Here is a 72,089-nt window from a genome sequence, read left to right on the forward strand (position 1 = left end):
TAAATATTGTACAGTATTTTTTTTTATCCCCAAATCAGTAAAATGGTACTGGGATATTTTGGGTAACACAGATGTACTTTAAATAATGATTTCTAAGTATTTCATGCTTCAGATGGGATGCCATCTGGAATACAGACCTAAACATTTCCCACTCCTCTGTGAGGTATTCTTTAAATAGCTTGGAAAGAAAGCTGTTAATTGCTATCTATTGAGTGCTGTTGCTACACAGCAACATTGCCATGACACATACTTTACATGCACACGACCTATTTGATACAGCACTAGTTTTCTGTACAAAGACAAAATGAGTCAGGATGGGGAGACCCCAGATGTTGTGATCCCCCCTCTAAGCATGTGGATACATCATAGTGGGCTTTTATACAGCTCTTGTGGCCCCATAGAGGCCCATGGAAGAAGCCACACATACCAACAGTCAAGCCACAAAAGGCCCCGCCCCCTCTGCTTGACCAAACAGCCGAACAGGACAAAAAACCACACACACACACAAAAACGCCCCACCCCCACATGACTCAGCCCCTCTGCCCAGTCAGCTGCTGCATTTCTGATAAAAGTCTAATTTCAGTAACAGTCATGTTGTTAGGAAGAACAGAAAATTGGGTAAATTTCTTATCAAAATTGAGGAAAAGGAAAATTACTGGTAACATTATTCTTAGGCTTTATATATCCACATTACCTGTTCTTTCTTGAGAGAGGGTGTGCTATTGTTTGTATGAAAAGACAGTCCTTGGTCTTTTGTAGGATTAATTTCACCCCCAATAAGGGTCACAACCCTGCGATTTTACAAGGCTCCATTTTAACACGTATTACACTTTACTGTGTCAATATTTACAATCTGTTTGTAGCCTTCACCCACATTACACCTGCGCTTCATCACAGTTTGCATTTATGAGCTAAAACGGAATGGCCTGTTTGTTTCCTGTATATTGTTTTATTTTGAGTGCTACAACACTCGCAATCTTTAATCCATTGAAATCAAACTTCAGTTAATTCTATCGAACTTGAAGGCGCAGCCAAATCAAAAAGTCTCAACCTCGATAAGATATAACTGGCAAAGAAACAAAAGGGGTTTGGCCCTAATTGTAATAATTAAAAGCCTTGACTTACCAAACACATCTTAGCATGAAATGACAACACATCATCCATTTATTAATCAACCGGGTTCAGGGTAGGCCATTTAGTCCCATCTGAAGCCTACAGCACTTTCAAACTAGTACCCTGTAGTGCATTTTTATAAATAGTTTGTTTTCGCCTTTCATGTGGCCCATTTGGTCAGGAGTGAACAGTAATTGAACACAAGTGAGTCCCAGCTGTAGTCCTAATGTAGTACTTAGAAAGTGATCCGACCTCCATTTAATTCAACAGGTAAATTAGGAGGACAATTTGATCAAAATGTCTCCATGATATGTTATGAATACACTTATTGAGCAAATCCCTATTGTTCTCCATGTTGCATTTATTAATTTCTTGTTTATAATAGCAAACATTATCCCCATTTACATTCTCACACCCAATAATATTTATATAAATATAGTATTTTATTTTTGTACGCTTCAATTTTCATACTGTGTGCAAAGATACCAACTGTATGATCTGGACCACTGCCTTTGACCAAGCTCAAAAGTCATGAGTGTTATAATAACACACGTTTTTTTTGTGTGTGCAAAAATCATTTATTTCATCATCTGACGCCTATGAAAGCCGTCTTTGAATCAATATACCTAATGTATATATTTTTTGTTTTTCTTTCACTAGCCTGTCACAATAGTAATGAATGCTTCGGGGATGTTTGGCCCATTTAGATTTCATAGAACTTGGTGTCTGCATTGATTAATGTGTGCCTAACCTATGTTTTCATTATAAGAGGAGATGGTTTGTGAGAATGTTGTATGCATTATGTGTGTGCACATGTATAATGAATGGATGGAGGTTATATTTTGGGGTAGTATGATTGAACCCCCCAACCCAACCGTGCCTTCCATGCGGAGGTAATGAACCTGGAGACAAGCAGCGGCTAGCCTGAAAATTTCATGCATTGGGAGAGCGCCTGGCCATACATAAGACCGACTTGGTCATTTGTTATCGTTAATCTTAACATTTATGGCTGCAAATATGTTATTAGGAGGCGTGTCCTGAGTATTTCACTTTGATTGGGTGGTGCTCTATGACATATTGATCAGGTGACCTGAGGAAGGAGGACAAAGTGACCGAGACTTTGAATTTGGACTTCTGCAAAGGCATGACCATGGAATGTCTGGCTCATATTGAGAATCCATGATAATTTCCCTTTGTGTGTGAGGGTGGGTTGGGGTGGGGGGAAATCAAGGGCACATCACACGAGCAAGCTGGGTAAATAAGTGACATCATATATGAAAACCAAGATGGGGGTCTGGCAATGACCAGCAGCTTCCGGCGGATTACATTTCAGAAAATCCTATCTATCTTCCTTCAAGCATTTCAATGTTCACTGGGATATATGGGCCACATTCAGATTGGCTATATGTGAATGTGCATAAGTCAGTTGCCTCAGTTCTTCTGAACATGAATACCCCTTTACTCTACTGGCAGCAGAATTGAGCCCTAATAATCTGACATGATTCTTGTGTTAATCATCCATGGAAATTTTTACGGGTGAGGTGCGACAGGCAAAGGGGTGCAGGTCAAAGCCAGTACCTGCTGCACACAGCTCACGATTACGACAGGACCCGGGTTTCAATCAATTATAAAACAGTCTGAAGCTATATAACGAGAATGGAACATTTCCAATCCATGGGACGAACTCCCATATAGAAACATGCAAAATATACATGGGAGAGCGATGTCGCGGAACTCACTCATCAGTGTCTGATGAAGGAAACATTTATCTCTGTCTAACAGTGAAACTCACGTGAAGGGGAACACCATTTGCCCCTCGGAACCAGGCTGACATGTTCAAAGATTTAGCAACTTTGGTGTAAGGGAAAATGGCAGTAGGATGTAGGTGAATCAGCTTTATTTTGTAAGGTGAGCTCATGCCTGTAATCACTAAACTGCTGCCTGGCTCACATGCAAAATGTGCTTAGTAACTGTGCAACGGTTTGAACCCAAAGTCCTGCACTGCTTTGTAATGCTGATTCATTACCAGTGACATTTTTAAGCTTGATCCTTGTCTGAGATGGGATTTTCTCTCAATTTTTGAACCTGATCTCATCGGTCACATTCCTCACATTAGTAATGCATGCTTACAAGGGTTATAGCACATGGAACCAAATTAAAACAGGAATGACAAAAACGATCAAATAATAAACTGCAGCAGGGACAACAAATAAGGAACAGCTGAATTTTAATCCAGTCTTAAATAAATACTATATAGTGGAGCTAATGTTATCTTTCAGATATGGAAAAGCAAATCAAATTTATTCATCAATTAATTCATCCATCCATTTTCTGAGCCGCTTCTCCTCACTAGGGTCGCGGGCGTGCTGGAGCCTATCCCAGCTATCATCGGGCAGGAGGCAGGGTACACCCTGAACTAGTTGCCAGCCAATCGCAGGGCACATACAAACAAACAACCATTCGCACTCACATTCACACCTACGGGCAATTTAGAGTCGTCAATAAACCTACCGTGCATGTTTTTGGGATGTGGGAGGAAACCGGAGTGCCCAGAGAAAACCCACGATTTGTCGCTGATATGCCACACTACACGGAAGATATTCAAAAAAATCCAACTTTTCATTTTGGCGTCGTAGGGCTATTGTAGGCACAAATATTTGGTCGTGGATTATGTCACACTACAAGTTTTGTCGTTACCGACAAAATATGTCGGGCCCAATCTGGGAAATCGCCAGTGATAGCTCATCGGGCCAATGAACAAAGATAGATTTGTAATCACTGAGGAATATTTTTTTTGGGTGGGGGAATTTAAGTGAAAATTGATAATTTCCCCTGATGATTTCTCATGGCACACTAGGGTTCCACATCACTGTGGCTGGGAATCACTGCTGCAGTCGCATTCCCTATTCCAAACATATTTGCCTGATTTAAAATTAGGGTTCAGTTAGCTGTTGACCCAGCTACCAAGAGACTGCAAACAACGAAACACCCTAAAAGCCACATTTTATCTTAACGTTTTTTTTTCTATTAATTTGCAATTAAATTGGTGATGTGTATTTATATCCATAAATAAGTTATCATGCTGAAATGTCATTAAGATTAATAGAAAGTGCAACAGACAGTGGATTTATAGAAACGGCTGTATTATTCTTAGTAAACCGCACTCTCGATTAATGGCTTTTTATTCACGTTTATGGCTGAGAGGCTCGGGTACCTCGACAACGGGGATCAGGTGCAAATGTGCAGGTCATTATGCATCTGGACTCCCCACCTTCCTCTTTCTTTAGTCCAGTGACCAGCTCCAGGCTGTAAATTAGAAGGACAAGTTGTATGTGACTGTCGCTGTTTATTGCTGCTTAAATTCACCCTCCATTCACAACGACATATTACAACGCGACAGGAAGGGGAGGGGTAGGGAGAGCGAGAGGGGGAGACGGCATTCAATATAAATGATCTGGCATTGATTGTGATGGATATACTATGCAGAGACACCTTGCTTCAAGGGCATCGAGGGATAAGCTATCATTTTCTTCCTCATACGCATGAAGGGAGGAATGACGGAACATCCAATGTCATCAGAGTGTCTATAATAATGCGCCTCAACTCAAAGAACAAACATCCCAGATAAATCAAAGCTGATATACTTTAAATGTATTTGTAGTATAACCAACATCAAAAGTAAGAAATATTATTTTGTTGGCTCCCATTATAATTTTACGACAAGTACCAAACTAATAAACTCGATTTGTTGTCAAGCTGACGGTGGTGGTGTGTCAGTTAGTCATGCTAAAATGAAAGCTACAAAAAAAGCTACAAAGAAGCTAAAGAAAACCAGCTGATGAGGAGAAACGCTAAACAATCACCGTGTTATATATTATACTTGAAATTAACATTGACAGATATTTTATGATTTTAGCAATGTGTGTATGAGCACTGCATAAAGCTGATATTAGCATACACTACAAGAAAGAACCTAGCAAGCTAGTTGTTAATTACATCAACATTACAAAATATGACATGGGGAAACAAGCACTGCACACAACTCTGAGTAACGTCAGCAACAGTGCTACTGCTAACACAACATGAGGTCTACTATCTAACTATTTTGGATATACCATAGCGAGTAAGATATACTTTATCACTGCAACAATACATTTGAGGCAAGCTTACTTGTGTGAGATAAGTCAAAAACACTCTAATTAGCATTCATGCTAAACAGCAACCACCTCATGTCTTTAAATATGAATAAATTTGTAGATATAGTTTGTACCAACACTGCACGAAACATTTGCCTATCCACTGATGCAAGCGCTGACAAACATTACAACAATTCCGCCAAATTGTGAATTTTCTAGGTAATTGGGTATATGCCAACACTCAACGTACATATAAACTATCGGTTAGCCCAACTATTTCAGTTTATCATCATACCCGGTCTTAGTATTATATTAATTTTCAAAACATGATCTGCTAGTTGACGTAACGCTCCTGTGTGCTGTGTCCATTTGTGTCAGGATTCTAAGTTTTTTTTTTTTTTTTTCCCATTTTCCGCAGATGAGTTGATTTGATGTCAGTGGATCATCGTCATCCCCAGGGACAATTTTAGCATAACACCTTACACCAGGGTGCATAACCGGCATTTAAAAAAAGATGACCACAAGCCAGTATCGGACCCAGTGTTTGGGGAAGAAGAGCAAGTCTGCCTCCCAAGGAAGAGACAGAACACAGCAGACACGTCTGGCCAAAACAATGTCTTCATGGACCATGACAATGTCATAGATCCAGATGTGGGCGACCTGGCACTAGACAAAAACACAACTTTCCTAACGGAAATTCGCCAGCTGAGACAGCAGGTGGAGAAACTGACATTGAAGTAATGGTTCGGCATTCATCGTTTTGCATCCTTGCATAAAGACATAAATTCTTCACCAGATAAGACAAGATCAATTAACATGAGTAACGAATAAAATAAATGCATCTACTGTTACTTTAACTTGCTTTATTTGAAAACTGGATACATGTAATGTCCAATGTCTTGTAGTTGTCTTGGAGTTGTATTACTCTGAGACAGACAGACCGGAAGAAAAATTGAGCTGGCTGAGTCTATACAACGTAGGACGTACAAGGTAATTTTGGTTAAGTTTTGTTGAGGTAAATTCCACTGTATTCACAGCATCCCTAAGTTTTGCCGATAGCAAAAATGGCCATCACTCTTTATGAGAGTTTATGACCTTCTGTCAAACATTTTGCTGAAACTACAGAGTTTTAAGCCTTTGCGGCGCTCCAGCCCTGCTCACCTTTGCTGATATTCCAATAAAGAATGCCAAAGTGACCCAGCTCTACAAACCTGTGCTCAGCATAATAAGCCTATGTTACGATTAATGAGATACCCAGGGTGTTATTCATTACCTTATATATCTTATTGATTGCGTTGTCTTTCATCTTTGCAGGCTTTCTCCCTCTGTGTGACCACCAGCTTTCTTTACAAGCCTCTGGCTGTCTGCTTCTCTCCCCTTGAGCCTGCTGCTCATAGAACTTGGTGAAGGTTGAATAGTCATGGCATGCAAAGTGCAAGCTTGTATAACTAGGCCTCCATCACCTGCAGCGTCTGTGTGGTAATAAGTAATCTTAACTCAATGGCCCGTGTGGTACAAGCTTCTTAAAGCACTGGCCATGCAGCTCCTCCTAACCATCTTATTTGGAACATTCACGCTAAGGCGTCACAATTCAAGATGTCCAAAGGAGAATTGGGAGTCCCAAACTGCACACATCGAGTCAATTAGGCTTTGATTGACCTCGTCTTTGCAATGTCGGCCACCGGCAAATTCCAAAAATGGCGCGTTTATGGGAGGAAGGCTAGGAGCAGACGATTGGAAGTGACACAGCATAAACAGGAAGTGTCAGACAATTAAAGTGTGTTTACAGCACAGATGAGCCGCTGATGAATCTAGCTGTCCAAACCCATTTAGCGTTTAGTCTGATATGGGCACTTAACTTCTGTCCACCCTTTCTCGCCTTGACTTACATTGACTCATGCTATAGCCAAGCTTTCAATAGTAGTGCTTTTTAAAACAATATTACATGCACACCAATAGTATTCTAAAAATATTTACCTGTCTATTACAGGGGTGGCCAACCCGCGGCTCGCGAGCCTCATGCGGCTCTTTAACTAGTTTCATGCGGCTCTTCAGGAGCTGTCACATGACATGCGTCAAAAATGCAAGAGTTGCTTAGAGTGGCAACAACAGAATACAAGCCAGATTTGAAGAGGATCGTTCAAGATAAGGAATGCCAGAAGTCTCACTAAGCAGCATAGTAAGAGAAAGATGTTATTGAAAATTATTCTATTATTGTTTGTGGACTTGCTTGAACTGAGAGTTTGTGTGTGTGAGACAGTGCACACAATGTTAACTGTTGAAAATTACTGATATTACCATGTTGGTGTGGTTATTTTCATTAGATCTGGCTGAGCAGAGGTCTGTGTATGCGTGCATACATGATTAAAAGATGATGTTCATGTGTACCCATGTGTATGATGTGGCTCTTTGCAGTAACACAGAAAAAAAAGGGGCTCTTAGTCTCTGACTAGTTGGCCACCCCTGGTCTATGAGATATCAAAGCTAACTATAAGGCCATTGGAGAAAGTCATTACGGGAAAAGGGCCAGTAACACTCAGACAGCAGATACCTCTGCCAAGATTTAAACATGTTGCCTGTGAAATCTATCATTAAGTGGCAAATCAAAAGTTGTGGTTAATATCGTAGAATAATACTGGAGTATAATTTCTTTGATAGCCTTTCCCAAACTTTTTAAGCCACACACCCGCTTCAATATATCGACTGATTTAGCCTGAACTCAGCCTCCAAAACAAGTCCAAACAAAGCATACAAAAAAATATAGTTGAATGAATTAACTTTGGCAAGTGAGGTATATCACAGTGGAAAGTGATTAGCATGTGATCTGGATCTGATCGGATCTGGATTTGAATCTCCATTGAGACACGTCTATGTGAATGTTGCATGATCTCCGCATCTTTATTTGGGTTTCCTCCCCAAAACATGCTTATTAGGTTGACTGATGAGTCTAAATTGTCCATAGGTGTGAATGGTTGTTTGTCTATATGCAGGCGTGCACATACTGTAAGTGGTGCGCAGGTGCGCATGCGTACTCTAAAATATTAAAAGTGCACCCGATTCGATTGTATCAGTGCGCTCTTGCTTACCACCAAGCGTTTTTTTTGTTGTTGTTGTTGGGGCAGCTGGGTAGCGGTAGGTGCACAGCGGTAGATCGGGCTTGAATAGTGTTGTCATTTGCAAAATACTCATTCAAATGAACAAATCTTTTGAGTGTCCAGAAGGGAATCACTTCATGAACTGATTCATTCCTCTCTCAATTTAGCTCAGTTTCTCAGCGCAGGCCTAGCAACACTCGCGTGCGGCAACAGTGGCTGAGTGCCCGCAGGGGCTGCCAACGGAGCGGCAGGCTCCTCGGGGTGTGGGTGTCTCGGTCTTGATGCACAGCAGCTACAATGGTCCGTCAAAATATCTCTTTACATGAAACCGGACCATGGTGCAAAAAAAGATTTGGGAGCGCTGCCCTAGAGAACTTCGCCAAAAGCAGCTGATCGCAGGGTCCCATGCTATAAGCAGTGGCGGTACTACCTTGAAAGCCCCCGTCCCCCCCTTCGAGAGCCCCTTCAATGGCACCCCCCACCCCACTGCCCCCCACCCCCATCATTTTCCTTCTCATCATCATTGCTAATGGCAGTGTGGGCTGACAACATGACAATTTCCTCACAGGATTATAAAATAGGTATCAATCTATAATTACATTCATATACAGAAACCAAGGTATGAAATAATATACAATGTGTCTAAATGAATGTCTATTGCTACAGGTATGTATGTACAGGGTGTTTACCAGCAGTGAACTGGGTCAGACTAAATGCCTCTTTATACTCCCGTGCTCATGCGGCCGACAACGCCTGCATTGCATCACGTGACTGACGCATTGGCCCGCGCGGGCCCTCTGCGTCGCTTGATGCGCACACGGCAAAAATGTTGCTGCGCGTAGAACGCTGGAGATCATCTCTGGTGATTGGTCCGTTTTAGTCACATGCTGTGATGACGTACTCAGCGTTCCTCTCGGTTCCACATACCACCTACGCCGCCGCCTTCTTGATTGATTTTGCAGCATAATTAAGCGTATCATCTGGTCATCTGGGTCCATTTGTTTCTAGCAGACACTGTTCCACGGTCGCCAATGTTGTTGCTTTGTTCCTTGTTCCGGAAAGGAAAGTAAAAACGGCTACCGGAAATGGCCAGAAAATGCAGAGGAAACTCCACCCTGTGGTGTCCTAGCCAATAACAGCCGTAGCGACACCCTTGACTTGGAGGAGAACAGCAGTACATTTTCAAAATTACTCGCGTGGTTTGCGCTCAACAATAAAGGCAAACTGCTCGCGAGGTAGCTGCAGTGATGTCAGCGCGGTCACAGCCCACACGAGAATAAAGAAGCCTTAAGATGTAAACCACATGCGAGAAGACCTAAAAGGGAAAAAAAAGTGATCAGCTCATTAAACCTAAAAAAAAAATAAAAAAATAAAAAAAGCTTTATTCCTGTACAGATAATAACAGGACGTATGTCTACAAACAGACATAAGCTCATCCAGTGAGGTCGGTGGGTCATGTAAAAAAAACAAGCACCGAGCGGCAACCTCTGGTGCTCATTTGAGAACCAGACCATAACTGTGTGCACCACTCTCTATGAGTTCTGCAATGGACTGGCCACCAGTACCATTGGTTTTGGCTCCAGCTCACCTGTGACCCTATTGTGGACAGTTGGTATTGAAAAGTGGTTCTCAAACTTTTTACGCCAAGTACAACCTAAAAGAATAGTTAGCTCTCCAAACACCACCATAATGACCAACATTAAAATACAATTACATAGTAAGCAAAAACGAGGTAGATCTTTGATTTGTAAAAATAATATTTTAAATGTTTGTTAGCCACTTTATCATTATGTACTGTTTGAATGTAAGCACTTCCCTTAAAAATAGGAAAATAAAATCTGTATTTATTGCAAATTAGTTAAATAAAAATTGTAAAAAAAAAAAATGTTTGAAAAACCTTTTTCCCCAGCTTAAAAGCAAAATACAATTGAAGTGTACTTCCATCCATCTATATTCTTTAGTGCTTATCCTCACTAGGGTGGCGGGCTGCTGGAGCCTATCCCAGCTATCTTCGGGCGGGAGGCGGGGTCCAACTGGAGTGTCCGGAGAAAACCCCCCCAGGCACGGGGAGAACATGCAAACGCCACACAGGCGGGGCCGGGGTTTGAACCCTGGTCCCCAGAACTGTGAGGGACATGTGCTAACCACCACCGTGCCCTTGAAGTGTACTTAACAAATGTAATATACTGGATTAGAAAAAAGTTGAAACTCCAACATTATCATTGAACATTTAATTCAGTGAATTTCTCACGTACCACAAGAGAGAGCCCGAGTACCACTAATGGTACTCAGACCACACTGAGAATCACTGGTAGAACATGGATGGGTGGAAACTAAGCATGCTTATAGCTATTGCATTTTTACATCATAGAATAAGACGACCAACTGACAGTAGCTGAAGTACATTATGGACATTTTAAAATAGTTTTTTTAAGGTAAAATAAAACGTAAAGAGCAAAGTTCACATTTGTTTTCATTTTGTGGGGAAAAAAGGAAACGTGTAATCCTCATACCAGACCGACATTAAACGTTTAATCTTACACACCCCCAGGAGAGCATTCACACACCCCCAGGGGTGTACGTACCATGGTTTCCAGGAATCCCTGCTGGCATACAGTCAGCCCATATGTGGTGTAATCTCTATGGCCAGTCCCATTAAGATTAAAATCTTCATTTGGGGGGTAAAAAAACTTGCAAAAGAGGTTACATTTTATTAAGTCAAACTGAAAATGATTGAAGTGACGTGGAAAGAAAAACAATTCCAATGAAGCTATGAATATTAATGCATAGATTTTTATTTGGCAAGCATCTGAGTCATCGCCGTAAATTTATGATAAATGAGTGCTCCTTTTCACTGTCAGGCTCTCTTGACCGACAAATTACAATGACATCAGCTAAAACAGATGCTAATGGTCCTCAAAAAGCTTGACTGTCATTGATACCATGGGCTGGTAGAGGTTTCTGTTAAATTGTACCATTTTTAAAATTTAACAGCAAAACAATTCATTGCTGTGTGACTAAAAAGACATTTGCTACATTAAAGCAACTCTGTTGTAATATTCCCATTGCTTCAAAGTTATCTCCATGGTTTACTACTGGCTTGGACCAAGGAGAAAGGCACAATTGTTAATGCTTATGGTGATCCCAGCTAATGTACTTTAAGGGTTTATAATATTGATGGACTTGCAAGGACACCTCTTTTGTTTGTATTAGTGCTAGCTTCAGTGTTAACATTATCGAAGATTGTTGTGCAATGTATGTAAAATCTTTGCATCATGTAGTTGTGATGCTAAAATACAGATTACCATTTAGCACATACACTGTATTTATTGGATTTTGTAGCTTCTGACCACGTCTTGATCTTCACTGTCCAGTGAACGACACATTGCCAAATTGTGTTAGTATTTGCTTTTATTTTACATTTATATAAGAAAAGAAAAAATATTATTTATTTATTTTTTTTAACTAATGAAAATTCATTTTCAAAATGAGCAAAACGTCATTTACTTTGAAAATATATGCCTTTCATTGGACAACAACAATATTTGTGGTTACTGCTGTTGATTTATCACAGTGATTTGAAAGTAGATAACACCAACTGTATGAGCAGCTTGGAGTAAAAACAAAGCAAAACATGAATCCCTTACTGTTCCTTTAAAAAGATGGTCCTGAGGTTCGTGCCACCAAATATCTTACTTAGTGAATTTGGATCATGTTGCCCATCAAATATACCGCCCAAACTCTATAATGACATTTAAAATATTTTTTTAAATCTACTTTAATCATCCACACACATACTGTACAAATGCATGCAATCTCTCTGGGCAGTGGCCACACTCCTGATTCCTCTCCCTTGTGCTCATCCAGCCTGGTCTGCCCCAGCAGTACTGGCCCGTGACAGCCTACAAAGTCTAGTGAACGGTGCTAATCTCAGAGCCTCTGTAGCCTGGGGGTCAGTGGGGATCTCACCGGCCTTAAGCAAGGCCACCCTGGGAAGCCAAGGTAGAGGGATAGCTTGATCTCGGCCCTCAGTCTCCCGGGCTCCATCTGCCTGTCGGATTAATGCACCTAAAGGGGACATGTTACTTGTGATGGGCCGTGGGCTCATAGGATCACAGGCTGACAACACACACAAGGCTCATGGATGTTACAGGAAAAAGCTGGTTATCACGTTGCTTTCTCACTATGAACAACCTAGCCAGACAGCTAGTTGAGACCGAGATAAAATGTGTTTACACAAAGAACGTGTACATGTGACTTAAGCTCAAAGCACAATGTAGTAGTATATGTAGGATATCTGCATTAATGTACATTAGCAGAGAGAGGCATGTTCCCTGTCAGCGGCCCCTGGAGGAGGCCACAATGTGCTTAGATGATAATATGATAATGGAGAACTAATTCAATAATTAATGGTGATAACCATCAGCAGCAGCCCAAATCGATTCTTATCTTTGCCTGTGCAGAGCAATGCTACATTTTTAATGTTCTTGCCATTTTGATTAAGATCATGTCATTGCCTTTCTCCTCACTTACAGTATAATATGCTCTGAGAGGGCTGCCTTTAATTAGGCTTGTCCGACTCGTGCTCGGAGTGATCTCGATCACGGTTACCTAGGTTGCATGGATTTAAACACTTGAAGTTATACTATATTCACGCAAATGAAGTATCAAAATGGCCATTTGCCATCAGATGTAATGTAAGTAGGGTTAGTTACAATTAAGGTTAGTGTTTTGCCCATTAGCCTCACCTAGTGAGAAATACTATTTTAGTGATGTGATGCAAAATTTAGTGTGAGGGTTAGGGTTAAGAGTTAAAGTTAAGGATAATATACTGTATATATACTGTAATGTTCGGGGTAGTGTTAGAGATAGCCTTACGCTGGGAAATAAACTTTATGAGGGTTAGGATACAAATTGTTATGGCCTAACCTGGTGAGACATACTCTATTATGGTTCGGTCCAGAGGTGGGTAGGAACATGTTACATTTACTCTGTTACAGTTACTCAAGTAACATTTTGGATGAATTGTACTTGTCAGAGTTGTTTAAATGCAACATAAATGTTACTTTTACTTGAGTATTTATGTTCAGAGGAAACAGTGCTTTTATTCCGTTACGATTATCTACATGCGACTCGCTGGCTACTTTTATTCATCAATTATTGCTTATTGATCAGTTATTACATGCGCGTTCTATTTGTTTAGACTTCAACTTCCTCAACGAACGCCGGTGCACCAATCCAACATAACCACTAATCACGTTTGACTCCCGTTCATCGATCAAACATCACAAACCAGTCACATGACCACAAATGCTGTTTGGCTTTGCGGGCCTACCAAAGTGACTCAGAGTGGGAAAAAATAGACCTTGGTTTTGCCCATTTCCTAGGGGAAGGGCTAAGAGAAAGGTGTATAGCCCTTGAAACCAAGTGTGGTCAGGGAGCTCTCTTGAAAGCGTATGGGATCCGCCCCCGCAGACAGTAGAAGGGCATACTTACAAGACGGCGGAACGGATAAAGAAGTACATACATGTAAGGGAACAAATTATTGATATTCATATTAGTAATAATAATATTCATGTTTTATGCAACGTAAATATAAGCCATGTTGTTGAATTGCTGGTCAAACAGCTCGTTATTGACAAGCTTGTGTATCGCTAGTCTACGTCAACAAATTCACAGCAAACGCACTTCACTACAATGTACTGCATTTTTATGAACGATTAGAAAGAATTATTAGACAGCTAAGTCACATTCAGAAGCTACGTAGCTAATATAGCGTCGCTAATAATGTCGCTTCTGAGTATACCGATTATACCGCTTTCCATATAGCTAAGCTGTAGCCTTATTACTCATGTAATGCAGTATTTCATCGCCGTGATGCCGTTAGCTGTGATTCCCCGTGAATATCCTCATCTGACATTGGATTTACGAAACACACATGAGGTCAATGTAATAAATAACCGGACACCTTTTCCTCCACAGGACACGACAAGGCAACTGTCTTCTGAAACAGCACAAAACACTCCAGAACATGACAACAGACAGAAAATGCAATTCTAAAGTTCTTTTTAGAGGAATATGAAGGAAAACGCTGGCAACCACTTCAGGGTGTACCCCGCCTCCTGCCCGATGATGGCTGGGATAGGATCCAGCACTCCCGCGACCCCTGTGAGGATAAGCGGCTCAGAGAATGGAAGGATGGATGGATGAACAAAAACGACATGACACTGGAGCAAAAAATATATTCCTGTTAAAATGTAGATACTGTATTAAATGTGTTATGTTCTTACCGTTATATTATTGCTATTTCATAAGTATTTATCATCATTCGTTCAATACATTTCTCTTATATATATTTAAATTTTTTCCAATAGAAAAACTGCAATACCTAAATATAAATAATCACACTCCTACCAAATCATAATATGGACATTTTCCCAAATGTCAGTAACTGTATGTTCTCTAAATAAGTGTGTCTCTTTGATAATTGCATGCTTATGTTTTACCTCAACACTGCAAATTGTGAGATGCCGATATTCATTATTCCTGTAACAGTGACAATAAAGTTATTTTCTATTCTATTCTGTTTGAGGTATTTTCTTTTATTGTGTGTGTGTTTAAAAATTTTTGGTTATGTGTTTTGTGATGGTTGTTGATGCTGCTATTTATTGGACGATTGGTTAGGCCATAAATTAAGTTTGTCAAAATATGTTTCTTCTATAAAAATGTGTTTTTCGAATAGATAAAGATAAACTATAGAAATGTATGCACCATGTCACATGGTCGAACACATTTATTATTAACAGTTTTAACATATCAGTCACCTCTAGAAATTGCATAATTAGACACATTTAATTAAAAAAAAGCAATTTATATAACAAAGGGCTTAGGGGAAGGGATAGAATTGGGATTGGCCCTTAGATATTTCAGCTCACTTCTAACTTAAGTGGCAGATATTTTCGCTGTTGGGTTACGTACGAGATGTTAGGGTTAGAGTCAGGATACAAAATGTAAGGGCTAAGATTAGCGTACAAAATATTGAGGTTAGAGTTAAGATAAAAATGTTAGGGGTAGGGCTAAGTTTAGGATACAAAATGTTCGGGTTTGGATACAAAATGTTAGGAGTAGAGTTAGGATGCAAATTATTTGGAGTTGGTTTACGGTTGGCCAGGAGAATTACCCGCTGAGATATACTGTACCCTCTTCAACTATTATGTGATGTAGCCACACCAATTTAAAGTGAAAAGACTTTCCCACTTTTGTTAAATCTTTTTTTTTTTTTTAACAGTGCAACGTAAGAGTTATGTTGATCTCCCAAGAAATGGTTTACTCAGTTAGACAACACAATACACAACAGGATATGTTTCCCTTGAAGTTTAATTGAGAATACAGGTTACATAGACATATAATGGATTATTATTGCCAGAAGACAGAAACCAATAAACTGCACATATGAATTACTGCAATGAGTGATTGTAAAGTCGACAGAGCACACGCGGTATTAGGTTGCAGGTGGGCACTTTAAGGTATTTAGCCTGCCAGTTCCAGTTTTAAATCATTCAACCTCAATCATTTATTCCCCCTTACTCGTATTCACACATTCACACCTGCATCTGAGGAGGCAACATCGCAGCATCTTATCCCGTGGCCCATGCACACCAATTGAGAGAAAACCCTGGGGGCTCAGGCAGCCATGATGAGAAGGGATTAGGAGTGGTAGGTTGTCAGCAGGATGCATTTGTGAAAGTGTGAGTGAGTGTGTGTGTCTGAGGGAGTAGGTATGTAACCATGTTGGCGAGATGGGAAGCTTGCTGTTTTGCTCTCACCTGCCTGCTGAATGTGGCGCATGGCGGCTTTTATGGCCTACATTGGCTCATGCGAGTGAAAAATCCCGAAATCTGCCGGGAAAGTGATGAGGCATTAAAAAGGGTGATGTACAGGGACATTAGGTTATTCCCATTCTGGTTAGGGCACCTTTTACTTCCATTTCTTCACACCCAAACTATTGAATTAACACACCTAATATTTTGTTTCATATTCATAAGCTCTTCACAGGGCATTTTCCCACTTCTCTGTCATATCATCTGTCCACACAGCACTACTGTTTTGAGAGGACCCTCATCCAAGTGCTGCTTTGAAGCCTACAATTACTTAAATGTTCTGTTTCTAATGCACTAAAATAATGCTAGCATCAGATTTGTGTGACTAGATTTGGAGCCTCATTTTTTTTTGTAAAACAATCTTTTTGGCCTGGATTTACAATCACTAATGATTTGAAAAGTTTACAATAATTGAAACAGATATCATGGATAATTGTGATTTTGCTTCCAGGCAACCCGTTCACATAAAATCATTCAATAATACTATAGCCCTCTGAGAAACTTTTGTGATTAAGGGATATACAAATTATCTTGGCTTGATTTGAAGCCACACCACCAGCTGTAGATGGGTAAAAAGCGATGGACTCTGATTTGACAGATAAAATCCATAATATACTAGTAAATAGAACTTCAGTGAACTGTGTAATTCATTTGGTTAAACTTTAGGACAGATATTTTTTTTGTAGTTCATCGCAACAGTTGCTACCACCATTGAAGTAGATCAGTATCAATAGGCTATGTGGATAGATGACTTCTTTTGCGACGTATCAATGGGCACCAAGTTTATAATAATGTTCAGTGCAATCGACTCAGTGATTTTCTTCCACCAAGTTCCTTGCTTGTCATATGAAAAACAATGTGAAAGTGATTCCACTCGTTTGTTTCTTAGTGGGTGTTTTCCCTTCCGTGTCATGCACAGAGAAACATTTGCTGCTGCAGGTCTCAGTTTCAAATGCTGAAAAAAATGGGTTGTGCTACTCGCTTTGGTTTCACCAGCCTTTAAACATAATTTGGAGCTGAGTGTTTGTTGCTTGTTGTCTGACACTGCAAACCTGAACTAATTGCAAATGACAATCCCTCTTTACTAAACTAGCTTCTTTTTGGTCGCCACTATGCCGTCTGTGTAGCAGTGCGCAGGAGAGGGCAGCCACTTAGGGGGAAAAACACTTTTTTAAAAAAAATATTGATGTGACCAAGAGAAAAATTGATATGTCGATTAAATTCATAAATTGCCCAGCCCTAGAGTGTGGTAAATGTCATTTAAGCACTACAAACAACTCTAAACAGTCATTTATAGTACAGTATGGAGGACACAAGCTGAAACGGGTGCCATATTCACCACTTGCGTTAAGACAAACAATGTCTGATCATTTCAGGACAAGCATAATGCACAACTACTAATAGGAACACTACCAAAGTTGCTAATGCTAAAAATACTACAACAGGGATTAGGTGAGATGCTGACACAAACAAACAACACACACCCAAAAAAATCATGATAAATTGATTCCAAAACAAATACAATTGGATGGGAATCTTCATTGTAAGAAGACATCTTGAAAACAATTTTGATGTGTAAAATTAGCACTGATGCTAGCTGTCCAGATTGGTTTGCCGATATAATAGACAAATAAAGTAGGCAATTACATGCTAGAGCTGCTAAATTATAGCATGTTTTTTAACAACAAATGAAGATCAATGCTGTAAATTGGAGGAAATATTATGTAGTTTTTTCAATGCTGATCAAAACCCATTGTTGTGGCAACTCCAACATGGGTTTTCTATAGTGTACCCCAGCCTTTGAATAATCGCTTTGAATCATGCTCTAAATAAACACATATCTTCCATTTAGACGCAATGATGGTAAATGCGTAACATATCTGGACACTCTGTCTTAATATTATATCACTTCCTGACAGATGGTAAAGCACTGCCCACAATTAGGCAGCACATGGCCAAGATCTGTCCATTTCTGGAAAGTGAAGCTGACATACTTTCGAGTTATCTGCCAGCGTCTGACATTAATCTGGCAAAAGATAAAAGCACTTGGCCAAATTCCAGTGCCCGTAGTGACGTGTGTTTCCTGCCTGGATCTTTAAATGATATTTCATCTCAGATCCTGTTATAATTATTACTTTTTGCATTGCTCTTATATCATTCAGATGACCATATTTAATATTTAAGTTGGTGTTCAGAATGCCTGACAATGAAGTGTGATTTCTCCTTGCCAAAACAGCAAAAATACAGTGAAACCTCCAAATTTAACTCATCTGGAGTTCAACCAAAAGCTTCTGGAAAAATATGCCACAAAGGTCAAACAAAACCTGGCCTTCAAGCAATCATCATTTGTCAACTTGTGAGATTCAACTCAGTGGAATCCAAACTCACTCATCTATTCATTCCACAAGTGTGTTTCGCTTTTTAATGATGATGACGCAAAAAGTGTGTTAACCATGGAACCAGACATGAAACTTATTGCAACACAGGGAAGGGTCTGCTCAGTAAAATAAAGTAAACTCAATCAAATCTGAGCAAAACAATAATTAAATATCAATCAAAAATTTCTTTTAAAAAGCCCATAAAGCAAAAATAAATATGTCTTGTAAATTTGACACACCACAGAGTAGAGTGTTGTTAACAACCCTGCCAAATTTGAATGATGCGAAAAATCGGCAATTATATTAAAAGAGGCTTGAAACTTGTGAAACATAAAGCCGGTGTCTCTCAAACGGCCTGGGCATGTCCGCTGGATGTGGCGAAACCACACCCCGCTCAGCTGTCAACCGTCAATTAAATACCAGGCACACATTCATACACTATGAAAACGATGATAGCTTACAATGTCATAATCACATCAGTTGGCCCATCTTCAAAACTGTGTAGGTACTGTGGACTATACTGTAATAATGAAACAAACACATAAGCCAACTTAAACTCATTGGTGGGCACATAATGTGACGAATGACTAGCTACCCATTACTGGGGAGCTTAAATTTTTATGTAGTGGGGGAGGGGGGACTCATGCCAGATGCCCAAGTGCTTCACTGCCGACATTAAAACCATGCCCAAAAAATTTGGTAAAAAGAAATGATAAAAAATCAGGGTTAGCCGTTGGGTTAGGGTTAGCCTAACTCTAACCTGCTATAGTGTCACAATTCAGTATTACTGTACATAGTTCTCAGTCTTTGCTCATGTTTTCCACAATTATCTTCTAGTGTATTTATAAACAAATCTATGATTTCACTTTACAGGGACTTTAAGTCGACGTGAATGTAAATACATGCATTAATTTGAACAATAAACAGTATCAAACGCAGGTAGGTGACAGTGCGTTTAAACAAACACCTTCCTCTCTTTAATATCTGAGTAGTTGAATTTTTTTTTCAGATTGATTGAAGGGGTTAAATTAGATATATATTTGTATCATAGTTACAAATACTACTTAAAACTTCACATGACAGTAAATACAACTTTTATGATGGTGATTCATACATCTTACATTACTGGGGAAAAAGATTTTGAAATAAAACAACTTAGAAGTCAACTTGTGTCACAAAACTTTGTTCAACTTTTATATATATGATACAAATGAATACATTTTACATGAACTGCTCAAGGCCTATTATGTTAAGTTCCAAAAACCTGTTGTCATTTCCGATAAGGCCTGAAAATTTGAATTTTTGTTTGCATTCATAAGGCACATATTGGAATTGTCAATTATCTACATCAAGAATGATATGAGTATTATCTTTCAATCTATCAGCATTACCATTTGTGACATGCTAAATGCGCGGCAATGTTGACAGTGACATTTCAGAAGGTGGGGGGGTGGCGTGCACACAGACGTGATCAAGATTGAGCATCGTAATAAGCTAACGCATCGGACGCGACACCTGCTAACGTTGCAGAAATTGTTCCTCCGTATGGAGAAGGACGAATGCTCCCCAGTAAACACTCATTCAAGTTGCTTGTGACAGACTGCACACTCATCCGACACCACCACGCAAAGGAAAAGGGGGAGTTCCAAACAACTACAAGGAGTCTTTTATTTTTAGTTAATGATTGGACAAACAATCCTCGCCTTGGAGCCGTGCCCTCTGGTGGGTGTGACTACCCATGGGGCCATTCTCTAATAAGCAATCGCCCGCACCCCTCACAAAAAAGCCTGATATTTGCTCAGCAACTGGAGGAGGAGGCGGAAGAGCCGTTAGGAAGGAACGATATTGGTTGGCTATGAAACATGAAGACAGAACAAGACTGTGAGGAGGGAGGGGAGGTCAGAGGAAGGGATGGATGGAGTGACAGAGGGAGGGTGAAGTGGTGATGGTGGGGTAGGAAGGGGTTCGGGGGGAGTGGTCTTTTCTGCACACATACAGCACTCCGAGGAACAGATGGGGCCTGATAAATCCTGAAAGGGAGGCATTACCTGCCCAAGTCACCAAGCAGCCACAATTATCACAGGGCTCTGGGTTCATTGTCAATTAGAGTGGCAGTTAAAGCCAGGCAGCAGCTGTGGCAGATGGCCGCCATCCAGAGAAGCCGGGGGAGCCGGGACAGAGGGAAGCCCCCAGGCTCCCTCCAGCACTCCTCCCACTTTCCTCGACACCTCTCATTTTCTTAGCCCATTACAACAAACTACGCTTTGGAAGAAGATCTACTTCTTATTTGAGAATAGACTCCATTAGCACATTTTTGGCGCAAAAAGTAAGTATCTACTTTTAGTAACTAAAGAGTTAATGTTAATCCTATGAGGTTGTAGAAATTCATAAAGCAGTAAAATAACAATAATGCGACAAAAATATGGAAAGAGCATAAAAGACAGAATAGAGCAGACCAGCGGTGTGCAATTAATCTAAGTCCAGTCCAAGAACATTTCCTCAAGCCAATGTCCAGAACATGATAATGTGCAGCATACATTATAATCCAGTTCCAAATATTGCCAACTGTCAAAGTAAATTAAAGGGGAAAATACAATATTTATTGTTGATTTTCTTTCACTAATAAGACTTAATAAAGACTTAGAAATAAGATTTCTTAGCAGCATGTTGGACAACTGGTTAGCACATCCGCCTCACAGTTCTGAGGACCCGGGTTGAAATCCGGTCTCGCCTGTGTGGAGTTTGCATGTTCTCCCCGTGCTTGTGTGGGTTTTCTCCGGGTACTCCGGTTTCCTCCCACATCCTAAAAACATGCAAGGTAGGTTAATTGCCCATAGGTGTGAATGTGAGTGTGAATGGTTGTTTGTCTATATGTGCCCTGTGAATGGCTGGTGAGCAGTTCAGGGTGTACCCTGCCTCTTGCCCATAGATAGCTGCGATAGGCTCCAGCACGCCCGCGACCCTAGTGAGAATAAGCGGTACGGAAAATGAATAAATGAATGAAGCCATTTCTTCAAGTAAAAACCTTTGAACTAAAGTGCCTGGAAATGTTGTTGTTTCCATGTTAAAACTACACCATTACCAGTTTACCTGCCTGTGTTTACCTGCCTGTGTTTACTGTAATTGTAAAAAAGAGCACATTTGTTCAATTACAAGCATTTGCGGTCTGATTCTAGCTCAGAAGCAAGGGCCCATATACTACTGGAACAGCAAAGTCAATTCCTTAGTTTTTGTTGTATACTGAAGACATTTGGGTTTCAGATCAAAATATGAATATGAGACAAAAGTTCAGAATTCCAGTTTTTATTTTATGGTATTTACATCTAGATGTGTTAACTCAGGACAGAGCAGCTTTTGTTTGAACCCACACACTTTTCAAATGAGCAAAAGTATTAGAACATGTGACTGATGGGTGTTTCTATTTGCTCAGGTGTTGCCTTGTAGATTGATTGCTTAAACATTAGCTAATGCTTGTTTTTGGCTTTGGGTTTCACCTGTGAAAACTGCATTTGCTGTTAAAGAAGCATGAAGACCAGAGAGTGGTCTATGGGAGAAAAGCAAACTATTTTTAAGCTGAGAGAAGAGGGAAAATCGATCAGAGCTGTTGCACAAACACTGGGCAAAGCCAATACAACAATTTGGAATGTTCTGAAAAAGAAAGAAAACCACTGGTGCACTGAGCAACAGACATCGAACACGTCGGCCAAGGGTATCAACAGCGGTTGTTGACAGAAACATTGTGAGAGCTGTGAAGAAACACCCAAAGACAACAGTCAGTGACATCACTACCAACCTCCACAGGGCAGGAGTGAAGGTATCACAATCTTCGAGAGAGGAAATATACAGGCCATACCACAAGATGCAAACCACTCATCAGCAAAAAAGAATCAGAAGGCCAGATTGGATTTTGCAATGACGTACAGAGATGAGCCACAAACGTTTTGGAACTGATGAGACCAAGATTAACCTCTACCAAAGTGGTGGAAAGGCCAAAGTATGTAGAAAGAAATTATCTGCCTATGATCCAAAATACACAATCTCATCTGTGAAGCATGGTGGAGGTAATGACATGGCTTGGGCTTGCATGGCTGGTTCTGCAACGGGCTCACTAGTCTTTATTAATGATGTAACTCATGATGGTAGCAATGAATTCTGAAGTCTACAAAACCATTTTGTCTGGCAATTTAAAAAAATACATCCAAACTAATCGAGAGAAGCTTCATCATGGAACAAGACAGTGACAAAACACACTGCCACCACAACAAAAGACTTCATCAGGGGGGAAAACTGGAAGGTCTTAGACTGGCCAAGTCAATCACTGGACCTTAACCCAATAGAGCATTAATTTTACCTCCTGAAGAAGAGACTGAAGGGAGAAACGCCCCAGAAAAAGAAAGCTGCAGTAAAGGCCTGGAAAAGTGTTTCAAATGAAAAATGCAACATACTGGTGAAGTCAATGGGCCGCAGGCTTAATGCAGCTCTTGCAAGTAAGGGTTGTGCCATCAAATATTAAATTTTATTCATTTTAAGGTAATTTTCTAATATCTGTTTCAATACTTTTGCTTACTTGAAAAATGGGTGGCTTCAAACAAAAGGTGCTCTGTCCTGAGTTGTTTAACACATCTCGATGTAAATACCATGAAATAAAAGCTGGAATTCTGAACTTTTGTCTCATATTCTGGTCTGAAAGCCAAATGTCTTCAGTATACAACAAAAACGAAGGAATTGAGCTTGGTGTTCCAATACCTTTGTGTGCGTGTATATATATATAGCCATCCACCCAACAAAACAACTAACTGACCAATACAGATTCTGGATCATCTCTGTAATGTAATGCCTTGTTCCTGAGCTGATTTAAAAAAAAAATCAAATTGTATACTTAAATTCAATCTAACCATTGTTATAAGCAAGTATTAAGAAGCAGTCAATGAGGAGCTACGACATCACTGTGCACCAAAGGACTGATTCTGAATCTCCTCTATGAGATTCTATGCTTGTGTGCCAAGTGCAGGCCTGCCATCTTGATTCTCTTACACAGTATGGCCAACAGGACCGCCGTCTGCCGAGTGTGTCGCCATGATCTTCCAAACGGTCTCCCTTTCAGCCTGAGCCAAGGCTCGCCAGCATGCTTCACTTTCACCAAGTACCTCCATTCATCACCAGGCAGGGGTGCTGCAAGAGGGGAGGGGTACAGCAGGGGGCCGGTAACGGGGTAGTGTGTAACCCCCATTCACCCTCCCTTTTTTTCCTCTTCTCCACAGGCTGCTGAGAATACAGGCCTCCGCCACCGACTGGAGCCACACTCCTCTCTTACACGCTTTACAATGGAGCTCCAAATGTATTCAGGGGGAGGAGACGCCTGCTCCCTTCTATTGCTCCCTTGCTCATTTACCCTTGTCTCTTGCCCCTGCGTATTCTGTCATCCTCAACCCTTCCCTCCCTTGCCCTGTCCCCTCCCCTCCTCTCTGCTTTTCTGGTCCTCTTTTCCCTCCCCACTGAGGCATCATTTCTCCTACTTTGTTCCGCCAGTCCTACGTCCAGTGTCTGGGGCGTCCTGATAGCAGAGAAGAAGTAGCAGCCAATCCATCTGCCTGCCCGGGGCCCGCTGTTGAAGAAAGAGGTGCAGAGGTCCTCATTCATAACAATAGCCATTAACAATGCTAACAGCACTGCTGCTGCTGGCCTGCTAGTGGCTGAGGAGCGGGACCAGGACGGTGGGCTGCAGAGGCTACAGGGTGCACACACACGCTGTCGCCAGGCAGAGTTGAAGAGTTTAGGCGGGTTAGACAGTGCTGCTTAGGCGGGTTAGACAGTGCTGTAAAAATGCTGTTTAGGGCATTAGGTGAGTCCTCTGTGTCCAAGCCCAGCAAAAAAAAAAAAATAAATATATATATATATATATATATTGATTTTTATTTTTTTTCTCGCAGTCAAGCAGAATGTGGAATCCTGTATATGTGGAGGTGCTCTGCCAAAATGCAATCAATCAATTGTCATTTTAAAAAATGCAATTTTATTTTTATTCCAGTGTTAAATGTGCAGAATAATGCCTCTTGGAGGAGGTGTGCCATGGCGGAGGTCTTAAGATAGCTGGCATAATAACTGCCCTGCTTCCTCCTACTTCTTTAGACAGCAAACCAGTTGAGAATGAACTGCTGGTTGTAGTCGATTACGGCAATCAATTGTGTCAACAATCAATTGCACACAATCAACTATTTGTTACCATCAATTAATCGGTAGTAGAACATAATTATCTTTAAGGTCCTGGGGAACACAATATTGGGAACGTTTTGTGGATATTTTGTTTCAGGGTTGCTTTATATATATATATATATATATATATAATCCAGCAGACAAACAAACCACCAAACCAAGCAAACAAGATATAATTCAACCTCAGAGCAGACTATAAGTGAGTGTACTGACACTCCCACATGCTGTAATCATAGCCCAAGTAGGCCACATTTACCGCTGGTACTTCCCCTGGCTTCTCTCCTGAGTTTTGACACATTTTCACATTTATCAGGAAACTATCTCCATCTCCGGGAACAACAAAAAGGCATCCTTCTCAAGCAAAACACGGCATGAAGCCTCCTGTGAAATGCTTACCATGGCCCCCCCACTCTGACCTCCTCCTCTTCTGAGCCTCTCATCTTTCAAATCAAACTGTCGAAAAAGCAGACTAGTCTCCTATACGGGGTTTTAATTAGATTTGGATTGATTTCAAATCTGCTCTTGTTTCTTGGAATGACTGTGAACGAAAGAAGAAACACTACAACGAGATTAAGGACTAATCTGTCCTCAAGTTACATCAGCAAAATGTGTCCATGCTCTCTTTCCATTCAAACACACAGTGAAGTCTTGGTCCACATTGATGTGAAAATGTAATATTTTTTTTTTTTTTATATACAGTACTCCTTTTTTAACTTTATAAACCTGTAAAAAACTAAAGGGGACATTCACGTTTAATCGATTTTTTCCCCTTTTCTGTCCTTTTTAATCATCTCAACACCCCTCAAGTTGATTTATTATCCCCCACACTCAATTTGCATTCAACGGCCATTTGAAGTCATTGTTTAAGCATACAGTTGAAGGTGTATCTTTGGCATTCCATTACATGGTCTTTTGTAGCTAAAGAATTGTTTTTACATCAGAAAAGGACAGGAGTAAACCTGAAATCTGTATGTAAACGTTAAAACACTGGTGCACTTTGAAGAACAATTCCCCCAAAACTGATGTGCACTTCTCATACAAACAGATAAGAAACTGTATTATGGAAACCAAACAAAAAAAGTTAAATTCAGAGAATAAAAGTTAGCCCTTTTTGAGAATATGAAATTGTGACATTATAAGAAATAGTCATGATATTGTAAAAATGAAGTCATATTTTCCCCCCCAAAAAATCTGAATCTTACCAAGGGAATGTCAACATCCACATAAACCTAAACACAACACTGACACTAACAGCTGCTGTCACTAGAGAAATGTCATATAATAATTGGGAGAATATTATTAGTATAAGATAATGCTCAAGTTTATGTTAATCTTATTTTTTTTCTCAGTCTGGCCATCATAGTCCTTCATATGCAGAAAAAGAAATGACTATGATTAAAAACCTTTACAGATAGTGTTATATACTATACACTACTGGCCCGCCATACAAAAAGGTTAATAAACATGCAGTGTGGTTTTGGCATGCACTTGATACGCCCAAGATTCCCACATCAACAGAATACAATTTGTCCACAGGGCAGACAAACCTCATGTCATCAATGATTCCGGTTAATAAGATACTGTTATGGCAACTTATGCAAGGTAGCGCAATCAATACTGGGAAGATCATCAACATCCCTGTCTTCAAACATAATTTTTCCAAGTTCATAGTAAATGTTCTATAAAGAACAGCAAGGATTTGCCATTCAGAATGTGTTTTTTTTTTTTTTTTTTTTTTTTTTTAAACAGCAAAACTATTTGATGGCTAATGGCGAAATTGCACAAAAATATGACAGGCTCTTGGCTATGAATAATTTGCTGACAAAGTCATCGATCAGTTAATGATCGCATCGAATTGACAAAGTGGCACAGCTTTTTAATCCATCTCTTTAAAGCTTTCATTTCTATAGGCATAAATTGATCTCGCTTGCGTTAGTGATGACTAAGACATCATGGCAACTCTGGATTGTCTGCTAATTTCAGATGGAAATGAAATCAGCATGAAAGCGACACTTTGAATCTGTCTCTGGTACATTTTGGGTTTTAAAAGAGGCAAAACTACAACTAAACTGCGAACTACAAGAGCATACAAGCCCTCAAAAAGATAATAAAAACATTGACTCTATCACAAGCTGCTCTTCATCCCCAAAAGTGATGTGGCGCATGCACCGCGCCAAACTTAGAATAATATAAAACAAGCTCCATCAGACAAGTAAACGTGTTTTAAGTCTGGGCACATCTACCCTGAACCGTATTTTGTTAGTGTGACCAAACACAATGTTGCATAGTCAGCCAGAGGAAACGTTGCTCATAGATTATTGGAACAGTAGCACAACCACAAATACCAATACTATCAATGGAAAATTACTACATTGCCATCAAAATATGCACCATATACACTATATTATCAAGGACATAACACCCAACCAAGGGCAACTGTGCATCAAATTATTTCATATCCTCAAGTTATGCTAGTTTTGTCCGCAAATCCTTGTAAATTGGCTGTGCGGCGTTTATGGGGTGATCAACCCTGCATGCTTGAACCTTTCAGATGGAACATGAAACCCCAAAGCATGTACACTGACGTGGTCCAAAAAGGGCTCTGTAGTCTCTAACCGTTTGTCCTTCCACTCATTGCCCTCGTGATATGTTAATTTATTTGGAATGCATAATGCAATTCACTGTCGCTATTTAGTCAAATAAAAGTGAATAAATTGTGACCTTTGTTGCAAAGAATATGCCCCAATCTTTGTTGTCTCCATTTTTGCCACTTGACCCTTATTTTACTTTTTTTTTTTAATAACCATACAACAAACCTTGCATTGGATGTTGTGGAACAGCTCAGGAGCACTAAGCTCTTAATACTGTACATGTCATAAAGCATGAACTCTGCCTGCTGATAATGAAGCAGGTGACTGTTGTATGGCTTCCCAATGGTCTTTCAATGCACGGTTTAATGACTCAGTGTGTGCGTGCCAGCTTGTGTGAGTGTGTGTCTGTGTGTGCCATCCTTGTGTGGCTCTTTTACGGGGCTCCTGTCAGGTCCGTAATTGACAGTCTAAGTGGGGCAGCCGAGAGGCCAGGCCCTGTTAATTTATTTTCTCAGACACCCCATCCATATTTATGAGCCCCTGCTGTTTTGTCTATCAGCGCCGATCAAACTTAGTGTGTAATTGTATTCCCTAAACCAAGGGAGCCACGTGTGAGTGGTCACTCGGACTACAACAGTTGCATTTGCCTTTATTTATTTATTTTTTTCATTCACAAGGCCAGACCAGGGGGGACAGAGGGACAGATGAATAAAAAGGGGAAAAATGAAAGAAAAAGAAAGACTAGGAATAGAATCCAAGAAACAGGTCATTATGCCAGCACCCTCTGATCTGTCTCAAAGCAATTGCTGTGGAAACAGTGGGTGTACCATCTCCATTTTAGCCCTTAATAGCTAACCATAATGTGGCCCAAAATTCATCATGAATAATCATTAAGATGGTGGTGCTTTAAAAGTAATACACTCAAATCTTGAGGAAAGTACAATCCATACTGTCTAATTTAAATGTTATGACCAGCCTGCTTTATGTGGCTTTAATGTAACTACGTCCAGTGAACTGCAGTCTATTTATACGAGTAGAGAATCCATTGCTAGATGGCAACCAACACATAAGACGTGGCTGTTTACCAGGAGCGTAGCCTTTTAATGAACTTAATTTGTTTACACGCTAACATCAAGGACGTATTTGCTGGAGAGACCTTCCTCTTTGTGGTGTTAGATGGGGGCATACCTGCGTCGTCTGGGGTAATAGTATAATTATGTGCTATTTTAATCCCACAAACATACATGCATTTCCATTCATTATGACTTATTATATTTTCATCAAAACAACACTGCGGCCTGATGTAGGCATGCATAATGGATATTACTCTAAGTGGCCTGATGTTGGCCATCTCTAGTTCCTCTTAGCAAAACATTTTATTGAAATACATAATGCCGCCTTGTACTCACTTCAGGTAATGTTTAGGATCAATAGATTTAGTACAATAGATAGTGGTGGAATTTTTTAAAATCAGGGCCAATAAGCCCTGCACAGGGGTCTTTAGAACATAGATTTAGAATCCCACCAGTAGGCTTTTATATTATATCCATCCATCCATTTTCTGTACTGCTTATCCTCACTAGGGTCACAGGCATGCAGGCCTGCTGGAGCCTATCCCAGCTATCTTTGAGCGAGAGGCTGGGTACACCCTAAACTGGTCGCCAGCCAATCGCAGGGCACATAGAAACAAACAGGCATTCACGCTCACAGTCACACCTATGGGCAATTTAGAGTCTTCAATCAACCTACCATGCATGTTTTTGGGATGTGGGAGGAAACCGGAGTATCCGGAGAAAACCCACACAGGCACGGAGAGAACATGCAAACTCCACGCAGGCAGGGCCGGATTTGAACCCCGATCGTCAGAACTATGAAGCAGATGTGCTAACCAGTTCTCCACCGTGCCGCCTTATATATATCTGTGATTTTCTATACACAGTATATAAAGTCACTGATGGTGTAGAGATACATTCGCCTGACCGTGGTTCAGGCAGCGTGGGTTCAGTTTCTACTCAGTGACGGTGTGAATGTGAGTGCGAATGGTCTGAATGGCTTTTTGTGTCTATATGTGCCCTGCAACTGACTGGCGACCAGTTCAGGGTGTAGCACACCGAAGTCAGCTGGGATAGGCTCCAGTACTGAGTGGTATTGAGGATGGATGGATATATATATATATATAAACTGAATATTACAGCTCATAATAAATAAATAAATACGGAAAAAATGCTTATATTATATTAAATGAATGTTATAATGTTATAGCGTAGATTTGTTCTCTGTTCCCCTGTAAAATTCTCCCACAATTTCGGTGTTACCATCCACAAAAAAACCTATCTTTTCTGAGCTGGAAGTACATGCTGAGGGGGTTGCTGTAGATCAGAACTTCAATGCTGGCCTCACTGGTATCTCCAGAGGAGTTTGTCTTTCAGCCAGTCCAAAGCATCCCTGGAAAAAAGTGATCCATCACTGTCTGGAGTTCTTGCTGAGTGTGAGTTGAGTAACACGTGCTGCATCACCTCCAAGCAGCATGTCACCAAAGAGGTTTTTGAAGACTTTGGCTTTCGCTCTAAGATGAGTAAGGCCTAAAGAGCCTTCCAGTTGATCCGGCGCGGTAGCAGACTCCAGCGCAAAAGGCAGGGGACGAAAAAGATCTAAGGTTTGGTATAGTAAGGATGCAGCACATTTCAAAGGAACCAGAAGACCTGAAGTGCATCGACATTGTAACCGTTCAAACTTTGAAGCAGCACTGCAACACCCACTTATCTCTTAGCTTGTTAGCCTTTTGCTGTGATGCTATCCCCAATTGACATCTGACAAGGAGTTCTGAATGTTCCTCTCACTGCCTCATGAAGGCATGCCAAGTCTCCCCAGTCAGTGACATGCAAAGTTTTTTCCTGAAACTGATCCAATTGGGACTGAGGCTTTTAAAGAGTGTGTAATAACCCCTTCTCACATTTCTTAATTCTACAAGTTAATTTTGACTGTCTACATTCAATCGAACAAGCTGGTGGCACTTGGCACTGAGGGAGACACACTCCACCAGGGGACATTTACAGGTGCTTGACACTTTGACTCAAGAACTCTCAGTGCCCACTGTTGAAAACATTCGACTCACCGATTTTGAACTCAAAAGCCTCCATTTGCCTGCTGTTTTCATATTTTCACTGTCACATCTTCCTCTTTTCCCTGATTAAGTGTTGTCCCTAATGGCTGCATTTCAAGTTATAAAGTACAAATGAATTATCTTCAGTCCAAATGAAACTCTCTCTGATATGGGCTCCCAGCATGCATTGATGATTATAGAAAACCCTCGCCGTGAAATTGTCTTGGTAATTGTTTCACTGCTCTTGGTAAGACAGATACTTCCTTAATAAAGCAAACTGAGGAGCTATCAAAAGGCAGTTAGATAACCTTACCGAGTCAAATTGCTCCCACAAATGTTTTAGCCTTCCATTTTTTATGGACAGTCCCCTGTTTAATTTGGCTGTTGCATTGCTTGAAGTATATCCATTGAATTTCCATTGTATTACAATAATGTGCACACAAATGACATACACAACATTGGTTACAAAATAAACCTATACTAAAGCTGCTGGATCATCTTGGTGGAAAATCTTCTTCATGGCTTTCTATCTATGAGCTTTATGGAAAGTGTAAATAAAAAAGAAATACAATATGTAAAGAAAAAACGTGGATGTAACTTTTGCTTACCGTTGTTGATTTGAAAGACCAGTGAAATATCATTCACCCAATAGACAGAACAAAAAAAATTTTTTATCGCCAAATTATCTAATTTGGCTCAGAGCTTTAACAAAGATTAAATATAGGTTCCCATATTCACTTCCATCGAGAAGAGAGGAGGAGAGAAAGATGATGGAAAGAAATAAAGAAATGGATTAAAAGTGAGGACACAACTTCATACTATCAAAATGTGCCCCAGGTGAAACGATGTCATTGAATAGACTTATCCGAGAACAGAGGTTGAACCTGCTCTGCCTGGATTAATCAATGCACTGTGTTTTCTTCCCTACTTGAACCCAAGGCTAAGGTATATTTCACAGGGACAAATTGAGTGGGGGAATGACACAGGTCTGACCATAAAACCAAAGGTAATTAGAAACCAGTGGAAGATGTTCCATAAAAGACAGAGGGTCAGACACATTCAATATACCCTGTGGACGCTACATGCAGGCAAATAGAACAGCAGTGGTTTTCTGCAGACAAAGCAGACACCAATAGAATCTTGCGCTTCAATAAAGATGAGCCACTTCAAGCCAGATTATGAATTCAATGTGTTGCAAGTTTGCAAATTTTGACAGATAACACCTTCAACACCAAGGTGGTAATTTGATTTCCGATGAGGTGAACTAAACTAATTGACATGGGAATTGAGAAAGCAACGTCACATTTAAAGCTTCCTGACATAAGGCTCACAGTGAGACATTTTTAACATACTGTATCTCCAACTTCACTACTTGTCCTGGAACATGCTTATTGGTTTTGGCTGAGACTGCTATCCTTTTACATCCAATAACATGCCTCCATCTTACTTATTGTAAAGTGAACCCTCTCAAGTCAGATTTAGAAATAAATAAAAAACTGTGACAACAAATGACCTTTAGCTTTCATAAAACCTTTAATTACTGTAAAAACAATCAATGTCTGACGTAACATGTAATCAATCTCAACCGGCATAACTGTAAAAAGAAGTTCAAAACTGTTAATAGTAAAATGTAAAAACATTAAATTGTATAGTAGAATGAGGATTACGGTTTATGTCTTGGAGGTAAGTGACTTCACAGGTGAAGTTAAAAACCTCACTGGTTGAGTTCCCACAAAAGCGGCAACCATAACCATACCATGCTGAATCGTAATTTCCTTAAAAATGTTAGTCAATGTAGGAACTATTCGGCATTTGACAGGCACTTTTCTCAATTGCAATGCAAATGGACAACATATGAAGAGTAGCATTAAAAAAAACAAAAAAAACAAGAGGAAAACAAGGGCACCGACCAGTTAGACTTTTTGTCCAAATGCCTTCACAGTCGTACATCACTGGTTAGATGTCTTTGTTTTCTTTTTCATTTCTTTACCAATGCTGTTATGAAATCTGCCAGGGAGCATCTTCTGGCTGTGGGGTTAATGTAGCTTGAAAAGCAAATGGTCAGACATTCAGTCAACTGTGACTCTCCTCATTAAGCTCAATGACAAATGGAATACTTTTTCTTTTGCTCAGATGTAGATTTTAATGTTTAAATACAAAGGAAGGGAAAGAACCATAGCATACTATGGACACTTATTAAATTTATAGCAGACCTACCCGGAGCCTTGTTACATGGTCCTCACTTGTTGTATTAATGTATAATTTAATTAGCACCATGTTGTGTAAAAGACTGCAGGATGTGTCGACGTAAAATTCGAAATTAGTAGGGATAAAGGTGGGGTTGTGGGGGGATTAAACCACCACTGGTACTGGTACTTCCATGTACTAATGAAACTGTTGACTGTTGCCCTTTATGGAGTAAGTAAACATGTTTTGTAGCTTATAGTGGACATATTATGGAAAATGTTAATTTGTGTTTTGTGAGTTGCCCGTTTCCACAACTCAGTCTGTAAATTAGACATTGAGAAGACATCACAGTGAAGGCAGGGGCGGGTGGCAGTGGCTCATGTGCATGGGACAGGACCCCCCTCCCCCAATCCTAAATTAGGCTGTTTTCAAGGGTGCTATATGAAAAAAAAAAATGTGAATGTCTCCTTTAAACTCACGATGAAATTATTTCTAGCAGCCAAGCATATGTACAGAAGTATCATAGTCTCAGGAAAAGGTCGACAGTAATTTTCTAATGATTGTACGATAAAAGGCAGAGGGTCCAGATACTTTTCTACGACGATTAAAAATATTATGGTGTGTGTGCTTGTGTGTGTGTGCGCACGCACGCGTGTGTGTTTATGTGGGCGTGGGTGCATGCGTGCGTGCGTGTCATGGTATAACATCACACCTGGAGCTTTCGTGCTTTTAGGATTGTATTGGCTGCTCGCATGCTTGGTAGTATGCCAAGTAGTCCAGAATGTGTTGTTTCGAATGACTGAAGTTTCCGTGACTGATTTTTCCCTGCTGGACTCCGCAGGGAGTACCACTTGGGGGCGGCTAATTTGTGCATAATCCTCCAGAGATAGAGCACAAATTGTGCCCATCAGCGCCAATTTCTAGTTTTTTTTTGTTTTTTTTTAAATGTTTCGTGTAAACAGAGCTGACCTTGAATATTAGGTCTTCATATTTTGCCAAAACTACTGTTTAGTAAAAATTATCTATGAAAGTTTTCGTTTCTGCAGCACAACCTGTATTGATTAACAAGTAGACTGACCAAATAAAGAAATGATTTGAAGCCATCAACCTCCAGTGATTGGCTTCTTTCTGGTTTCGGTCGTGGTGCTGTCGGAAATATCCGTGCGGCTCCTCGGGCTCGGGTACTGGACTCCTTACGTGGTGATCATTCTCTCGAAGGAGGACTGATTAATATTATTAAACAAACAAAAGAAACATTGCAGGTGTAATATTAGCCATGCGGTGACGGCGGACCGTGTGTGTCAACGACGCCTGGTGCCGGGACGCTATCTTTGTCAGTCAACACTGCTCACCGCTACTGGAGTTTATGGCTGTTTTATTTATTTATTTTATGGCTGTTTTAATTCAATGCCATACTGCTTGTGGTAGTCTATATTCCTCCAAACTCTAGCAATAACAGGAGTGAGGCGCTAAATGAGCTATATCATCATATCACTGAATAGCTGACGGCGCACCCAGATGCTTTCCTGATCCTAGCTGGGGACTTTAACAATGCTGACCCCAAGGCTGTTTTTCCTAAACTCTACTGAAACATTGACTTTCCAACACGGGGAAATAACACTCTGGACAAGGTTTTTAGCCCCTTGGGAGGGGCCTTCAAGGTTCCTTCCCTTCCCCCACCTCAGTGCTTCAGACCATCTCACTGTTATGCTAATGCCAGCTTACAGACCACTGGTTAAAGTCTCCCAACCAGTTAACAAACAGGTACGAGTGTGGCCAGAAGGGTCCCTTGAGGCACTGCAAGACTTTCGCCACCACAGACTGGACCATGTTCAAACAGGCTGCCACCTACAACTCCGTCACAGACATTCAGGAGTACTCAGAGACTGTTACTGCCTACATCAGCAAGTGCATGAATGATGTCACCATCACTAGGTCCGCCACCGACCATGCTAATCAGAAGCCATGGATGTCGGGGGAGGTCTACAGACTACTGAAGGTCTGCAACATGGCTTTTAGATCTGGGGATGAGGAGGGCCTGAGGACAGCCAGGGCCAATTTGTCCCGTGGAATCAGGGTGCCCAAGACAGAGTACTCCAGGAAGATCGCCCACCGCTTCATTGACAGCAGTGACACCAGGAGTCTGTGGCGTGGTATTCAGACCATTACGGACTATAAACCCTCACCACAGACCTGCGACAGCTCCACCTCCCTGCTAAATGAGCTAAATGACTTCTTTGCTCGCTTTGAGGCACACAACAGCACCCCTGCACATAAGACTCCACCCCCTCCTGGTGACCAAGTGCTGACACTGACCCGGGACAGCATGAAAAGATGTCTCGACAGGAACAACACACGAAAAGCCCCGGGCCCAGATAACATACCTGGTTGTGTTCTGAGGGACTGTGCAGGTGAACTCACAGTTGTCTATATTTGAGGGAAATGGCCTTTTGTGTATGTAGAAAATGTTTTAGATCTTGAAGTCCAGCTCATGAAAAATGGGAGCAAAAACATAACTGTTGCATTTATACTTTTGTTCAGTGTATATATATATCTTATTGGCCTTGGTTCTCTGATCTTGACTATGTTGTCATACGTCACCTGATCTTTGATATTGCACATTCAATTAATACATTTTATACTGTATGTACCATAATTTTATTTAGCTTTTTATATTTATGTTATTATTTGAACTGTCTTTGTAGCACTGCGGGCCCCTGAGTACCGCAATTTCAATCCTCTGTATGTGTTACGCATATTGAAGAGTTGACAATAAAAGCACCTTGACCTTAAGGTCGGTGTTCATGGGTCAGCAATAAGGGAGAGACTGGGCAAAAATGGCACCATCACAGAATTCCAAGGCAAACACCACTGCTGACCAAAAAGAACAATGACTCGTATTACGTTTGCAAAACAAAAAAAAAAAGCAAAAAAGATACATCTGAATTTTGGTAGAATATTCTACGGACTGACGAGACGAACTTTGAACTTTTTGGAAGGTGTGTGTCTCATTACATCTGTTGGAAATGTAATGCACCATTTCAGAAAAAGAAAATAATACCAGTAGTCCAACATTGTAGTAGTAGCGTGATGGTCTGGAGCTGCTTTGGGACCTGGGTGACTTGCTATGATTGATGGAACCGTGAATTGATTTTGGAGTGGCCTAGTCACAGTCCGGCCTTCAATCCGATTGAAAGGCTGCAACGTACGTCCTTAAAAAGGCCATTCATGCTCGAAAACCCTCCATTGTTGCTGAATGAAAATAATTCTGCAAGGAAGGGTGGGCCAAAATATCAATACAGAGATGTGGGAGACTCATTGCCAGTTGCTTAATTTCAGTTGTTGCTGCTGAGGCTGGCCCAACCAGTTATTTGGTTTAGAGGGGTAGCCAGGTAGCGTAGAATTGTTTTTTTTCCTTGATACACAATATCACCATTTAAAAACTGCATTTTGGTTAGGGTTTGTGTGTGGGTGGGGGGGGGAATTTAACCCTAACCCATCACCGGTCCAGGATAGCATGAGAAGGTGCTGTGTCTGTCAAGCAGCCCTTCCAGATGGCACCCACAGCATATGTGGCATGACCTTCTGCAGCGCGGGCACACGGGGGCACAGTCCTAGTGCAAACAGCAGGCAAGACCCTCAGATGTGCGCGGACCCCCCCTGGGAAACGGCAGCGGAATGAGATGCCCATCACTCTGCGACTCTGCAGATGCTCCTCACAACTGCCAGCCTTTCAGCTTCATTAGACCTGCATCAGAAACATAGAGAGGAGCGCTGCCCCGGGCCACGGCCGGCACGCACACACATGCACTTACACACACACAAACACACACAAGCGCGCACACACACACATCATACATTCGAATGTGCACGTCTGCTGTCACATTTGGATTACTTTCCAAAGGGAGCCAATTTCATCAGTGGAAGGACGTGGTGGCACGGGATTTCTTTTTCTCTACTCGGTGTATGAATCAAGTAGAATCCCTTTCAAAGCAGTAAGTTTCCAAACATATCTGTACCTATTATCCAAGATAGGGCCTGTTTTGTTGTTTTATTATTAATAGTATTAACAATGTATTTTTACAGTTGTATGAAATTTAAAAATGTAAAAAAAATGCACAGTACAAATCTGCAGCGCAAATCACTTATGTCACTTAAGACTTTTTAGCCTTTTTTCGTGTTGCTATTAACAGAACATTAACATTGTACTTAAAACACTGTCATTGTCAAAATCACACTTTGACCCTTGTGCTTCTCGTGAGCTGGAGCCAACAATTTAGTCTTCACTAAACCTATCATGCATGTTTCTGGAATGTTGGAGGAAGCCCAAGTACACGCAGAAAACCTACAGAAGCACAGGGAGATCATGCAAACTCCGTGCAAGAGGGCCACAGCTGAGATACAAAACCAGACCTGGTAACTGTGAAGCAGATGTGCTCACCACTATCAACCATGCAAAAAACATGTACCTCCATATTTTAATGTTTTTTGTTTTTTTTAACCCTGCAAACTAAATATGTTTAAAAACAAAAAGTAATATATTCTCTCTACATGGTTTGCATTGGACAGTGACAAAATACCGTATGGTTGGACTCAAGTGATGTTCCTTGGATTTATTACCCATTCATTCCCCACCGAATACATATGCCACCTCAATAAAAAAGTGACACTTCCCTGTGTGAATTTGAAGACATTCACTGCAATTGGTAATTAGTGTGTAATCCACTGCATCTACTACAATGTCACCAAAAATAGTGATGCCATAGCATAATACGATATCCATTCTAAATGGCTGCACAAAGGCATTTGTTTGCTTTACTTTGTTTTTCTGCACGTCACGTTAATAAAGCAATGCAGTGTAAGTTATTACATTGCTCTCATGTAGATGTGCTTATTACAGCAATTTGTATGGGCGACCACTGTTTCATTTCCTGTTCTGTCTGTCTTTTTCTCATTATAACCACCAGGCCTATCCATCACTTGTTTGGAATAACATATTGGAATGAAAGACACAAGGGAAAATGGTACAGAAAAAGAGGAAGAGGAGGTGGCGAGAAGGGGGGCTATCTTCAGTCAAACACATGCATGTTTTTTTCCTTGCCAAAAATGCACATTCCAGCCCAGCTTCCTGGATGTTGTCATGTGTGTCCAATCACACGCATTTGGCTCAATCATATGAAATGTGTCCCAGGTGACACAAGCAGGTGGTCCACAATTAAATTCCCCCCCCACCCACACACACAAACCTCCGAGGCCGGGAATGTTATGTATGTGTGTGTGTCCACTCCAGCGTGTCCATCTATCTGCTGCCTTTGAGATTCAATATTTGAACCACAGAGAATTTACTCAAATGAGTTCCTTCTCTCGAATTTTGGGGGTGTGGAGGTGTGACAAATGAGATATGAGTTGAGAGGCAAGACAAGCATTGTCCAAATGTGATTAATATGATGGATTTTGTTTGAATAATTATCAAAAAGCCAGTGACAATTTATCTCAAGCATGGCTTCTTCAGTGGAATTTGGCCTGACAGCCATCACTTTGACTTCAAACACCATCTTTAACTAAAGGCCCTGAAGCTCAAATTATATAAAATTATATATTACGCATCCTACACTGCACCCAGATGACAAAATTTTCATAATCCATTAAAACGACACCAAGTTACTGCCACACACTTATACAATGTTGGAATGCAGAACACATTGTGGGCAGATGGTATTGTTGAAGTCATGATAAGTAATTTTTCGAGGGAGCTAATTCAAAGTAATTTTATACCTCTAAAATGTAGCTCAGTGTGCTGAGAAATGATTACTAATGTAAGTTAAGGTGGCCTTTTTTGAGTCAGCGTTCATTTTAACACTGCGTCATGAGTCGACGTCCCCCCTTCTTGGAAGATGTTTGACTGTAAATCAGGGACACGCAGTCAGGGGAGGCATAGCCCCACGAGCTCGATTAGGACAAAAAAAAAAAAAAAAAAGATTAAACTTTTTTTTTTTATATTGTAGTTCTCTGGTCTGTGATTTATGCTGATTTTCAGTTTGAGTCCGAACACGTTCATGATTTCCTTGTTAAAATTGATGGATTTGCATTACCTGTTCAAATACATGGGTCACACCCAAAGTGTGGCAGCAAGCAGATGAGTTTCACCTTAGATGGTGTAATCCCTTCCTAATTGGCTGAGGAGGCTTGTATTGGCAAGTGCCTGTTTCTGTATCTCTTCATGTCTCCAGTATACAGTAATGTTTCAGACACTTTAAATATGCCGTCTAAATTTCCATAGTCAAGCTAATGTGGTTAATGTTTTTGTGTTACTTACAGTATTTAGTTTTGCTAATTGCATAGCATAAGACCACAGATAAAGAGGTCAAGGTGAGGCAGACAGTACCCAGCCTTACTGAATGGGGCATACGAGAGCACACAGGTTCACGTCGGTGCCCTTCTTCCTACACAGATGTAATGGAGTGTAATACATTGTACAGAAAATGGTTCAATTATGGCAGCTGTCACTAGCACAAGCTGCAGGAGGAAAACACACAAAGTGATGTACTGCAGTGAGTTACATTTCTTAAATGGTAATTAATAATTAAATGTTCATATTCTGTTCATACGTACAACCCCAATTCCAATGAAGTTGGGAGGTTGTGTTAAACATAAATAAAAACAGAATACAATGATTTGCAAATCATGTTCAACCTATATTTAATTGAATACACTACAAAGACAAGATATTTAATGTTCAAACTGATAAATTTGATTGTTTTTAGTAAATAATCTTGAACTTAACTTAACAGGGTCATGTTTACCACGGTGTTACATCACCTTTTCTTTTAACAACACAATTCCAGTGTGATACTAAGCTGCAGGTTACATTTATGAATCTCTTTGTCAGTTTCATTGTGTTTTATTTATTTCCACAGTGCTTTATTTTCAGCTGTTTGGTCATATACTGCAGTGAATGCAGGCGTGGCTATGTGAGATGCATTCAGGGATACCTCATTAAAAAAAATGGCAATGTATAATTAATTAGCCGATTGTCCATTACGTTGAAGCACTTTTTTTGATTAAATTATTTTTTTAGGCCAAATGCACACATATTACTGTACAGTACAAAATTATTGTTTTGTAGGTTTTTTCATGGCCTAAAACGCCCAGTACCGTACAAAGTTATTTAAATAAATCTAAAAAAAAAGCTTGAAAATGTTTGAAAGTTTCACATTTTATCCAAACTCATCACTATTTTTGGCACATTGTTCAGTCCTGACGGTCCGTTTTGTCCGATATATGTTATATCGGGGTCCGTTCGATCAAGGTTTCACTGTATTTGAAAACACAAATGTTGTGAAAAGGAATAGGAAATGTGCCATTTCGATATTTGACAGGTTGGCGAAGCAGCAGCACTGTGGCTGACTGGTTAACCTATCATATCAGTTCAAAGGTCATGGGTTCAAATCCATGCGCCAGCCTTCCTGTGTGGAGTTTTCATGTTTTCCCCGTACCTGCGTGGGTTTCCCCCAAATACTGTGGTTTCTTACCACGTCCCAAAAACATGCATGGTAGGTAAATGGAAATCACACAATTATTATTCGGTATGGATGTGAGTGTGAGTCGTTATTTGTCCATGTGTGCGCTGTGATTGGCTGGCAAGCAGTCCATGGTGGAACCCACCTCTCGCCCAAAGTCAGCTGGGAAAGGCTCCTGCACATCTGCGACCCAAGTGAAGATAAGTGGTACAGAGAATTGGTGGATGGGTCGGATGCACAAATCAAAACATTTTGATGTCTGGACCTTTGCCATGCGAAATCCCTTGCAACCGGAACACTCCGAATTCTCCCTGATCTATAGCGTTCATCATGTCATCTTTTATGATAGGTTTTAGATTTGTTGTGGTTTTTTTGTTTTTGGTTTTTTTTTTCCCTGTAAAGAGAAGTTCTCTTACCTTTCTGAGAGTTTCAGCTGTCATTTCAGCCTTGACCAGAGCTATCACATAACTGTTCGGTCTACAATTCAATCACTAAATGCAACACCAGTGATTGGCCAGTTTCGTCACACATTATCAGTCTCAATATCTATTAATATATGCTGGAGCAACAATTACCCTCCACACCAGTTTACCACTGGACATGATACCTTTATATGTTCAATGAAAATGATGCTGAACTGAAACTGAAAAATTGTTTTATTAGTAGAAATATGCATATGCCCCCGTGTCTTAGTGCGCAAGAGAGGGTGCAAAGGTACTCAGATTGAATTTCTGGCATGTGATCAAGAGTGCCAAAACCAATGTGTCTGTGTTGGGGGGCAGCTGAAGAGACTTGGGTCATCCTGTTGCCTGGTAACAAGGACCAGATTGACAAAGGAAGAGCAATTTAGGACTACTTTCCCCTAGAAATCAATACAACAGGCCTGAAGTGATGATGTGAGATTAGCCAAGGGAGAGATGCAACATATTTGGCAGGGCTTACTTCATAACGCAGACAGGATGGAGGGGTGGGTGAGTGAAGGAGATTGCATCTAAAACACTGACTGTAAAGATGTAATCTACGTGCACCTTTCCTCTGAATGCTCACTAAAAATTGGACTTTTAGTGCTTTTGTCTCCGCCTAGATAATGAGAACTTTAGTAAAGCGAACAAAGATGGGGCAGATGGAATCCGATTTTAGAGTTCTAGTATAATACCACCTGTCACACTGTTGCTAATATAGCCCCAGGCTGAGGAATATGGGTGAATTCTGTAATATTGGAAAAGAGTGGTGTCGGAAAGCAAAGCAAGTTGAGTAAATCCTCAAGCCAACTGAAGACATGCATACTCTCGTCATATATTAAACATGATTGTTGCTATATGCACTCTCACAATTACAGCACTTTCCCTTTTGCTTTGTTTCATAAATCAACAATATGTGAATATAGGAACATATTTTAATGGGTTGTACGTTACCAGAAACACCTATTCTTAAAATATGTAGCTCAGGGTGTCTAGCTATGCTACCAAAGTAATGTTTTGGTGACCAAATGTGCTCTTTCGTCTAGATATGTCATGTGCTCTTATTGGGACCTAAAAAAAAGCACCTGGATTTAGAAATCTCCAGAATTTCATTACCTCATTCAAGCGTCCTTACATTGCGCTTGTACTGTAACTGTAAAGACTATCGACATTGGCCAGTCTACATGGCAATCATAATACGCACCAGGGTTAGGCCTGTTACTGAGCTCAGTGTATATTGGCCAATCTATGTTATTTAACTCAAGTGTCTAGAATATTTTTCCACTTACCTAGCTCAATATTCATTGGCCAGTCTACATGTAAATCATTACACACAGCACCAGGGACTGGCCTGTTACCATGCTCTGTCTGCATTGGCTGGTCTGCATGCCAATCATAACATAGAGCACCAGGGAGTGGCCTGTTTGCCAGCTCGGTTTACATTGCTCAGTCTAGATGCCGATCATAACGTAGTGGGTAAAGTCATTAAATCACTGGCCGATCCCCACGTCAAACATTACATGTAGCACCAATAACTGGCTGCTTAGATCACTCACTCTTCATTGGTCAGTCAACATGTCAATAATTATACACCCCACCAGTGACTAGCCGGTTACATCATTGACTCTTTACAATAAAGCTTTCACACCAGTTTTCCTGTTTACATCTAAGACAATACCTGGGAACTTTTTATATTGTTTATTGGTGTAAACCATTGAAAAAAAAATGGCAAACTAAGTCTTCTCTGGCATATGCTCAAAATGTTAATACTGGCTGAATTGTTAGATGGCTTCCACAATGAGCTACATAATTCCTTTTAACAAATGCATACATCAATTATGTCAAAGAACATCTAATTATCTAATTTGTACAGGAAGTATGTTCTGACTGATTCTGAGAAGAGAAACACTAAATAGAAATGACGCATTGCAGCGCTACTGTGTGAAAAACAGAATCTTCATTGACTGCCTCCTTCAATGACATATCCCTGTTAATTTGGTGAGCAAATTAGCACTGAGCACTGATAAGAAAGGTGGAAAGTTAAAAATATGAGAGACAGATTTATCTGGAAGCCTGAATAATGAGATGAATAATTTCAACACATTCCCACAGTTTTTTTCCCCCCAATTTTGAGGGGCACTGTAACCAGACCCCTGTGAGGCAGGACGCTGGGAAGCTCTTGATGGGCTGGAATGTGGCTCCACAGAAAGTTGAGACTAAAGAGACAGCCAGGAATTTTTTTGAGTCCTGGGCCAGTGGGAACCAAAATTCAGGGGAGGGTTGCTGTTACCTGTGTAGAGAGTTCTGTCATCACATGCCCTCTATCCAGTGTGTTCGGGACAGGAAATGGAAGGGAAACGGGTGGGGGGGGTGGGGGGGGGGGGGTGGCACAGGGGTGGGTCGTCTCAACAGTGACAATAAGAGACAGAATGTGTCTAGATTCCAGACGAAACTTCGTTTGTATGCCGTGCGAGAGAGGAAAGAGGCCACATCATCAACAAACACGATGAGTGTGATGCAAAATTTAATCTCGTTCAAATTAAAAACATAACCAGATGCATTGAAAGCTGACCTTTCTCCGGCATGTAGCGGGAAAAAAAATTGAGAATAGAGAATTAACAAGGTGAGACATTAAGTCAAAGCCCGACTCATAGCAGTGCAGTGGTGTTTGGTATCTGCTGGATCACATGTCCATAATCAATGCATTGATCCGAGCCTGGGAAGAAGTCATGCAGAAACCCAGGAGAAATGAACTCCATAGTATTTTTACATGTCCATCCCTTATTCTGATGAGGCAATCAACCCTAATCAGCTCTATTTCGCTCACACTCTCTCGCACTGTCTGACTGTCTTACTCGAACATTGGCCACCATTTACCAGTGTCTGGATCATTAGTCCGCCTGGACCGGCCCTTCTGGACTGATGTCTCAGTGTCAGGACCTGTGCATTAGAGCGCTGCTCAGGTGCCATAATTCACCCCAGTATGGGCAAGGGGTCAATAGAGAGATGAGGCCCTCTGGCTATTATCTACTCACAGAAAGACAGTGAGTTTGCCTCAGGGTCATTCAGGGTCATCATTGTTAAACAGCAGCAGGAGGAAGTGTTTGTATTAAAATGAATCGGAAGGAACACGCACATGGAGGTTCATTAGAAGATTTAAATTGGTTTTCTGGAAGGCACAGAGGGTAAAAATCAAGTCATTTTTTGTGCTAAGAGGTAGGTAAATGGTCAATTATCATGATAGGATATATGAAATTGATGGAATGGAAAATAAGAATATCATTACAGAGCGATATGAAAGTCAAATAAAAAGTCTATACAGTCGTCTATCCATTTTCCAACCATTACACTATATTAATCAAAGGCAGCCAGAAAACATTTAAATGTAAAGGACTTTTAAAGCTTACAATGTGTGCTAAATTATCTCATTAAAAATGCAAAAATACAGGAGTTCCTCGGTTTACAACGGAATTCCATTCTTATGGCGACCCAGTAAACCAAATTTTTATGTAAGTTGGAATGTGCCAAAGTCTATCACTAACCTACGCTAACACAGTACAAAAGTACTAATTACAGTAAATATTCATATGAAAAAACACTTCCATCCATCCATTTTCTGAGCCGCTTATCCTCACTCGGGTCGCGGGGGTGCTGGAGCCTATCTCAACTGTCATCAGGCAGGAGGCGGGGTACACCCTGAACTAGTTGCCAGCCAATCGCAGGGCACATACAAACAGACAACCATTCGCAGTCACACCTATGGGCAATTTAGAGTCTCCAATTTATGCATGTTTTTGGGATGTGGGAGGAAACCGGAGTGCCCGGAGAAAACCCACGCAGGCACGGGGAGAACATGCATCCAAAAATAGAGAATAAGAAGCCCATGTGATATAAACATACTCTCAAAAATGGCGGGGAATGCAAAGTGAGCAAGAAAGGGACATTTGGGTAGACTGCCGACAAGGTTTTGCTTCAAAAGCTCGGATCAATGTCAAGGTAAAGAACTGCTGATCCACAATTGTTGTGTTGTTGTTGGTGGTGTTTGCGCACGGACACACGAGAACTGGGACAACTACGTCATCGTTTCAAGAAAGATACCTATGTGTTGTACACACACAAACGTGAGGGCAGCATTTTGACATTGTCCACTCTGGGACCCGGTTTTAATAATGCCAGCTCCGTGTGGTTGACACGTAAAAATAATTTTAAAAAACAAAATAAAATTGTGGGCACACTGAAATCCATTTCTGTGTGGACGGGCCCTCATTACGCTATTGCACAAACTACTCAATTGCTTAAAAACGGAAAATGTTTTAGTATGTCGGTACCATTGTAAACCGAGGACCCCCTTTAAAGCCATCTAGCACTGGGATATAAGGGTAAAGATGTGAAAAAGTGACAAAACCAGGAAATCTCACAAAGGCTAGACAAAGTCTTAATGTTTTCGGAGGTCCCAAAGATGTCACCTCTGTATACGGAGTACACTCGGCCCTCAAAAGCATACATCTCCTGAATTGGGGCACAGCCTTTTAATTGAGACAGTACAGGTGTTGTGTAATTAGTCATATTTGTGTTTTTTTAAAATTTTATTTTATGTTTTACTGAAGTCAATGGCCATACACTGTCAATTACTGGCATGACATGCACAATACAACTTTGCCTTCACCTGCCTTTGCAGGTCTTCACAACTTTTTGACAATAAGAGCAAGCAAGAGGCCTCTGGCTGTGGCCCAGTTTTCACTTTGCTTGAGAAACAGCAAACGTTCATTCATTCGGTTCTGTCGGGAAATTTGATCAATCTCCACAGAGCAGATGTTAAAAATCTGCCCATTGAAGAATAGAGCAGTTCAGTCTTGGCAGCGCCAGCGACTCAAATATCTGTGAACAGACTGCTTCCTGGCAGAGTTAGATCAGCTCTGGCACCAGCCAAGCACGCAGAGAGACATTAGTCGGCACTATCCTTGCTATCAGACTACGTTGCCTGGCGCTGTATCCGGACAGGGAGGGAAGTGCTGATCAGTTGATAACTCATAGTTAGTGGCAGTTATTGTAATCTGGCTCTTTTAAGCGGTCATTATCTATTTGAAAGTTATGATATCGTGACCGTTAATTTTTTAAAAAACATTTTATGCCACTTCCATCAAATTTAATACCAGTGGGTGATATGGGCTCTTAACTCAAAATACTCTTTTCAAATACAGTACTTTACAAAATAAGTATGGAACACTTTATAGTAACTGCAGACCAATTACACATTTTTCAAATTGAAATAAAGGCCTTTTAATTTAGAAAATTAAATGTATTTTTAAGGCTCTGTGGACATGTCCCAGAGAGGGGACAGGTCTAAGTAAACAGTATGGGTTACACTGAAATACATATACAAATACATATCTGTGCAGGCACGGTGGACAACTGGTTAGAGCGTCTGCCTCATAGTTCTGAGGACCGGGGTTCAGCCCCCGGCTCCACCTGTGTGGAGTTTGCATGTTTTTTCTCCCCGTGCCTGCGTGGGTTTTCTCCGGGAACTCCGGTTTCCTCCCACATCCCCAAAAACATGCATGGTAGGTTAATTGACGACTCTAAATTGCCCGTAGGTGTGAATGTGAGTGCGAATGGTTGTTTGTTTGTTTGTATGTGCCCTGCGATTGGCTGGCAACCAGTTCAGGGTGTACCCCACCTCCTGCCCGATGATAGCTGGGATAGGCTCCAGCGCGCCCGCGACCCTAGTGAGGATAAGTGGCTCAGAAAATGGATGGATGGATGGACATATCTGTGCATCTATAACCCCTCCTTAAGCAAACCACACTAAAAGTCATTCCCAGTAACATGTTTGCACATAACAGGGCCGCTTCCCTCGGTAGGGACCATTATTCTGCCGCAAATTTCTAAATGCCCAGGCGAGGTGACAGCGAGAAGGCGAGGAATGACTACCGTGCTTGTAATCGGAGGTGGGTGTGCTGCGCTGGCGGGTGTTATCACGCGGCACTACAGGGTATGAATTCCGCCATTTTCCTTCCATGGGGCCATGACACAGCCTTCCTTTCTAGCGGGCCCCCGGGCCGGGAGGAATGGGTACCAAGAGGAGCGACCACAAAAGGAGGAGGAGCAGCTTGACTGGAAGTTGTTGATGAACTTTGAGAATAGTTCTCTGTTGGAAATGGCTCGCTGGCCTCATCGTAAAGGACTGACGACTGAGGGAGCGCCATTGAATGGTTTGCTTGATCAGAAGCAGCTGAGAGAACGACAGCAATTTGGAGAACAAGTGCTAGTTTTTCTCTTAGGGCTGTGATTCAAATTAGTATTAAAATCAGTGCAGCCAATGCAGAAAATGGGAATACTACCAGCATTTAAGAGTGATATGTCTTCCACTATACCATATTTCCTAAAATGTATCATCAACATGTTTTTGTCTTTCATCAAACAGAATCCCTCATACTTTTCACAACCTGACAGGTACTAATAAGTCATCTTCATAAATTAATGCTTAAATAATTACAAATCCCAATTATGATGGCCGAGGAGTGTTATGTATTCTTCACCCCCCCCCCAAATACAATTCTCTAATTAACATATTTTCATTATCCTGGTAAATGAATAATTTAGTGGCTCCGTAATAGACATGAATTATTAGACTATGGTACAGTGATGGATTTAAACATTCCCTACACTCAATTTGTGCCTCAATCCCTCCCAAGGTGACATTAACAATTAGTAGAAAAGAAGCCCTCCAATTAGTCTTTTTTACAGGTCTATGAAAGTAAATGTTGCAGTGTCAAATGATCAGCATCTTGATAAATACCTACTACAAAAGTACTTAAAGTGATATTTTACCTTCTGCTGTAATACAGGCATTACTAATAAATTATTTATAGTATTATTACATTTTAATAACAATATGTATTGTAATGCATCACAATACATTTTAGCCATGCAGTGATATTGTCTTTTCTTTGGACATGTTCACATTTTGTGCGTTGTTCCACTTTGCTGTGACTTGCTTGTCTCTTTAAGTCTTTCTTTACGACAGCGTTAGACTGTACGGTCTGACCGGTACAGACTGGCAGGTTTAACAACCATTGTTCATGCAGTAAGTCAAAGACTGGACCGCCATTAGCCACCTTTATAGTCGCCGTTCATGCAGTCATTGGGCTGTATAGATGTCAAAGAATGAAGTGTCATTGGACAACTTTTCATCCACTGTTCATGTTGCTCTTGGGTTTTCTCCATGTCAACGACTTTACCATTATAGTCATTGTTCATACAATCATTGGGTCATCTAAATGACAAAGATTATACCATAAATGACTGCTGAATTGTGAAGAGTAGTGTTATCGACTGTTTGGTGGGTACTGAAACTGTTGAACTTTGTTCATAACAATTGAGATCTTAAATAAGGAATCAAATCAAAGTGAGAACCTTTGCCTGTTTTTCATAGTCTAATTGGAACTGTACTGACTTTTTCTTTTTTTGTGTGTGTTATTTATTGGTCGTATTTGTCCTTGCAGGTGTCACTTCTCTTTTTCCAACTGTCACTTAAACTCTTCAACTTCCACTTTTCTTTGGCATCCCTCCTCTTCCAAACAGACTCTGTCAGTGTAAAATGAAAATAAAGTGATTTATGTTGTACCCCCTCCCCACTTGTTCAAAGTAATGAGATTCCATATTTCAACTCACTTGACAGACGGATTGGAAATTAAGGGGCCTTAGATAAGTAATGCCTTTTTGATGTTGGACTATGTGAATAACTCACACGGCCTGATTGATTTCAAAACTCGTGACAGAGTGTGCACGCCTGTGGAGGGGGAACAACATGGCCACACCACTGGTTGTCACCGCATTAGTTCACATGGCGGATCCATCTCACGGAATCCAGTTGCCAGGACGCCTCATTCTAATTCATTGCAATTTATTAGAATAGTATTGGGTCGATATGTACAGGAGCAATTGTAGTCAAAGTAGGAGGAGACCAATGCATAATGTAGGAATGGCCGTTTTATCTGGAAAATTACGGTTGTGCAGGTTTTGAATTTCAAATTAGGCACTGTGTTTACCGTCTTTACAAGCAGCTTGATTGTGGTGGAACACCTTGTTGATAGGATCAGCCATAATTTCAACATGTTTTTCAAAGTAGAGCTGAACCTCTAAGCTTTGGAGAGAAACTTACCCTCCAGAGTTGCACAAAAACACAGATTTCGATCTGCAGTCGTTCATGACATCACGAGACCACCCAAAAATTTTCCGAAGGTATCCCGTGGGACTTGAGCAAAGGGATTTTACGTTTTACTATGTAAAAAAGCAGAACACACGTTCACATGTGGCTAATGGTGTCATGGGTGTGTGTTATGGTTGACTCAACTGCTCCTGAGAGCATCTTCCCCACCTGTGCCTCGTTTACCATAATTATCCCATGCATTTAACCTCCTGTCTCATTCTTTCTGGTCGCCAGTTTGTTGTACCTTGTTGTCACGTTCCAATATTCCTTGTTTTCACGTCAGCGACTCATAGTAAGACTAGACCCTGTTCTGATTATTGACCTTGCCTTTTTGCCTCACGTTTTTTGGATTGCGGATTGCCTGCCTGTGTACCGACCTCTGCCAGTTTATTAAACCTCTCTTTTTGAAACTGTCCATCTGAATTGGAATGGTGCATTTTGGGTCCTGTCCTTTGTTCCGTTCATGACAGAACGAACTGGCCATAACATGGACACAGCAGACTCAGACCCGGTGCGCAAACCCCTTCAAGCGCAGGGTCAACGCATCTCTAGGCAGGATGAGCAGCTTGCTGCCCTCCACCTTCATCTAAAGGGACTGTCAGAGCATCAGGACTCTATGATGAGACAGGTGGCTTCACAGTTTGAAGTTCTAATGAATATGGTTCAGAACAAGAAACCAGCTGGCACAGCACCCGATGCCACCACTGTACCACCGTTTCCATGTGAAGCAGTCACCATGCAGCCACCTGCCACATCCGCTGCTGTCTGCCCACAGCTCTCTCTCCACCGGAGAGGTTCTCTGGAGATTCTGGGAATATTAAGCCATTCATCACTCAGTGCGAACTCCACTTTGAGCTGCAGGCAGCTGCCTTCCTCACCGAGCGGGCAAAGATCGCTTTTGTCATTACCCCACCTGACTGGTCGTGCGGAGGCGTGGGCTACTGCTGAATGGAGCCGAAATCCCGCCGCGTGTCATTCTTGGGCTTCTTTTGTAAAGACTATGGAGCAAGTTTTTCAGTATTCCACACCAGATCGTGAGGCTGCTCGCTCCCTTGTCACCCTACAACAAGGCAAGTGCAGGGTGTCAGATTACGCGATTGACTTTTGCATTCTAGCAGCTGAGAGTCAGTGAAATAACAGGGCACTACTTGATGCATTTTTTCAAGGACTATCCCCCGCCGTCAAGGATAATTTGGTCCCACTAGACCTGCCGACTGACTTGGACACTCTCATCGCTCTCGCCATAAAGATCGACAAAAGGCTTTTGGATCGCGAGCTGGACGGAGATCGGCGGAAGGATGCGCCACGTGCACTTGGAGGACGAGCCTCGGTGACCAGCCAAACCAAGGCAGATCCCCTGTTGCCAGTCTCAATCCACTGGCTAGCGTCACCACGGATGAACCCATGCAACTGGACAGGTTCCGTCTCGCCCCTGAGGAACGTCAACGCTGGCTGAGGGAAGGGCAGTGCTTCTACTGCGGGCAGTTGGGTCATTCCGTGAGCAACTGTCACGTCAAAGTTGCCGGTGCCGGTAACAAGGGTATGGGAGTGATGAGTCTAAATATCATTCAGGAAGACCCTACCCAGGTTATTCCTAAAGTAACAATATGCTCTCCAGATCAAGAGATTCATACATCTGTATTTATTGACTCTGATCCTGACTTGTCTCAAGTGCCCAACTGTTACCATGACATAAAATAATTTTTTTCCAAGTCCAAAGTCAAATTCCTTCCACCCCACAGACCTTATGACTGTGCAGTTGACTTGCTGCCTGGAACCACACCGCCACGTGGGAGGTTGTTCTCTCTTTCAGGGCCGGAACACAAGGCCATGAAGGAGTATGTGGAAGAATCACTGGCAGCTGGGATCATTCGCCCATCTTCATCCCCTGCGGGAGCAGGATTTTTCTTTGTGGATAATAAGGACAAGACCCTGCGGCCCTGTATCGATTACCGGGGTCTCAATGAAATAACTGTGAAAAACAGGTACCCGCTTCCGCTCATCTCCACCATCTTTGAGTTCCTGGAGGGAGCCAAGGTTTTCACCAAACTAGATTTAAGAAATGCGTATCATCTCGTCAGGATAAGGGAGGGGGATGAATGGAAAACAGCATTTAACACACCAATGGGACATTATGAGTATTTGGTAATGCCTTTTGGACTAACTAACGCTCTAGCTGTTTTCCAGAACTTTTTCAGTCATGTCTTGCGTGACATGTTGTATATGTAAGTTTTTGTATATTTGGACGATCTTCTGATATTCTCCCCGGATGAGGAGACTCACATCACTCTGTGTTGCAGCAGTTACTGCAAAATGAATTGTATGTCAAGGCTGAGAAATGTGAGTTCCACAAGGCGTCCGTTTCTTTTCTGGGTTTCGTGCTGACTCCAGGTGAAATCAAAATGGACCATTGTAAAGTTGATGCCGTGACTAATTGGCCCACTCCCACATCACGCAAGGACGTACAAAGGTTCTTATGGTTCGCAAATTTCTACAGAAAGTTCATTAGAAATTTCAGTTCATTAGCCTCGCCTTTGCATGAGCTTACCCCACCACACAGACCCTTTGTGTGTAACCCGCTTTGTCAGTCTACTTTTCAGAAACTAAAATTGAACTTTACCTCCGCTCCCATCCTCACTTTGCAAGATCCCAAACAGCAGTTTGTTGTAGAAGTTGATGCGTCTGATGCTGGATTAGGAGCAGTGCTCTCCCAGAAATGTCTCAAGGATGGTAAGTTACATCCTTGTGCTTATCTTTCGAAAAAACTGACTCCAGCCGAGAGACATTACGACATAGGTGACCGTGAAATGCTGGCTGCCAAGGTGGCTTTGGTGGAGTGGAGGCACTTGTGGCTCAGACCCTGTTTTTAGTATGGACGGCTCACAAGAACCTTGAGTCTCTCAAGTCCGCTAAAAGATTAAATGCTAGGCAGGCTAGATGGGCTCTATTCTTCACAAGATTTAATTTCACGTTATCCTACCGACCTGGTTCTAAAAATGGTAAGCCAGATGCTTTATCGCATATTTTCTGCGTAGAGAATTCTTTGTCCGACCCTAAAACCATTTTGCCCAAGTCATGTTTCATTTCTGCTTTTGTTTGGGACATTGAAACTGCGGTAAGAGAGGCTATGAAGAACACTCTTAGATTGCCCTGAAAACAGGCTTTATGTGGTCCCGACATTAAGGGGAAGAGTTATCCACTGGGCTAACACTAACAGGACTGTCACCCAGGCATTGCCAAAACTCAATCTGTGGTCGAACAGCGCTTTTGGTGGCCTAATGTTAGACGAGATGTTATCCATTACGTCAATGCTTACCAGGTATGTGCTGGTAACAAGCCCTCTCGTCAACGTCCTTCTGGGGAATTGCGACTCCTGCCAATATCACAACGTCCTTGGTCAGACATTTCCATAGACTTTGTGACAGGATTACCGGCCTCTAAAGGAAATACCACTATTCTCACAGTTGTTGACAGGTTCTCTTAGATGGCACACTTCATTGCACTTCCGAAACTCCCATCAGCTAAAGAAACTGCAGAGTTGATGATAAACCAGGTATTCAAGTTTCATGGTTTTCCAAAGAATGTGGTATTGGATAGGGGTCCCCAATTTTTTTCACGATTTTGGAAGGAGTTTTGCAAATTAATAGGTGCTACTGTCAGTCTGTCTTCTGGGTTTTATCTTGAAACCAACGGACAAACTGAGAGGCTGAACCAGGACCTGGAGACTGGGCTCCGATGTCTCGCATCACAGGAGCCACAATCCTGGACTCAGAAGCTGGTTTGGGTCGAGTTCTCCAACTACCGGAGACAAATTCCTTGTGTGTTTTGGACATACTTGGCAAATAAAGATGATTCTGATTCTGAATTCTCTCCCCTCTGCATCCACTGGTCTATCGCCTTTTCACATTGTGCATGGTTACCAACCATCTCTGTTTCCTGCTATAGCCCGAGAATCCACGGTTCCATCTTCATTGACCTTGCTGAGATGCTGCAGGAGGACCTGGGAGTGAGCCCACCAAATGCTGCTACGCCAAGGACGGTCCTACAAAACCGCAGCTGACCGTAGGACACCGGCCCCGAACTACAAAGTGGGTCAGCGAGTTTGGCTCTCCACCAAGCATATTCCACTCCGGGTGGAGTCCCAGAAGCTCTCTACCAGGTTCGTTGGGCCCTTCCCCATCACAAAGGTCATCAACCCTGTCACCATGAAGCTTAGGCTCCCAAGGTCGATGCGGGTCCACACTGCATTTCACGTAAAAATGAATGTGTATGTATGTATGTAATTAATCTGTATGTGCCCTGCAATTAACTGGCAGTCCAGGGTGTACCCCGACTCTCACCTAAGGTCAGCTGGGATACGGGCCAGCTCACCTGTGACCCAAATGAGGACAAGCAACTATAGAAAATAGATGGATGGGTAAAAAAAATATATTTATGTGAAGGAACTAACCTCTCAACCATACACAATAACTGTCCTCTGCCTGCTTGTTAGCACTTCCATCACTCGTCATCAGGTTGAGAACACGTTGAATTGACTTATCTAAACATTGGCTATCTTATTTTTTAAATTATATAACAGTTAATATTGGTTAAATGTTTATTTGCTTGTATAAATAATTAACATTTTACCTTGAATACTGTTTCATCCTGGGACAGATTAATTCATTTACATGATTTCCTTGGTGAAAAATTATTTAAATTCTTTAAACATCCAGGTTTTACTAGAAATGTTCTGGCTCTACAAGTAAAATCAAAAACACACAATGGCTCCTTAAAAGTAATCATATTTAAATAAAAGAAAAAAAACTCACATGCATCAGCTTTGGGGTTATGTAATTTCTGCATATGACCTTCATGCTCGGACAGATCCTCACACAACCTGATACGCTTTCATCACATCAGCTTACCCGCCGCCTGCCCCCCTCCAGCAGTCGATTTGTGGGAACAGACAGCTGTCAATTGCTTTAGAGGAGACAGAGTGAAAATATCGAACCACCGCCTCCCTCGCAAGAGACATCGCCGCCGACATAACAGTGATTCATCAGAAAAAGTGCTTGATGAGCACAGTGTCTGCGCTCCCCTCTCTATTTGTCATCAGACATAAAAAGTAATGGCCAGTAGTTGTAGTGTGCAGGTGTCTGAATGAGTGCTGTTAATGGTAATCTATGCTGTCAACTGCTGCTAGAAGACTGAATTTTAAAATGAGATACATTATGCCAGTGTATTTTTAGAGGTCATATGGATCAAATGGTGTCACAAGTAAAACTGGTTTTTACCTGACGCTTTACCAACATGACACCATAGTCACTGTTTTTGCATCTGTTTTGAAAATAATGTGGTGAATTGATTCAAATGAGATTAAAATCACTTTATTGCACAGCAAGAACACATTTTAGAAGAAATTGGACACTTTCTTTTAGACTGCATGATATCATAGTGGAACCCTTTACCAACATGACACCATAGTCACTGTTTTTGCATCTCTTTTAAGCCTCAAAGTCAAAAGAATTTGGGTCCGAATCCCATGCTCCAGCCTTTCTTTGTGGATCTTTCAGTTTTATCTTTTTTTCCTGGGTACTCTGGCTTCCAAAAACATGGATGTTAGGTTGATGAAATACTTAATAACTAAATAACCCAGGCGTACCCCACCTCATGCCCGAAGCCATAGGATAGGCTCCAGCTCAGTTATGACCCTGGACAGGATAACAGGCAGAAAATATATGGAAGGATGGACAAACGTAAAACTTTATGTGAGTGGTGTCAGTCATGTCAGCAATGAGGCTAAGTAAGTGTTTTATGCATCTTACAGAACAATTTCAAAGGTTGCGAGCATACTACCCATAAAATGACACTATTACCCAAAACAATCTATCATACGTGCACATCTATATAGAGTAAATACATAAGAAAGACTCCTCTCATCATCGTGTCTCTGGAAAACAGTGGGCTCTCATTAGGCACACACTCGACTAGAGTGATTCATTACCTGCTCCATGCAAAAAAACAAAACAAAACAAAAACTGCGATTAAAATTCTAAAAGCCATTAAAAACATCCATAATGAATTCTAAAAGTAGCAGGTGAACATGAGGGGGTGAAGATGGGGGGCTGGCACATGCAACACAGTGACATGACAGTTTGGGTTGCCACGGCCCCTGCAATTCTGGCACATGTTATTGCTATGTATGTGGTTTAAAGTAGCTCCAGCCTGGCCCCGCTTGACATGCAGCTTGAGTCGCCGCCGTGCTGGATGGCCGGCCTGGCCAGGCGGTGTTATTCAAATGTGATGTGACAGTATTGAGCACAGCCTGTTTACGAAAGAGGAGTTCAGAACAGGATCAGCTAAAAATATACAGTATTATGGTGGATCGAAGGCAGCGGAAGAACTGAGCAAGGGTCTTGATATTAGTCCTGTTTGCACTCCCACTGTGTACCTGGACACCCATAACTGCTGCTGAGGGGGATTAATCTAGTGTGAATCTGGTTTGAGGGTGAATGTTTCAAGCAAATGGAAAACAGAGAAATAAATGTGTATTTATCTCCTGGGTCTCAGCGTCATTATAACCTTAGTCATACTTCATACTTTCTTCCCTTTCATCTTTGACACACTCCATCTGTGTCTCATCAAGTGAAACCTCAATATAAATACAGAGCAGTGCACAGGGCGCAATGTATTTGAGATGCAGCCCTAGCTGGCGTACATGTGTTACTTGTGAAGTGTAGTTTCTAATCATACACAGCTTTAAAAAAGTTCCAAGCATAAAACACATTTCAAAGTGAGCAACACACCAAAAATCACGGTGCAAATTGAGAAGAATAGAAAAGTATTACGGAATCAGAGCAGAGTGGCGGCGCAAACAAAATGAAACCACAGTATATGGGCAAAAGTATTGGGTCAATGTTACAAATACACAAAATACACAAGTTGTCTTTACTTTGTGAGGTCAAGTTCTTCCACACAAAACTCATGGACCTTGGTTGGTGCACTGGGGTACAGTCATGGTGGGACTGAAAAGCCTTCCCCAAACCACACAATTGGAAGCATAGAATTATCTTTTATGATGATGATGATGATGATGATTTGTATTTGTTTTTACTGGTGGTGTAGTGTTACAAGCTTCTGACTTTCATGCAGATGGATATGATTCCTGTCCACAGACGTTCCTAAACCCGGATTTTTAAAGAAAACAGGTGAGTTTTGTCAGGTAGGGCATCAGGAGCTAGAGGTCGTAGCTAGAGCCAAAATTCACACCAGTTCATTGACTATTTTAGCGAGCACAAAGGCATCTACTTGGAGCTCACTAACACCAGTATTGAACCACCACTGGCACCATCTTAGTGTGAAATTTGTATAAGAGACCCAGTTTAAATCTGATTGATTTATTCATAGATTATGCAGTGTTTCTTCCGTCAATAGTCCATATAGTGTACATACAAGTAGTCAGAAACAACAGGTACTGCAATCCCCCTATTTTGTGGCTGCCGCACATCCAAGCTCAGCTGCAACTCTGACCTCCTAAGGGGGAGCAGAGTTGAAGACCAGCTGACCCCTAAGTGCTCCCCATCAAATGCAAACAACGCTCCGGTGCAGGCCGTTGTTTATGCTGTGCAATGCCCTGCCTTTCAGCCTGCTCAACCCGCGAGGCTTGTGGGTCGACAAGGGGGTCAATCCGTGGGGAGCGGTCACTCGAAATGAAGTATATCCTGTTAGACGCGTGCACCCCTTGTCCCTTTTTCTTCGAGAGTATGCAACCGTAAAGTCAATCAGCATGACACCACGACATACATCATTCAAACTTATTTTTTGAGGCAATGTGGGGTGGCATGCACAGCAGTTGTTGCCTGAACAAGGACAGGGAGGGCGCTGAAGGTGGCCCAGATCGACATTTGCACAAACCCATCTCAGATGTTCAAATATGTTTTTTTTTACATACATTTCAGTGAAACAGTAAAAACAGTGTTTTTCCCTCCTCTTGCCATTTTGGATCCTCCTTCCAAACAAATCCTCCTTCTTCGAAAGGGGTCCCCTTGGCCTCCATTAATGGTTCCCCGTATATTCTCCCCCCTTCCATCACACAGGCCTCTACTTCACAGTTTCTCTCCAATTCTCACCTGTCCAGAAACTCCATCAACACCTACTCCTTTCCCACTGTGAAGGGTTCACCGCTTCCGATCTCCCGTTGTTCGCTCCGAATGAGTTTTAACAGCTGTATAATCTGAAATAACATTGCCTTAGCCGATTCCTGCAAAGAGAGAAAAGAAAACGAAGATGAGGAGGTGGAGGTGGCGGGGACCGAATATGTTCCCAGCTAATGGATGTTCCCTGGATGTGTAATGTAATAATTTTGGTGAAAAGGAGCAGGAGCCGGAGCAGAAGGGTATAAGGGATGGGGGTGAAAAAAGATGAAATGGATGGATGAGTAGGGGAATAGATGAATAGAGGGCAGAGTGAGAGGCGCCCAGTGAGAACGAGGGGAAAGCAGATGGAGCCAGAAAGAGGTTGGGCTGATTTAATCTATTTGCAGGGCCTGTGGTCGCTCCGCTCAGACCTCTCTGACAGGCAGTAGAGGATTTGGCAGAAAAAATTATAATCCTATACGCCTCTCATACCACATTGGCAGATGGTATGCATATGCTTCTCCCAGCCAATAAAACCATACGCTATGAGATAGTTGTTAATGATTTTTTGAAGGTGAGCACTCATCCTGGTTTTTTACATTAACAACCTAACTCCCCTCCGCTTACACTAAAGTTGGGCATACGCTGTGCAAATTAAGTCCATTTCTAGGCTGATTCTGAGATGGGTGACTCACTTTTGAATTTGGGCCGGTTTCAAATATCGTACAGGGTTGTCAGTGTTGCCAGTTTGTTAATACTGAAGTAGTGTACATTCCGTGAAATAATTGTACAAGGCAAACGAACCAAGGTACGGAAGCGTATTGCATTCACTTGGATAAAAAAAAAATCCTGTTTTTCTGAGTAATTTTTTGGAGGGCTTTGTTTTTTTGAATATTTTTTTCTGAGTATTTTTTTCTGTTTGGAAAAGAAATGGTTATCACATGGTTACCATGTGGACACTATAGCTCCTGTCTATATGAGCCTCAGATGAATTTCTAGCATTTCAGATTATGGTTGTGACAGTGATCTTGCATAGTTGAACCACAGATATTCACCACGGGTGTGAAGTTTGACACTCACACTCCCAACCTGTTGTGTTGAAAGCAAGTACTTTATGCATCACACCACATACTGGTGCTAATGTCATCACACATCTAATTGAGGCAAAACCCCACATTCACTTGAGTTCTGGCAAATTAGTTAATGAGTTAATGTGCCATAATGCTGGTTTCGGTCATGGCTATTTTGCGGGATCTCTGTGTACAAGAGGTTTAAGAGAGCCAGATACTTTGATGCTTACATTGTTTTTAGTCCACAGACACGAAAACACTAAAGCATACAGTGTTTACACACATAGAAATGTTTTTACATCTTAACTGATTTTTGTCACACATGATGAGGAAAAACCACTATTTCTTACTATTGTTATACTTTAGTGTGTAGTATACACATGATGACCAACACTGCACAGCACACACCCAAATAAATATCTGTTGTTGTACTAAGACTGACCTACTAGAGGTAGCTTGGTGCCACAAGGCATCCAGACTCTTGGAAAATGCAAAGAAGAAAGCGGTAATAGAAGAAACTAAGTTAACTGTCTCGTACCAACATTATAGTTTCAAACGTGTCTCATCATTTTTATTGTAGTGAATGACTTGTGAGACACATGACACAAACACTCAACACAACCAGTTGTTCCTCTATTTGTGTCCGGCAAATATGCAAGCTCCAGCAAGCTTGTAAGTGGCTATGATTCCCTTTCACTCCAAAATCACTGTGAGTCTTCGGGCTAGCCAAACTCTGGGTTCTGCTCAGAAGGATTTGCGAATGGAATTAATTAAGAGGTTTGCGTTTTGTTGGCTTGTTCGTTTTTAGAATAGATCATCGAGGAAAAACAGTGTTAATATACCCTAGACCACAGGATAATCATTCCAGGCAATCTTTTAGCGACATACAAGAATCGGGCCATTCTTTATAGCAACTGTGCGCGCGCCAGAGAGCTATTAATAGGTTACCGTTCTGTTACATCTCACAATCAGAGTCTGTGTCTTGGTTGAACTCCGTGTTCCACGTACTTAAGGATTTGTGAGCAGAAATAATGAAAAGGTTTATCACTTACAATTATTGGTCCGACCATTTTCAGAGCAGATCGCGGAGGAAAAACAACAATACCATATCCATCCAATTTTCATCCAAGCCCAGACTTCCCTCTCCTCAGTCATTGTGACTAATCTTTTCAGGGGGATCCCAAGGCATTCCCAGGCCACACGGGAATCTCTCTTCCTGGGTCGTCCCCGAGGCCTCCTTCCTCCCTGTGGGACATGCCAGGAACATGTCATCTGGGGAGGCATGCAGACGGCATCCTAACCTAACCATATGCCCAAGCCACTTCATCTGGTTTATCTTGATGCGGAGGACTACTACTCTGTGCCCCTCCTGGATGACTGAGCTTCTCATCCTATCTCGAATGGAGTGCCCAGACAGCCTGCGGAGGAAATTCATTTTGGCCGCCTGTATCCGTGATCTCGTTCCTTTGGTCACAACCCACAGTTTGTGACCATAGGTGAGGGAGGGAACGTAGAACGACCGGTAATCGAGAGCTTTGCCTTTCAGCTTAGCTCCTTATTCACCTCTACAGACTGATCTAGAGTCTGCATCAGAATACCATATACCACATTATAATCGTTCAGGAAAATCTTTCAGAGACATGATAATCGGGTCTTTGCTTACTTGAATGCAAGGGAGGGAATATTCTCAAAATTGGTAAGATGATCAGTATATACATATCCCGCTTTAAGTATGCACTGCTTGGGTGCTTTGCTGATTTAAAGGTCTCCATAATCATCAGTCAGAGCTACACTTCACAAGCCTACACGTGACCTCTGTAATCTTTTGAAGATTTTATTATTGGAGATGCAATCTGTGACGCTGCAGGCTCAAGAGCATGACTCACCATTGCTCTCTCTGGCACCTCCTCGCTCTCCGCATCAGGACTAATTCCCAATTCCTCCTTCCTTCTCTACCTTGCGCTAAGTATCCTGGGTGTTGGATGTCACTAACAGCACTTACTGGGGCTGCAATATAGTGAAGATGCCTGCAGCTGCCTGGCTCTCGGTCCCTGGTGTGGTCAGAGTAGGAGGCCTATTGTGGCTGAGCCATTGATCGAAGAGGAGTAATGGATCTGGCTTAGGCTGATAATGCATGATGTAATTGTCAGAGGGGTTTAATTATATGCTTATTACATGAGGAACTGAGTATTCACGCTCCCTGCCCATTTACGCCGCACAAGGCCATAAGAAAAATAATATTTTTTAAGTGCTAGTGTACTGTAAGCATTCATAAACTGCTGTAATTAAATTGTTAACCATTTATAAGAGTAGCAACACAGCTAAAAATAATGAAAATAATTATTTTTGTCCCATTTTTTATGCGACGTTTGATAACATGCTATTCCATTCCCTGTGCTGACATTGAGCCTAGTGTGAGGGCCACAGTTAATCTAAATTTCTATCAGCCACTTCTATCCCTCCATTCCCTCATCCCTGCAGGCCATGCTGAACCGTAATAGTGGCCTCATTGCGTGTCTGAGTGCATACGCTACACTGAGCAATGCTTTTCAATTACCTGCGCTGGAGCCCCAGACGAAAATACATAGCATACAGAGAAATAAAATATACCTCATGTGATTTAATTTGACAGTTGTCCTTTCCCAGCTATTCAGTAGAGGTCGTCACATGTTCAGCTGGGAGAGCACATCTTCTGTACAGTTGAGGGTGCATGTGTATGCGGCCAATTGCGTGTGTTTTTATATTGCATTTCGCTTTGATAAAAAAAAAGACCTTCTGGGATTATGTACTCTACTCTTGGTCACCTCATCATCCAACCCAGGGTTTCATGAACATTTTTAGCTCAGAACAACATTTCGAACATTTCGTTCCTCCCTTGCACCCAAATGAAACTACTCTTCGACAGCTGACTATAACCGACTCGGGAAAGGTGGATTTAACTCTGAATTCATATGGGAAACAGCTGATAAAAACTGTTTGGAAAAGGGCAGCCACGATTACACAAACCCTCACATCCATCATAGGCCAGTCAGATCAATAGGTCACAGAAAGAGTTAAATTTCACATGACAAGAGACTGCGAACAAACACATTTAATGCAAGAGCCAGAACAAAAGACAGTAAGAAACAACAACAATGGAGTCAACAACATGAGTCTCTGATATTTACTTTTCAGCATGAGGTTGTTGGATAAGGAGATTTTCTTCATGAGGGGCCTAAGGGCAGCAAGCAATCAGGCTGCTGCAGCAAAGTGGAGACTGTGGAGTATAATGATGCAACGTCCAGAGATAAAGCACAGGAGCAGGGTAAGCTAACATTATGTGGCTTTATTTTTTGCCATTTCTAGCTATGTATCCTCAAATTGAAAAAAAGGGAAATCTGATTAATTAGATTTGTTTAGCAGGTAAAATTGGCCTGAGTTTTATTGCTACAGCAATAACGGATCTGCCTGACCAATGAGGGACCAACAGTGGTTCATATCATCCATTTGGCATCAGCAAACTGACCAAACACCTGAAATAGTGCTTTCTAGTACCTGCTTCTGTTTTCCATTGGAAATGCATAGATAGCAAGTCGAGCTGGTGCGAACCAAGTGGAAACTTTAGTGGTATTGTTTGCTCTTGCTCTAAATGAGCAATTTTTTTTCCCAGTTCTGATCAAACTGCTGCTGCGGAACAGCGAAACCACACCCTAAGGAGAAACCTGCATTTTCTTTAAAGGACACTGACTAGTCATTACTAATTTCTCCCCCTTTAATTTCTTCATCATCATCCTTAAGAGGAATCCAATTTCCTGCCAAACATATATCTCATTTTACCCAATCATTAGCAGAAACATTTGACGTCCCAGTTGTTGCATGCAATGCAGTTTTGATGTTTAAAAATGGATAGTACATTAAGTAAGTAATCACCACAGAGGTAATTTCCACAGTCTATGAGTAATTGTGCAAAATGTTTGATCAACAGCAACTCCCCAAGGACATAAATTCTCATTGGAAAACAGTTAACTGCTTTTCAATTGATTGATAATGTTTGGGACTGAAAAGTGTCATCTGTGCACTGTAAGTCAAGACCAGTAATGCTCAGGCCAATTTTACCTGCTAAATAAATCTCATTAATCACATTTTCCTTTTGGGCAGGGGGTTAAAGGAGGAAAGATTAAGGGTTGGGTGTGTGGGTGTTGTAGGAAATCTCCTGGTGTCCACCCATGTTGGAGGTTGCATTAATGAGCTTCAAGTCAGAGAGGGGAAGCTGAGACCCAGTCTTTAATGGCGTCCTTCTGGAATAGACATTTGTGGATGTGTTGATAAAAGAGGGTGGGGGAGAGGGTAGAGACAGAATACATGAGTTGTTTTTGTCAGAGGTGAAACAGGACACCTCTGATCTCTCATGCACACAACATACACAAAGATCACTAGCTTCCACTGCTGGTGTCTGCCCTGTGAATCTGCTTCCCGCTGCAATGTCCTGCTGGGCAGCAATTGCAGTCTCTGAAGTTGTCCGGTGCCCAGTTGGGAAGCTATGCATTTTTTCGGGTTCCTAATTTGGAATCGGTGGCTGTGCAACAAACACAAATACACTTGATTGGACACAAACTTTATGGGAGCAGATAAAGACAACGCAACGTCACTAACATCCAGTTGCTCAGGGGTTACGCTCTGGCCCTATTTGCAGCGTTTAGCAATTATGTGCAAAAGCTCGGCTCGAATATGGAAGAACAAACATGGGGAGTTATCGTCTTATAATCTCATGTTATGGAAATGAGTGTTTGATTTTCTCTTCATGCAAATGAGATTTTCAATTATCTAACAAAAAATAATCTTAAATAAAATAAAAAAGAGAGGGGCTTGGCAGAGGGCTCTGGGCTTGTCTATTGTGCCGTCCCCTCACAGAAATAAATTATTAATACCCAAGTAGCATTTCACATTGGAGATAATTATGGCAGTGGGGGAGTGAGGGAAGGTGGTATGTTGGGGGTGGGTGGGTGGGGTGGGAGTGTTAGTGAGTAGAGTGAGTGGCTTTTAACATGCTAATAAAATGCACCACTTTGTTTTCTCTTGCAGAGATCAATCATAATTGGGCAGGTACACACAAACGGCGGGGTAATTTGGTGACCCGTTTTAGTTTGGATCACACATCCCTAAAATGAGTAATGGTATGTCCTCCAGAGTCATCCACCCAGGTAAAAGAATACACCACTGTAATTATCAAATAGTATCCACTCTCGCGGGTACATTTTACCATGCACTTATCTTTACTTGATCAGTGTGTTTTGACTCTACATTCGCATTAGCCGGGTTTACATGCAGACATTTTTTCAGTCTGACTGAAATTATTCCAATTGAAGATCCCAGGTCAACTGTTTACGTACTTGTAATGTGAGCTATTCCGGTCTGGTATTTACGTGGGCCACTACATTTTATCAGAACAGCATTTTATAGACGAGTGATGTGTAGATCTATATAAACATCATGTGATTTATCAAGATGGCGCTCAGTCGTCTGGTTAGCATAGTAGTTACGATTATTTTTAAACTTTTATTGAAGCAATAGCTTGATCAAAACACGTTACAATTGTAAAAACAAGCTCTCCGTCGCAGACTAGCTCTGTATAGAAGCTGTGAAATTTTCAAGTGCATAAACAATGACGTCACTGTACATTTACGTCAAAGACAGCGCATGCGATGACAGAAGGCCGTCTGACAACATTCCGATTGAACCGTTTACATGACTTTTGATCGGCTTGGGAAAAGGAATATTCGACCCCTATGAAACCAAATGAAATTCCATTCAGTTTCTGCCTGAATATTCCAATTGAGGTATTGGAGACTACATTAGATGGTTCGACTGATGCATTAAGTTTTTTTTTTTTTTTTTTTTACCCACGAGATCCAGTTCGGATCATGTCAATGTAAACATAAATATATCATATATGATCTTTCTATTCACATGGCTGTATAATATGAATAGAAATATGATGATCAATGATGTGTGCACGTGTCTACAGCACACCCAGAGTGGAAAAAAACCTTAACAGCAAATACACAGAATATAACATACGGTGCTACATTAGAGGGGCATATGCCATTTAATAAGAGAAAATATTGCGCTGGTCAGTCCAGCACAGATAAACAGTATGTAATATTTGTATCATTCATTTATTAGTGTTTACTTTCTTTTGTTGTTGCAAGATCTTGACACACATATCACATGAATAAATATGCAACTAGAAAAAAAATCGTATAGGCACAAAAAACGAACTGGACATTTAAACAGAAGTTCCACAGTAAGTGTCCAAATTAGATTTATTGTCTGCATCTTATCTGTATTTTCATGAGACCCAGAACTGAATTCACTATACTTACATGTACAGACCACATGGCATACCCAAAATGCATGGGAATAACAAAGTGTCAACATCGAACAATAGCAACATGAAAGTAAACAGTAATAAATTAATAATACAAATATGTTTAGTTGGCCTAGACTCACTAAGTTGGTTTAAATGCAGGTACCATTGCCATTACTCCACTGGCCACGTCTGCCATAATTTTCCCTATAATAAAGGTCTGTACACCTCTAACGTATCAGATTTACACCATATATAATGGTCTGATTTACTGCTTGTATTACCAGTTGCAGTATTTTAATGATGTCAGGATCACAACAACATGGCATATCCAGTGCGTCTCTTCATGCTGCAGTCATATTGGCAGATATTTTCAATGTATTTTTGAAACCACATTTAGAAGAGGTCAATCCTGATTTAAGGATATCTGGTTTCCTATTTTCCCCTTTATACTGGCATGATGCATATCGGTATTTGGCAACTTGGAGCAAAAAAATGTAAAAAATGTGGCCCTTTAATCAATGTTGTGTAAACCCGCCTTACACCTAAAATGTAAATCCCTACATTGAAAACATCTTGCTACATTGGGAACTGCTTTCAAAAATGTGCAAAAAGTAATTGAATAGAGTTGCACTGTGAGCTCTTGTCATTGGCAAATCCTTATCACAGCGTGGCTAAGTTAAAAAGATAAAGGTTTACAAAAGGGAGCAGCTCCTCGTGCGCTACTAATGAGCGCTCCGACAGCGCACTGGCGGAGGAGGAAGCTGTCAGGTTATTAACAATGAATAGTGTACACCAGCACAGAATAAATTGTGAGTGCATCACATAAATAGGGAGAGGATACACTGGTATACTGTACATAGTATGCATCCCATGATTGCCAAGCCAATTAGGCTGCAAAAGGGGTTCACATAAACATCGCAAAGCCTCGATTTTGTCCTCCCTTAAGAGGTGGCTGGTTGAACACGTGTCCTGGTCTTGGTTGCCTTTTTCACCGCCCCTATGGGTTTTGCGAGCATCTGTGTCTCTAATGTAAGCCCCCCAGGGAGGGATCCCTCAAAAAAGACTGGTGAAAGACGCTGAAGAAGGGCATTCAAATTCTCCTAGGCTATTTGAGGAACTACCATGACCGATGGATCCCTTCAAACATACTGTCCACCATTTCGGAGTATCGTGAGAGCCTGTCAGCACGTTTGCAGATGCTTATACGCATTTCTTGTACAAGGCCACGGTGCTCGAGGGAGCGTTAGAGGGCATTTAAAAGTGCTAAGAGCAAAAGGTGAAAAAATGATAGGAGATGGTTGGATCTCCTGTGCTTTAGCACAGCTATCCAACGAATAGCCCCTCTTAAACTGGGCGTACAGTGTCAGAATCAAGCTCGACTGCAAGTTGGTAGACACACTTTTAAATATGGGTATCGTTCTGTGGTGGGAAAGAGGAATGGTTGCAGCTCCAGACCAGTCGCATTAAGATCAGATGAATTTGTAGAAAACCTGATCAGTTGCGACGGCAGTGATTTTGCCCAGCGGAGATCCCACAACACATCACAGATCTCTGAGCCTTTTCCCACAAGGGGCTTCACAGTATGCACAAACCATTTTATGAAAGGTGTAAGATTAGAGATTTATATCTTCATCACTGGAGGTGACTCATGCATCTTGATAACGTTGCAAATGATGTGATACATTTAAGATACAATTTCCAATGCAATAAATTCACATAAAAAAAGATATATTCCTGCCTTTGCCATGACGCCTATACTTTGTTCAGAGTAAAGTTTGGGAAATTATTTGGGATGTAACAGAAGATTACATAATTAGAAATGAAAATACAGGACACAAATAATTCATATGATAGCATTATGGGGGTCTCAATTCATGGCGTTTGAAGTGATGCATCACGATTTCATCAACAATTTTTTTTCAATTGTGGCCATTGAATCTTATGCATATTCAATGCATCAATGCTTATCAGTTATTTTTATTTTTTGGGGGGGCATGGATTAAGGCACACATTCTCAGGGAAGCACCTTGCTTACTACTTACAGGTACCGTTACGATGGTGGCGGTGTAACCCAAATTTGTCTGTAAATTGGAACATGGCATTGTCTATTACTAACCTATGCTAATGCTAAAACAATTGTAAAGTCATGATTACAGTGAATATTTGTGTGGAAAAACATCGAGGCCTTAAATATAAACCAAAAAATTGTCGCGCAATTGTCAAAAAAATAAAAATAAAACATGTACCGGCATTACCAGATAACTAGCAACCCTTTATTGCTCAGTGACTGTTTTTCTCAATGTCTTTATGTCTCAAAAGTGTTCTCTGTCAATTGACTGTCTGTCGTCGTACTCGAGCGGCTCCAATTACCGGAGACAAATTCCTTGTGTGTTTTTTCGCAAATAAAGATGATTCTGATTCTGAAAAAATACCGCGGTAACTGAATGTGACCTCTTGTCCCGAGTGACAATATATTCTTATGCCACTGCGCAAACTAGTCAATTGTGGGCCGTATGTAGCGTCACACCATTGCATGACTGGGCCAAGTATCCTGTTAGCGTTAACATTTCAGTAGCCAGGGGGCTGCTGAAAGATCTTCTTCTTGGATTATCAACAACTATTTAAAACGCACATTACTGCCATCTACAGGACTTTAGTTATATTTCTATTTCCTTGAGTGAGACTCTCAAGTTGACTATTGCAGGCAATTTACTCGAATTGGACTCTGAAGCTCTACATTGTACAGTCAGCTTTTGATAATGACCATGCACAGTGAGACATTTGTGTGTTCACACCTCTACGAGCCGCGAGAAGTGTTTACTAGTGAGGCTAATACTGGATGTCTCGCAAGTATCAACCCGGTCTGAGCTGGTCTTGAGCTGCATCCTCCCAGAGGAGGAAGAAGTTCCTCCTTCTGACTTCATCCTTTTGCTTCCTCTACCACCATCTCTGTTTTTCATTCCTCTCAATGCTGTCTCATTCACCACGTGTCCTACAGTCTCCATCCATCCTTCTTCTGTATGACCTCATCCCTCTGCTAAATCTCCATCCTCTCAAGTATAGCGTGAGGAATCTGGATGTTGTTAATTTAGGAGAAGTGGGATCAATAAAGCAAGGACAGGCCAAGCAATGTATACCAGCAGAGAGTGCAAGGATGGGCACCTGCCAGTCATAAATTGGGCCGTCTGCCGGGCAAAGAGGGTCGTCATCACCCTCGTCCTCGTCACGGGAGTGCATGTAAACAGTTACGTCAGAAGTCCCATCACAGTCAGCGCAGCAGATAAATCCATATTAGCAGGATTGAAGAGGGAGACAATGATATATGAGCAGGCTGTGTCATATATGTCACGACATCGCACAAACACAAGCTTCACAAAAGCCTCAGTTGCTAAGTGTGACTGCCGCTATGCGCAACGTCTGCAAACTTGATCACCTCTTTGACCTTTTGTATGAGCCCTCTGTCATCACCCGTGCATTGTAGATCTACAGAGGGATGACAGCTATGTAAATCAAAACCACAATAAACAGATGCACAATGCAACTCCCCAAATTCTGCTTAGGAACTCAACAGCGCTAAACTGGCTAACTTTTTCAGAGGTGTGTGCCTGCACATGTGTGTGTCACTGGGTTCTTTGGTACAAGGTACAAAACATTTTATTTATATTCCATACATAAATAGTAGGCTCCTTGGTCCCATCCCAGCAGTCTTCATATTTTCTGGTGACATTATCAGCTGTCTCCATCGTGTGCACGAGCGGGAAATAAATTGCATTTTTGCTGCTGGTTCCGTGGCGGGCAGACGGCAGGAGGAGCATTATAATATAAAACATGAATAAACAAAATCACTCATGAGCAAATGTGCAGGAGCATGGGGAGGTAATCTCCTTTAGGCATGGTCCTTGAAATTAACTCAAAGAATCTGCACATGAAACGTGTTAAGAAGATTAATCAAATATTTATCCTCCCAAACCAACAACTCCCTGACTCCTGCTTACATTTAAAGGTTTTTTTCTCTCTCCCTCCCTCCTCTCTCTCTTGTTTTAATTCAAACATTATGTTAATGGATTATTATAGTGTTTGCTTTAGTTAGATTGCTTGGCCACAGGTGTATCAGACTGAGGAGAAGGATAACGCCGCTTGTGTGAAACTGTCATAGCATTTATTTTCTAATAGGCTGGGCGTGATTTTGCCAAATGTGCGTGGCAGAAGAAGCACAGTGTATCTTGCGCTGGGGTAATGGAGCAAGTGAACTAGACAGATAATACTTTTAGAACTCTAATTGGAAAACTTAAGAAAGGCTTATAGAATATTGGCCCACTTTCCATAAAGTATTCCCTTTTGCCCTGCATTTTGCCGACTGGGCTCAAGACGGCTCTACTCAATATTGATGCTATTCCATTGTCAAAAGCAGGTACCATAAGGTACAATATGCAGTACGACGGAGTTCGAAGTTTAATAGGCCGATACCATATGGGCAGCCGCAGGTGGTCTGAGACAGCAAGGCCTTCTCTACTGATCTAAACACTATCAGAAGCAATGACCTAAAACAACCTGTATTCTACGTAAAATTTGTTTTACTGTAATTGTATTAATAAATTCCCAGCAGTCTATTCTCTTCATTTTGCTGTGTTTATCCTGGCTACACTGCTTTCAGTACTTATATTGTAGATGTTACATTTTATGTGCAATCAGATTGCAGCCTCTATTTTTTACCAAGTCAATCTAATCTGCCAGGGCCTGCAGAATCAGTACTGCTGGCCAACGTAACTTAAACTATATTAGCAATGGGACTGTTTTACTAATCATATTTAAAACTTGTCCTCACTGTGAGCTGTGAGTTGGCACCCGATGACCCTATGTCAACTGGAATAGAGCCTATTCCAACTAACATTGGGGATAAGGCATGGTCACTAACCATTTACAGGGCACATATAAAGACAGACTACCATTCACACTCACATTCTCATCATCACTGAGGAGGAACTGAACCCACACTGCCTGCAAGGAAGTCAGGCGAGGCCTCAGAGAAGTTAATACAGGAGACTCTTTCTCCTCCATTGTTGATCCGACTAATGCGTTCAATGTGTTGTTTTTGCAGTTTCATCCAGTGTTTTGAAGTGGAAAACCACTGCAATAGTTGAGACCACCTGTTTATGTGAAAAAACAATACAAAGACAAAACTCAATCAATTATGGCTCTTGGTATGTTTGTTACTATGGCACCAACTGTCCTCATGTCTTTCCTCACTACATCTAGCAACCTTCTCTTTGGTCCAGCTCCATACTCATCACCTTTCTCCCAATATACTGGCTATCTCTCCTCTGGATATGTCCAAACCATCGATGTATGCCCTCTCTAACATTATCCCAAAGATTATAACATAGCTTGAATTAATGTTTTTTTATGCACTTTTTCAACTCCTAGGCAGGGATAGTTAATAGTTTAACGGTTGGATTTTAATTGAAGGACAGGCTTATTTTTTGGGGTTGTATAGTTGTTGGCCTATGAATAAATATTGCCATTAAAAAGAAACTCTAAAGGCTACGGATAAAGACAAAATAATTTATTGGATCTATTTAAATAAACAAATAGCACTAATGTGTCTTCTATCGCAAATTCTATTTCTCATGTGTTTATAATATTAAAGTTTGCTTATCCCAGAGTCAGTGTTTAAACTTAAGTTTGTTTTCATAACTTAAGGTTTAACATTCCATTTCTCTGGAGAAGGGAAAACATGCACAATCACTGTCAATTTTCAATAAATATTCAGTTTAGCCTGCGACTTTGTCCCAATTTTTTATTTTGTCACATTGTGAATTTGACTTTGACACCCCTGAATAGGGTGTTATTATGAAAGCACTGAATGCAGCAAATATCATTTCCTATGATGCATCTGGGTCCCTGCCGGGGAAAATAGGAGAGAAACACTATCTTGAATGTCCTGGCGGTCACACATCAAGTAGTGGTAAGAGTGTTGACTACAGTTAAAGAACACGGGATCACGCTGCCATCTCATGCATCTTTCATGTCAAATGGCTGTCACGCACAAGCGCAGGTAAATCACTCATCTGTCCACGTAATCATGCAAATTTGTATTATCCATCATGTCGCGCAGGTCCTTTGGCACTCATTTATGCGTTTCTGTCTTTTGTGCCACACTGTTCACATCATATTGGACAAATGTTGGTGAAAACATACGAGCCAAGTCCTTGTAAAATGATTCTCCAAAAGCAGAATGGAATGTGGATACTTAAGCTATCAGGACCCTGGTTTGCAGAACTATCTTCCAGTATTGGTCCAGGAAGTAGACATTTTCACTATGGATAAGGTATATATTAAAAAAAAAAGGAAAGAAAGCTATCTATCGATTACAGACAGATAAGAAGAAATAATATGCTAGATATAAATTTTATGTTGGGGCATAATAAATAATAAAAATAATACAGTGCATACAGTATGTAAAAATAGATAAGAACGCAGTACAGCATGTGTCCATACAAGATAACATTACCATGATATGATGTTCCTGGTTGTTCTAATAATATTTTACCTTTGTAAAATCAACCTACAAGCCCATCTATATACCTATCTACCCATCTATCTACCTTCCTATTTACCATGGTACTGTACATTAGAGGCTGACACGGGAGTGGATGTTGACTCCTGCTCCCTCCCTCTCCCACAGAGGTTGATCCCACTACCTCACATCCCAACTGTTTAAAAAAAAAAACATCCTGCCAAATCCTGAGTGTTTAAAAAAAAAAAAAACGCCCAATCCCAATTTTTTGAAAAAACTCCCATCCAATCCCGAATTTTTGAAAGAAATCTCACTCCCACAGATATTGATCCCAATCCTGAGCCAAAATTTTATAGAATCCCACCTTTTTTTTTTTTACCCCCCCCGTCAATAATGCTCCATTTTTCTTCCTCTGTAAAAAGTATGCAGCACATGTCTGCCTTAGTCACCGGAATAAATACGTTTACATTTACAATTACTGGAATGAAATGATCCAAGGCATACCATCCATTCTCAATACCACTTATCCTGTTCAGTGTCATGGGGTGCTGGAGCCTATCCCAGCTGACTGACTGGCAGACTACACCCTGAACTGGACGCCAGTCAGTCACCAGGCAGATACAGACACAGACAACCATTCGCACTCCCATTCACACTGTCACTGAGTGGGAATTGAACCCACGCTGCCCGCACCAAAGTTCGGCAAATGTACCACTACACCATTAGTGACTTGGAATGAATTGAATGAATCACATTTTGATTTTATTAAAAATAAAAACATTTCCTCTCAACTCCCGCTATCATGGTGTCCACTCCCGTCCATTCGCAGTAATTTTGTTTTCATAGTTCCCGCTCCTGCGCTCCAGATGACCTTTGCGCCCTCTCCTGACCAATCCTGTGATTGAAGGTGAAAATTCACCCATCCCGCGGGACCGACAGGACCAGGTGGGAATACTGAAAAATGTCAACCTCTACTGTACATACCCATCTGCCAACTTACCCATCTACCTACCCATCTGAAATATTTGAAAAAGTAAAGTTACAAAACACAAAATATCCACACTATTTTCAATTACATTTGGAGACATAAACTAAACTCAGCTATAAAACCCCTCCACCGCCCTAGCATATTCAGTATGTTACGAGG

This window comes from Phycodurus eques, chromosome 14 (assembly GCF_024500275.1).
Source record: "Phycodurus eques isolate BA_2022a chromosome 14, UOR_Pequ_1.1, whole genome shotgun sequence".
In the NCBI taxonomy this organism is placed as follows: Eukaryota; Metazoa; Chordata; class Actinopteri; order Syngnathiformes; family Syngnathidae; genus Phycodurus; species Phycodurus eques.